Here is a 60,948-nt window from a genome sequence, read left to right on the forward strand (position 1 = left end):
GTATCCTCCAGTCTCATCCGTAGTATTTTCTGCATCAAAGCGGGGATATAGGTGTACTGCTTGGGTACTTTGTTCTTGATGACGACATAGTCTTTGGAGTTCTTGGACCACCTTGCAAGATACCTTGGGTTGTAAACAATAACAGTTTCAGTTTTAAGTTTCAGCTGTTATTGTTTTTCATATATTAAAAATATTTTACTATATGGTCAACCTATATACACCCCAACTACGGTCACCGGATGGTTGGAAATAGACAAATCTCATGTACAGTACAAGCCTGGAGCACAAGAAAAATAAATTGTTTGTTGGCATTACAATCTGAAATATAACTCCTGAAAGAAGCCAGGATAATGAATGGCCTATCCATAAAACACACAGGCCTATAACCCTTTTCAGATGGCTGACAGATGACCCTTTCATTAATTTAACTGTCATTAGTTGTGCAACCCTTACTGTTGCCTAGCAACAACCATGAGCAATGGACTTTCAGCTACTCAGCAAAAACACAGCAGACGACCAACTGTGACCCACTGTGACGACCAATGACACTGAACACTCTGAGAGGTGATTGGTTCAAATGGAGAGCTATCCATTGCTTGTTAGTTTATTGTTTCATAGTGAAAATTGAAGAGTCTGATTGGTTTTCCATTGATGTTTGCTTTTCACCATGGAGCTATATTCTAACTTGGTACGAAATCACCAATTTCTTTCCTTTTTTGTATAAAAAAAAATTTAAATGTTTGTACTGTTTACGTTATTTTTCCTCTCTTTTCTCTGAATATATATTTGCAGAAAACATTCTTATTTGCAGTAAACATTCTTATAATATTAAAGACACTGGACACTTTTGGTAACGGTGAAAGACCAGTCTTCACAGTTGGTGTATCTCAACATATGCATAAAATAACAAACCTGTGAAAATGTGAGCTCAATCGGTCGTCGGAGTTGCGAGATATTAATGAAAGAAAAAAAACACACCCTTGTCGCACCATGGTCACACGAAGTTTTGTGCTTTCAGATGGTTGATTTCGAGACCTCAAATTCTAAACCTGAGGTCTGGAAAACTACTTCTTTCTCAAAAACTACAGAACTTCAGAGTGAGCTGTTTCTCACAATGTTTTATACTATCAACCTCTCCCCAAAACTCGTAATCAAGAAAGGTTTTAAAACTTTTATGATAATAATTATTTTGAGTAATTACCAATAGTGTCCACTGCCTTAGTTTAATAATTATAAGGTAAGACAAAAAAAGTCAGTGTAATTTGAGCTTATTTAGGACGGATAAATTGTTGGCCAGGTGGTAAAATTTGACCAAAATACCCTGAAGTTCAGGGCCTAATAAACAACTGGACCATGACGTGGGCATGGTGGTGGGCGTGTGAATCTGCATGGGTGTGTGTGAGTGGGGTCGTCTCAATTTGCCGTTCAAACCAGCATAGCTCACCAGGGGCGAGCGCCGTGTTTTTGCGGTTGAGAGCATGAAGTAAACTTTTTTTTGTCAGGCAACAGATAACATCTAAAGAAGACGACTGCAAAGTTATGTATAATGAACAAGTATTTTGGTATTTCAATTACAGTAACACTCACCTGCTATCGTGCAAGTCAAGCAAAGTTTTTGCAAGATCCGCATTTGACATGCGGAGCTGCAATGCTTTGGTTTTCCATCTGATGATCTGTTCATAATGGAAACTGGAAGCTTGATGTTCCCACTAATGAGCGCCTTTCTTGCCTTGTACTGTTTGTTCGCAGATACATGCGATCGTTTCCCTGCGCTGTCAGTTAGCTTTTTCTTCCGTTTACCTTCTTCCATATTGCATCAAAGGACTTGCCAAAATATTTATGAAAAAGTTGTGCGCTACATACGATAGGACGAGTCGAATGGCAGCTCGCACCGCGTAGTCGATCTCGGTGTGTCTTCGTTCGTCGCGTCTATTTTCCACCACACGGACGTACACACGATTACGTACGTAAGAGTCACTGTCAATGTCATCCCATGGGCCCAATACGAGACTTTCCAACGCTAGGTGGCAGCAGACATACCGGGTAATTTCCATTGTTTACGTAGTTCTGAACCTGCGCATAATTCTGAGAACAATGGATTTACCCGGTAAGTCTGCTGCCCTCTATCGTCCCAGAAAGTCTCCCATTGCATATGATCGAACGTACCAATTAAGAATTATGAATAACTTTTTTTGGTCGTGTGAGGGCAGCGTCGTATTTTATTTTTAAAAAACAGCGGTTTTATCACGCGTGATAATTAGCGAACGTTGGACCATCGTTTTACTAATTGCTCGAAAATTATAACATTTCAAGACGAAATATTTCATGAGAAGTTTTCTACCATGACCATCTTTATACCATGTAAGTTACATGTAAAACTGTTTCAAGTTTTTTTGGTAAAAATTTCCAATCATAGACGCTGCAGTAAACGAAAATGTCAAGTCGTAAACTTTTCCGAATTTCATTTCAAATGTTTTCAATGAATAAGGAAATCTAGTCATATGATTATAAATAGATTTCAATTGTGTAATAAAAAAAAAAATTGAATCCCCTTATCCATCGCTTTTCTTAAAGATTTGCGAAAAGCTCCGTTACGTAATTACTCTCAAAACGTCACAGTTGGGAGCTCCACTTTTTAAAGCCGCTTTGTTGGAGCGTGGAGGTATTACACAGCAAACTCCCACAAATGACGTCAAAGCATTGTTCTTTGACGCGCGCCGTCAACAGCAGAAGTGTTTTTAGTTTTTTCAAAACCTGTAGGTTGGTAGCTGTTTTTTAATCGATTATTACGAACAGTTTAGAAGTGTACACTATAATCAATATCAAAATTACATTAAAATGGTGACCAAGTGCAATATAAACAAGTTAAAACAGCATTTCCGTTCAACACAATCCGCCCAAGTAGCTGTTTAACTCCGAGCATACATCCCCTAGCTGCTTCACTTGGTGCTAAGAACACATCCTGTCTAGATTGTGTGTGTGTATGGGCTCTGGAAAAGGCTGGTCATAGAGAGAGTGCATTATAAGTTCAATAAATTATTTATCATCAAAATAATATGACATTTCAGTCAGAAATATTTAAAGGGATGTTTGCTATAGACCATTTAAGTTTCATATTAATCTGGCTATGGTCTTCACAGTTGTGCTTCCTACCGTTTATGTAATGTTCCTTTAAAGGCAGTGGACACCATTGGTAATTACTCAAAATAGCTATTAGCATAAAACCTTTCTCGGTATTAACGAGTAATGGGGAAAGGTTTATAGTATAAAACATTGTGAGAAACGGCTCCCTCTGAAGTAATGTAGTTTTCGAGAAAGAAGTCATTTTCCACGTATTTGATTTCGAGACCTTAGATATAGAATTTGATGTCTAAAAACCAAGCATCTGAAAGCACACAACTTCGTGTGACAAGGGTGTTTTTTCGTTCATTATTATATCGCGTCTTCGACGACCGATTGGGCTCAAATTTCCACAGGTTTGTTATTTTGTGCATATGTTGAAATACACCACGTGAGAAGACTAGTCTTTGACAGTTCCCAATATTTGTCAAGTGTCTTTAAGTTATAACAACATGTGACAAACCTCGTTGGAGTCTGGTATGTTGGAGACATTGACTTGTAATTCTTTTTGAATGTCGACTGGAACAAGAACCTCCCCATACTGCGGTTGTAGCTGAGGACAGAAGGTTGGTCCTCGGTTTGCTCCCCCAGCAGGATTCTAAAGTAGAGCCACATAAAACATAAAACAACGAGTGAAATTGTAGACACTTTTCACACGAGAGCCTAGTGTTCCAGCATTAGTGAAACTGTATAATTAACGGTGATTTAATCAACAAGTATCTGTATCAGTTGGGTAAATTGTTTTCAAACTGTTATCAAATTTAATCAAATTGTTATCATATTTTGTGCATATGCCTACAGCTTTTCTTCTTTTTTTAAGTCAGGGTGTTGATGTTTTTTTGTAATTGTTTACAATAACGAATGTTAACACGCCAGTTTAGATCTTTTTAACTTCTGTCGGGTATTTTATGATATTCTGAATAAACCCTATTGAATCGAATTGGAAAAAAAGCAAACCGATGACAAAAAACATAACACGACGAGTAAATGTATAGGCACTTTTCACAAAATATCGTGTTGCACATAATACATCAAAAACAAAGCAGGAAGGGCCTTGTAATTGGATCCTGAACAAACAAACTATCAACAGGAAACACAGATGAGTTTGCTGGTTTTACTTTTAAAGACACTGGACACTATTGGTAATTGTCTATAAAAAAAACAGCCTTCTCACTTGGTGTATATTAACATAAGCATAAAATAACAAACCTGTGAAAACTTGAGCTCAATTGGTCGTCGAACTTGCAGGATAATAATGAAAAAAAAATCACCCTTGTCACACGAAGTTGTGTGCATTCAGATGCATCATTTATAACAGTGTCCACTGCCTTTGATGTGTTTCAAATAGTAAGATACTTCCTCAAACTTTATTGAGTTTGCTCCATTTGATATGTTTATAATTTATACCAGTATATTTATAATCTCCAAATATGCTGTACGTGACGTGTGTCATTTTTCTCTTGCAACTTCGATGACCAACTGAGCCAAGATTGTCAAAGGCTTGTTATTTAATGCATTTTGTTGGGATACACAAAATTGGAATACTTGTCTTTGACATTAACCAAGGGTGTCCAGTGCCTTTAAACAAACAGAAAATAATATATTAACATCACCAACATTGAGACCGTTGACAATGGAGAATTCGTTGGAACAGTCAGTACTTTGATGGGCGCATGTATTGTCAAATACGCACCAATCACAGTCCCAAGAACTTGTTACGCACTCGCCACAACTGTACAGATACAATCGATTCCCAATGTGTCAATAAAACGTGGAGAAATTCATTTGATTAATAAAAGGAAATAATAATAATAATAACGATAACGATAGCGATAACGATTACGATAACGATAACGAAGACGATGACGATAACGATACAATAACAATAACGATAACGATAACGATAACGATAACGATAACGATAACGATAACGATAACGATAACGATAACGATAACGATAACGACAACGACAATGACAACGACAACGACAACGACAACGACAACGACAACGATAACGATAACGATAACAAAACGATAATGATAACGATAATGATAATGTTTGATAATGATAATGATAATGATAACGATAATGATAATGATAATGATAATGATAATGATAATGATAATGATAATGATAATGATAATGATAATGATAATGATAATGATAATAATAATAATAATAATGACATCATTTGATTTCGGGCATGCGGCAAAATTGATCTTTTAAATTAACACCAATATTTTAGCGACCTGGAGTATTGTCACCACCCTTGGCAACCACCATTATAAGCCATTGGACACTTTCTGAACAGAACAACAATTTAAAGTTCACACATTTACAAATAACTTATAGGATTTACATAAGGTAATGGTGAATGACTTCCCTTGAAATATTATTCCATGATATGCTTTACTTTTGAGAAAACACTAAAACAATATTATAAATTTTCGATACCGAGAATAACGGAATTATTTTAAACACATGTCATGACACGGCAAAACGTGCGGAAACAAGGTAGGGTTTTCCCGTTACTTTCTCCCGACTCCGATGACCGATTGAGCCAAAACTTTTCACAGTTTCGCTGTTTTATGTATAAGTTGTGATACACGATGTGTGGGCCTTTGGACAACACTGTGACCGATGTTGTGGGATTGCTTCAAAGTAAATAATCAAGTTCAAGTAAAGTTCAAACCTTGTACAACAGCGGGAATAATATAGTGTACAGTATGCATCTCCTGAACAAAAATAAACTTTTAACACGGATAGGGGATTTACATTCTTTGAACCCTGCATAGGAGAAAGATAGCCTTGTTTTTTTTTTTTTTTGCACAATTAACGTTTTTTGTTAATTACTCCTCTCATGAATAAAGTAGAAAGCCTTCTTTTGACTTCCTCAATTATACGATAGAGAAACATAATGGAGAAGTTGAGTGGCCTAACTTATCCGGTTTATATGCTACATCCATATCAAGTGGCACAGATTCAAGGTTCCAGGGGATTTCCCCATAGACTAATGTTGAAAGCAATACTTAGCAGTATATTACATGTACCAACGTACTGCTGCTCTGAAAATGCCAGGCAAGCTGCTTGTCTGTCATCAGATATTAACCTTATAGGCTTGAAGGTGCCAGCTGGCAGGCCTCACCGAAGCTTACAAAGAGTTTCTTACTGTTGTGGTAAGGGGGTGGAGATTTTCTTCGACTTCTTGATTGGAGCGTCTGAAGAGAACACTTAAGGTCTTGTGTTTGTCCTCTTTTTCAGTCAAGCATGTATTTAGTAAAGCAATGGGGATGCCATGAGTAACAGAATGTTTTTACTTGAAATCCTCCTTCCACCCCCTCCCCAGAGATGCCAAGTCCAGAGACCAGATATGCGTGAGATTTTTCAAAGCTCAACCTCCCCCCTCCCCCGGAAAAAAAATGCCAAATTTAGAAGGCCTTTCTTCGAAATCGCCGCCCAATTCTTTTATATTTTTTTTTATTAAAACAAATTCAGATATTTAATTATGGACAAAAAAGTGTTCCAAAATGCATCAAAAACCTCTTCAGAATAAATAAAAACTCACATGAGGTACACAGGAGATGTTCATGGTTAATGTGGAGGCGATTGTGTCAGATTAGTTCCTTCCAAAATCTACTAAAAACGATGTCCCAAATCCTCCGCTCACTTCTTCTGCCTGTTGTGTTTTCGCTAATCGAGCGCATTTTAACGAATTTGCTAAACGAATCGGGAAAAACTTGTGCGCAATAAGCGTTTTGCGTTCTGCCGAATTTTTGATGAACCTGCTGGAAGAGTAAAAGTGTGCGCAATCTGCAAATTTGCGCTCTGTTTGTACAAAGTTTGTAAAGTTTGTAAAATGATTCTGATAAACTGCGTGCAATCTGAAGATTGTGCAAACATTGTCGATTGCGTTTTCTGTACATAACACACGAGCACGATTTGGCAATGCATGTCGTTAATTTTTATTTTTTCCCGGTCTGGCCCCAATGCGTGAAAAAATGGTTGCTGTGCGTGTGAGCGTGAGACAGCGCCCAAATGCGTGACTCTCACGCCTAATGCGTGAGACTTGGTAGGTCTGCTCCCCCCCCCCCCTAATCCATGCCCCAATAATGCAGCAATGGGTGCGTTCGTTTAGCTTCCCTGGATAGACCCCGGTGTGTGGCGGTTTTTTCCCAGGACGAACGTGTGCAGATAATTACACGGTTTTCCTGGAAAAAAAAAACCCGCCACACACCGAGGTCTACCCAGGGCAGCTAAACGAACGCACCCAAATCCCCCCTGTGTTGGGTGTATAGTGTGTAGCCTACCTAGAGTAATGGTGTATTAGTGTGCCATGGTTTTTCATGGCCCGCTCATCAGAAATGGGTTTTTGCCTGCTTAGAGTGGAATGCAAGTGTACAATGGGATCAAACTTACTTTTTGTGCCGTGAACATTGATAGAAAGTGAACTCGGTGGAGACAAACGCCACCATAGAAACCGATGAAACAACACTAAGCTGCATGTACACATGGTCCTCTGTAAAACAGAAAATTTGAACACGAGTCCCTTTGAAACTACGCATTATGCTTCGGGCTCCTTCAGTCATTTTGAAATCGTGAGGTTTTGTTTTAGCAAGAGCTCCATGAAGGTTGACAGGGCTTTTGACTGAGCCGAAGCTAAACATGTGGCTTCGAAAAGGCCGTAGTGGGACAGTCATTATGTATACACACCTGCCCATTAATTTACGGAGTACAAAGTTGCCAACGCGAAAGGAAATACATACAACTTTATAATGGTTCAGGCAGAGAATTTCATCGAAATGCAGTGCTCTCCGTTTAAAATATGTACATTCCTTATTTAGTATGCTATTTAAAAGTTGTCCAGGCAGATCTCATTTTGAGCCTGGCTTTTTTCGGGTACTTTTTTGAAGATGTCCACAGATTTACATTAAACTTACAGGGTTTGAAGATAATGATAGTTGATACCTTCCCTTCAAATATTACTAACTGAGCATAACATGAACTATATAGCATAACAGGTTGATACGTTTTTACATGCTAAAACTGAGACGAAAATTATGTGTTTTACTCATTTCTTTAAAACTACAGCACCTCAATGAGTAAAATTTCAAGGGAAAGTTTCTACTACTTTCAGACTGAAAGTACTGTTTGGCTGTGTGTACATTTGAATCACCATAGCATTTGACAAAATCGAAACATTGTGAGAAAGGAAAGATGACCCTTTTCCGACGGAGTTTGTTAAATGAAAGTAAATGGGAAGCAAAATACAGTTGGCCTTCCGCAAAGCAGGAAATAACCCTTGGGCTATAACATACAGCACTTTAGAGTCACAGGGTTTAAGTACTCTTTTGTTAATCATGGTCAGCTTGAAATGGGTTGTCTCTATCCCTAGTTCCCTGCTCTTCCCTCTCCCACCATGTTTGCTGTCCTTTCACAATCTACCATACTCTCTCATCTATTATTCACAAGTTTCTTGTTGTATCCAAACCTTATGTCAATCATCTTCATTCAGGACCAGTGCTTTAGTTGCCATTATTTAGCATGTATGCATTTATGTAGTTCTGTTCAACATTATTTTGTTTTCCATTTTGTTTCCCTTTTACTATAATCTTACTTGCAATTACATGTATTGTTATTGTTCTTTGTGAAATGGGCGAATAATAATAATTCATAAGTACATAAGACAGTTTATCCATTCTGATTGGTCGAGAGGGCATCAGGAGGTGTTGTTTGAACGGTTAATATAACACCAGTAAAAAGTGTTATAACATGGGCGTGACACGCGCGCTTGCACCTGTGCGTATAAGACAGTTTCTTCATTCCTATTGGTCGAGAGCAACGGCTGAAACAGTTGTGCAACAACACGCGATACGCGTGACGTGCACAGCAGCTTCCTTGTAAGGAGTTGTTTACCCGAGGGCCTAACCATTTCATAGCTGGAGGGGTGTTGTGTTCAAAGAAGTCATTGAATAATTATAATTTTTGAATTCATTTTACCTTTTTAACTGAAAGTGTTGATGTTTTATGACCGAAAAGGTATTTATGAAGGGAACCAAAGTGTGTTGAATCAGTTTTCAACTAGTGGTTTAAACCCGCCGAGGCCTGGTTCTAGATAATTTACCTCGACTTCGTCTCGGTAAAATTATCAAGTCCAGGCTCGGCGCGGGTTTAAATCACTAGTTGAAAGCCTCTTCACCACACATTGATTCCCTTATAATAACACTGCATAGAACAATTTAGAGTTATGCCAACTTGGGTATACACCATTTGGAGGGAGGTTTGGCCGAGCAATTGGTGGAGGAATGCTACAAGCGACAGTATTTCCAGTTGTCGTTCCCTGATACACTAACAGATCATTAAACTTGCAAGAGTAGGTCTCGCCATCTTGAAGTTCGGGGAGGCGCTTTACAGTCAGTACGATCTGAAATTGATAGATGAATTACACCATTATTTATGTATAGCTCATGGCAAAATATTATGTGGATTCAGGGTTAACAATCGTTTAATATAATAATATCGAAATCTTATATAGCGCATGTATCTACCGACATTGTTCTCAAGGCGCTAAGTATAATATATATACATTTTTACAGAAAGATTGGTTAAACAGCCAACAAAGGATGATCTCAAATATATTGATAACAGTTTTATAATAGCTGTAGTCCATAGGAAACATAAACAAAATAGAACGAGTCTCTTACCTCACGTTAACACATGGTAAAATGTTTTGTCTTGTTCATAAACATAATTATACTCGAATGTTTGAAGAAAAACAATTATACTTCCAGGTGACTTTAATGTAGCTTCCAACAGCGATGTATATTTTTAATGTAAACTGCAGATACAAATTGTTTGTTTGTAAACTGTATAACGTGTAGCTTTTACTGTAATCTGCCATTAGTCACGAGTGTAAAAAAAAAAAAAAATACGAAAACTATATTTCTATCTATCTATCTATCTTTTAGTATCATATTTCCCCACAAAGTACACTACAGTCTTTGCGTAATATTAGTCCATGACTGTTAACGCATAGCACCTTGGTAACGTTTTCCTCTTTGGGCAATTGAAGTCCGTTAATATGAAATGGTTGTCCCTAGTATACTATGTTAATGAACATATAGTTATTTGAAAATGAATATGAATTGCAATTAGTTTGAGGAAAGTCATGTTTAAAAAACCGATACGGTTGGAGTTAGTATACATCAATGAATGTAAAGGTACTGGGCACTATTGATAATTACCAAAAATCAAAATGGATAAAAATGTACTTGGTAATTCAATTCAATTGTTTATTGTCACACATATAAATACATATACAGTGAAATTCACTTCGGCTTGCGAGTCTAAAAATATAACAATTACAAAAATAACAAAAAATACAGAAAACCCTAAAACCACATAGGCATACAATAACGAACAAATAAACAGTATGCGCACAATATGCAGAGAGACAATAACAGTAACAAAATTGCAAACCTCCAAAACAAATTAAACAGAATTAATCATTAAGTAACCTTATTGCACTGGGATAAAAACTATTGCGAGTACGGTTGGAGTCTATATCGCTTACCTGATCTCATTAATTCAAACAAACTATTCGCAGGGTGAAATTCATCTGAAATAATAGATCTAGATTTCTTCAGAACCCGTGCAGAATAAAGTTTATCCAAAGCAGGAAGCTCACGACCAATGATAAAGCTAGCAGTGCCGACTACACGATTGAGGCGTTTTCGGTCATATGCCGTGGTGTTGCCATACCAGACAGTGATCGAGAGTGTCAAAATACTCTCAACAACTGCCCGATGAAACTTTACCAGCAAATCTTGGCTGACACGAAAACTCCTCAATCTTCTAAGAAAGAACAACCGTTGCTGGGCCTTCCTAACAATGGAATCAACATGAGTCACCCACTTAAGATCGTTTGATATGTGCACTCCTAGAAATTTAAAAGAGTCGACAATTTCCACTTCGGATCCATTAATATTTAGCGGCTCAACTTTGTCTGGATTTCTTCTGAAGTCTACAATACTTTCCTTAGTCTTTTGAACATTTAATTCTAAGTTATTGTTGTGACACCATTGAACTAAATGATTAACTTCATCACGATACATGGAATCGTCCTTAAAAATAAGTCCACCTAATGTAGTGTCGTCAGCATATTTTACCATAAAATTATTAACAGAGTTTACTTCACAATCATGCGTAAACAATGAGTACAGCATTGGAGATAAAATACATCCTTGTGGCGCTCCTGTACTTAGGACAAGTGACTTAGAGAAACATTGACCAATTCTAACCTTCTGTGAGCGATCCAATAAAAAATCTGAAATCCAACGACACAAAGATTGGTTAAAATTCAAAGTTATAAGTTTATCATACAATTTAAAAGGAGATATGGTGTTAAACGCCGAACTATAATCCACAAATAAAATCCTGCAATAGTTTGGGACGTTCTTATCGAGGAACTGAGATGCTCTGAATAAAGACCATGATACTGCATAGTCAACTGACGAACAATGGGGAGCTGTGTCTTGTAGAAGGTTAGACAAATCTACCCCCACTGTATATTTACCCACTACTCTTGGCCTGTGTCTTGTAAAAGGTTAGACAAATCTACCCTAACTGTAGATTTACCCGCTAATCTACCCTAACTGTAGATTTACCAGCTACTCTTGACATTTGTCTTGTAAAGGGTTAGACAAATCTACCCCACTGAGGATTTCCTGACTACGCTTGGCCTGTTGTGTATTGTAGAGGGTTAGACAAATCTACCCCCACTGTATATTTACCCACTACTCTTAGCCTGTGTCTTGTAAAAGGTTAGACAAATCTACCCCCACTGAGGATTTCCTGACTACGGCCTTTGTCTTGAAAAGGGTTAGACAAATCTACCCCCACTGAGGATTTCCTGACTACGGCCTTTGTCTTGTAAAGGGTTAGACAAATCTACCCCCATTGAGGATTTCCTGACTACTCTTGGTTTTTGTCTTGTAAAGGGTTAGACAAATCTACCCCCACTGAGGATTTCCTGACTACGGCCTTTGTCTTGTAAAGGGTTAGACAAATCTACCCCCACTGAGGATTTCCTGACTACGGCCTTTGTCTTGTAAAGGGTTAGACAAATCTACCCCCATTGAGGATATCCTGACTACTCTTGGTTTTTGTCTTGTAAAGGGTTAGACAAATCTACCCCCACTGAGGATTTCCTGACTACGGCCTTTGTCTTGTAGAAGGTTAGACACATCTACCCCCACTGAGGATTTCCTGACTACTCTTAGCCTGTGCCTTGTAGAGGGTTAGACAAATCTACCCCAACTGAGGATTTCCTAAATTCGCTTGGCCTTTGCTTTGTAGAGGGTTAGACAAATCTACCCCCACTGAGGATTTCCCCACTCCTCTTAGCCTGTGCCTTGTAGAGGGTTAGACAAATCTACCCCCACTGAGGATTTCCCCACCCCTCTTAGCCTGTGCCTTGTAGAGGGTTAGACAAATCTACCCCAACTGAGGATTTCCCCACCCCTCTTAGCCTGTGCCTTGTAGAGGGTTAGACAAATCTACCCCAACTGAGGATTTCCCCACCACTCTTAGCCTGTGCCTTGTAGAGGGTTAGACAAATCTACTCCCACTGAGGATTTCCCCACCACTCTTAGCCTGTGCCTTGTAGAGGGTTGGACAAATCTACCTCAATTGAGGATTTCCCCACCACTCTTAGCCTGTGCCTTCTAGAGGGTTGGACAAATCTACCTCAATTGAGGATTTCCCCACCACTCTTAGCCTGTGCCTTGTAGAGTGTTGGACAAATCTACCTCAATTGAGGATTTCCCCACCACTCTTAGCCTGTGCATTGTAGAGGGTTAGACAAATCTACCCCAACTGAGGATTTCCCCACCACTCTTAGCCTGTGCCTTGTAGAGGGTTGGACAAATCTACCTCAACTGAGGATTTCCCCACCACTCTTAGCCTGTGCCTTGTAGAGGGTTTGACAAATCTACCTCAATTGAGCATTTCCCCACCACTCTTAGCCTGTGCCTTGTAGAGGGTTTGACAAATCTACCCCCACTGAGGATTTCCCCACCACTCTTAGCCTGTGCTTTGTAGAGGGTTTGACAAATCTACCCCAACTGAGGATTTCCCCACTACTCTTAGCCTGTGCCTTGTAGAGGGTTTGACAAATCTACCCCAACTGAGGATTTCCTGACTACCGCCTTTGTCTTGTAAAGGGTTAGACAAATCTACCCCCACTGAGGATTTCCCCACTACTCTTAGCCTGTGCTTTGAAGAGGGTTAGACAAATCTACCCCAACTGAGGATTTCCTGACTACCGCCTTTGTCTTGTAGAGGGTTGGACAAATCTACCCCCATTGAGGATTTCCCCACTACTCTTAGCCTGTGCTTTGTAGAGGGTTAGACAAATCTACCCCAACTGAGGATTTCCTTACTACGCTTGGCCTGTGCTTTGTAGAGGGTTAGACAAATCTACCCCCACTGAGGATTTCCCCACCACTCTTAGCCTGTGCTTTGTAGAGGGTTAGACAAATCTACCCCAACTGAGGATTTCCTTACTACGCTTGGCCTGTGCTTTGTAGAGGGTTAGTAAAATCTACCCCCACTGAGGATTTCCCCACCACTCTTAGCCTGTGCTTTGTAGAGGGTTAGACAAATCTACCCCAACTGAGGATTTCCTTACTACGCTTGGCCTGTGCTTTGTAGAGGGTTAGACAAATCTACCCCCACTGAGGATTTCCCCACTACTCCTAGCCTGTGCCTTGTAGAGGGTTAGACAAATCTACCCCCACTGAGGATTTCCCCACCACTCTTAGCCTGTGCCTTGTAGAGGGTTAGACAAATCTACCCCCACTGAGGATTTCCTTACTACGCTTGGCCTGTGCTTTGTAGAGGGTTAGACAAATCTACCTCAATTGAGGATTTCCCCACCACTCTTAGCCTGTGCTTTGTAGAGGGTTAGACAAATCTACCCCAACTGAGGATTTCCCCACTACTCTTAGCCTGTGCCTTGTAGAGGGTTAGACAAATCTACCCCAACTGAGGATTTCCCCACCACTCTTAGCCTGTGCTTTGTAGAGGGTTAGACAAATCTAACCCAACTGAGGATTTCCCCACTACTCTTAGCCTGTGCCTTGTAGAGGGTTAGACAAATCTACCTCAATTGAGGATTTCCCCACCACTCTTAGCCTGTGCTTTGTAGAGGGTTAGACAAATCTACCCCAACTGAGGATTTCCCCACTACTCTTAGCCTGTGCTTTGTAGAGGGTTAGACAAATCTACCCCAACTGAGGATTTCCCCACCACTCTTAGCCTGTGCCTTGTAGAGGGTTAGACAAATCTACTCCCACTGAGGATTTCCCCACCACTCTTAGCCTGTGCCTTGTAGAGGGTTGGACAAATCTACCTCAATTGAGGATTTCCCCACCACTCTTAGCCTGTGCCTTCTAGAGGGTTGGACAAATCTACCTCAATTGAGGATTTCCCCACCACTCTTAGCCTGTGCCTTGTAGAGTGTTGGACAAATCTACCTCAATTGAGGATTTCCCCACCACTCTTAGCCTGTGCATTGTAGAGGGTTAGACAAATCTACCCCAACTGAGGATTTCCCCACCACTCTTAGCCTGTGCCTTGTAGAGGGTTGGACAAATCTACCTCAACTGAGGATTTCCCCACCACTCTTAGCCTGTGCCTTGTAGAGGGTTTGACAAATCTACCTCAATTGAGGATTTCCCCACCACTCTTAGCCTGTGCCTTGTAGAGGGTTTGACAAATCTACCCCCACTGAGGATTTCCCCACCACTCTTAGCCTGTGCTTTGTAGAGGGTTTGACAAATCTACCCCAACTGAGGATTTCCCCACTACTCTTAGCCTGTGCCTTGTAGAGGGTTTGACAAATCTACCCCCATTGAGGATTTTCCCACCACTCTTAGCCTGTGCTTTGTAGAGGGTTTGACAAATCTACCCCAACTGAGGATTTCCCCACCACTCTTAGCCTGTGCCTTGTAGAGGGTTTGACAAATCTACCTCAATTGAGGATTTCCCCACCACTCTTAGCCTGTGCCTTGTAGAGGGTTTGACAAATCTACCCCCACTGAGGATTTCCCCACCACTCTTAGCCTGTGCTTTGTAGACGGGTTTGACAAATCTACCCCAACTGAGGATTTCCCCACTACTCTTAGCCTGTGCCTTGTAGAGGGTTTGACAAATCTACCCCCATTGAGGATTTTCCCACCACTCTTAGCCTGTGCTTTGTAGAGGGTTTGACAAATCTACCCCAACTGAGGATTTCCCCACCACTCTTAGCCTGTGCCTTGTAGAGGGTTTGACAAATCTACCTCAATTGAGGATTTCCCCACCACTCTTAGCCTGTGCCTTGTAGAGGGTTTGACAAATCTACCCCCACTGAGGATTTCCCCACCACTCTTAGCCTGTGCTTTGTAGACGGTTTGACAAATCTACCCCAACTGAGGATTTCCCCACTACTCTTAGCCTGTGCCTTGTAGAGGGTTTGACAAATCTACCCCCATTGAGGATTTTCCCACCACTCTTAGCCTGTGCTTTGTAGAGGGTTTGACAAATCTACCCCAACTGAGGATTTCCCCACCACTCTTAGCCTGTGCCTTGTAGAGGGTTAGACAAATCTACCCCAACTGAGGATTTCCCCACCACTCTTAGCCTGTGCTTTGTAGAGGGTTTGACAAATCTACCCCAACTGAGGATTTCCCCACCACTCTTAGCCTGTGCCTTGTAGAGGGTTTGACAAATCTACCCCAACTGAGGATTTCCCCACCACTCTTAGCCTGTGCTTTGTAGAGGGTTAGACAAATCTACTCCCACTGAGGATTTCCCCACCACTCTTAGCCTGTGCCTTGTAGAGGGTTTGACAAATCTACCCCAACTGAGGATTTCCCTACCACTCTTAGCCTGTGCATTGTAGAGGGTAGAGGGTTAAGAGGGTTACTACACAATAAATTAAGTAGTACAAGAAAAAGTGTTGCGTGTCTCCTGTTGTTGTTTGTTATGCCTCTATACTTAAAAAGCAGTTGCCTTTCTATTTCATTTTATAATAATTGCATAAAGGGGGTATTCAGTTTGAGGATTCGTTAAACAGCTACCTGAGCGGAATGTTTTCAACAGAAATGGTATTTTTACTTGTTTATAATGCACTTGTTCACCATTTTAATGTAATTTTGATATGTGTACACTTCTGAACTTTTCGTAATTATCGAGTAAAAAATCAGGCCCCTACCTAAAGGTTTTTTGAAAAACTAAAAACACTTCTGCCGTTGAGAGCGGGCGTCAAAGGACAATGCCGCTGACGTCATTGGTGGGAGTTTGCTTTGTTATACATCCACGCTGCAACAAAGCGGCTTTATCTACTTATGACGTTTTTGAGAGTGATTACGTAACGGGGCTTTTCGCAAATCTCGCAGAAAAGCTCGGGACAAGGGCATACAAAATGATTGTTTTTTTACACAATTGAAACATATTTATAATCATATGACTCGATTTCCTTATTCATCGAAAACATTTTAAGTGGAATTCAGCAAAGTTCACGACTTGACATTTTCGTTCAAGCAGGTCTTTAAGTTGTTGGGATTTTTTTAAATTTAATCACAATGTTTTTCTTGTGAATTTTCTATTTTCCGAGTGCAGGTGATAGTTTTTGAAAACATGAGCTTGACTTTTAACTTTTTATCACTATTAAGTACGTAAACTTCACTTTTGATGCCCTTTTTTTCTCAAACGAGCGAAATGTGAAATGTTCTAGTTTAATGTGAAGGTGTTTAGTATAAAACTTTACTTTGTAGTAATGGGGAGAGGTTGATGGTATAAAACATTGTTAAAAACGGCTCCCTCTGAAGTGAAATAGGTTTTTAGAAAGAAGTATTTTACCACAAATTTGATTTCGAGACCTGAAGTTTTGAATTTGAGGTCCAGAAATCAAGCATCTAAAAGCAAACAACTTCGTGTGACAATGGTATTTTTTTCTTTCATTATTATCTCGCAACTTCGAAGTCCGATTGAGCTCGATTGAGTGTGTTATTTTATGTATATGTTGATACACACCAAGTGAGAAGACTGGCTTTTGACAATTACCAATGGTGTTCACTGGCTTTAATGAAAGAATGGATGTTGTTCCATTCTGTGGATGCAGTTACAGTGAACTTGCGGTTATGCATGGTCTTCCGATTTGGTCTTCCGACAATGGCATGTACACCGAGTGTCAGGTGTGGCGGTTTCAACTTTCCGCCGTGTTCAGTTTTCCGAAGAAGTCAATATGCTTTACTGAGTCCCGGAATACTGAACACGGCGGAAGACTGAAACCGCCACACCTGGTCATGTTCATCGGTATAATACCTTTTTCTTATAATGGCATCACCCAAACACGGAAATAAAACACAGGTGATGATTTGATAATGTGACTGGGTTTCTAAAAAATCACACCGAACATAAACTTACATCACTTAAGCATAGCTACAGCCCCGACCTCCGAATCAGTGAAGCGTCGAACCTGCATGTAGATTATACATTTACCAAATCTGCAGTGCTGAATAGACAGTGACATTTTAGTCACTGCGATCTGGTGAAAATCGGGCGATAATTGTGACCATGATGGAGCATAAACTGGGATTAGCAGTCCTGTTCACATCGTTTTTTCTCTGGCTCTACTTCGACACCGCGTCAGCACAGCGTACAGGGAGCCTGTCTGTGTATACGATATCATCTTTCCAAAACCCAGACATCAACACCAACAAACTGAATCATATTCTTCTTCATAGCCAATCGGGTAGTGTGTACGTTGGGGCGGTTAACGCAATGTACCGGCTCAACAACGACTTGGAACATCAGAGTTATGCAAGTACAACGCCCACTTGCGAAGATGAACGGAATTGTGTAAACCACAATGAAATACTCATTGTTGAACCGTTGAGGAATGCACTGATTACTTGTGGGAGCTACACTGGGCGATGTCAGCTGAGACATATCGAGGAATTGACGGTTACCGCTGATATTGATAACTATGTAGCATCAAATGAAGACAAGACAACAATTGGTATCTTGGCACCGGGACCTGGGAATACGGACTGGTTGTATGTTGCTGCTACTTTTAGAAGTACTTCTCCTAAATTCATTATTCCTCCAGTATCAAGGAGAACTTTGAGGCTGGAAGTACCAGATGCACTACTACTGTTAGCAAGAAAAGACGATGATACAGTCAATTTCAATATCCGCTATCGGAGTGACCCTTTTGACATTACTTATGTGCATGGTTTTTCATTAAATGGCTTCGTTTATTATGTCACTCATCAAAACGGCTTGTCCAAAGTGGTACGGGTTTGTCACCAGGCTGACAGGCCAGTGTCACACCGTCCAAACTTGGATGCCTACACGGAGATTACCATACAATGTGGCCGAGGATCGAGTGTGTTTCCCTTAGCCCAAGCATCTCATGTGGGACCAGCAGGACCCAACATCGCTACGTCATTGGGAATTGACTCAAGTGACTTGATGCTGTATGCAGTCTTCACCAAGGATGACAGCTCGGCTCTCTGTATGTTCAGTATGAGCGACATAGAGGGTGCATTTCTTACCGCTGTTGGTAACTGCGTTAGGGGGACTGGGGGAGTCAGCGTCAGCTATCTGGATATGGAAATAGATGTAGTTCCATAGTAAGTTCCAGAATGTTGTCGAGCGGGGCACATTTCTTATTAAATGTTGACCAACACACGTGTATTTCGCGCCTAGACTTCCCATTTTCAGTTTATTTAAAGGCCTACATGACTAAGTTTGATCCGGAAAAACAAAATCACCATCCGGCTGCCACATTGTCATTGATTTATCAAAAATTCTCAATGTTTTGCAAAAATTTACGAGCCCATTAAGTTGAATGATCTCCCGCCTTTACTTCTTGCAGAATGTTCCTGATACCACTCAATACCTCTGTGAAACAAGAGGGTTGTATAGTTACGCCGATAATCCCAACGCACTGGAATCCACACCTTTGCTGAAACATGCAGGGAGTATGATGTCATCAATAACCACAACAAATGAGCTGAACCATACTGTTGCTTTCATTGGAACTTCAACTGGATCGTTGTTGAAGGTTCGTAACTAATACCACTCTGCGTTTTTTCTTTGTTTTATTTTATTGTATTTTTACAGATTCATGCAAGTTGATATAAGCTTAATTTAAAGCCATTAGACACTTTCGGTAAACAGTATTGTCCAAGGCCCACATTTCGTGTATCACAACTTCTATGTAAAATAACAAACCTGTGGAAATTTTTGCTCCATCGGTCATCGGAGTCGGGAGAAAATAACGGGAAAACCCACCCTTGTTTCCGCACGTTTCGCTGTGTAATGACATGTGTTTATAATAAATCCGTAATTCTCGATAACGAGAGTTGACATTTTTTTAATGTTTTCAAAAATTTAAGCATTTCCTGGCATAATTTTTTTAGAGAAGTCTTTCATCATTTCCTTCAGTGAACCCTGTAAGTTATGTGAACTTTAACAAAAATTCTGTACCGAAAGTGTCCAATGGCTTGAAGTAGGGAACATTAAAAAATAAATAAAAATCTGTTGACTAACAAGTTGCTGACAGTGTAAGCACTTTATGTAGAGGATCGTAAGCCTAACATTTTCATGAGGATAAATAACAAATAGTATCTGTCTAAACCACCGTTTTTTTGTTGTTGTTGTTGCTGTTGCTGTTGCTGTTGCTGTTGTTGTTGTTGTTGTTGTTGTTGTTGTTGTTGTTGGTGTTGTTGTTGTTGTTGTTGTTGTTGTTGTTGTTGTTGTTGTTGTTGTTGTTGTTGTTGTTGTTGTTGTTGTTGTTGTTGTTGTTGTTGTTGTTGTTGTTGTTGTTGTTGTTGTTGTTGTTGTTGTTGTTGTTGTTGTTGTTGTTGTTGTTGTTCACGTCAAATTTGCTTCGCATTCGCATTCGCAGGAAGTATGAACCGGGCTTTACACGCGAGCTTGCACCTGTGCTTATAAGACAAATTCTTCATTCATATTGGTCGACGAGAGCAACGGCTAAAACAGTTCTGCCACATCACGTGATACGCGCGACGCGCACAGCATTACCTTATAAGAAGTTGTTTACCCAATTGGGTCGAGGGCCTTACTATTTCTTAGCTGGAGGGGTGTTGTGTTGAAAGAAATCAATGAACAATTATACTTTGTGCATCTGCTTAACTTTTTGACCAAAGTGTTGATGTTTTTGACCGAACAAGGTATTTATGAATGGGAATGTCGAGGTAAATTATTAAGAACCAGGCCTCGGCGGGTTTAAACCACTAGTTGTAAACCGATTCAACACACTTTGATTCCCTTATTATTTGACCAGGTACACATAGAGGGCGGTACATCAGCCCGGCATTACGAGAGCATTGATCTTGGAGACGCTCCAGTACTCAGGGATATTGCAGTGACTGACACAAAGCAACAGATTTATGTCCTTACCGAACAACAGGTGAATTGATCTTAAAGGAACATTACAGAGTTGTTATTTGCTCACAAAACAGTTGCTGGTAGTGTAAGCACTTTATTTAACCCACACCTCTACGCCACGCTATTGTTAAAGCGCTCCAATTTTTTGCACAAATGTTGGAATAATGGGTACAGCTGGGTGAAACTGTCATAATAGAGGTATTGCAACATCAATAAAAAAAATTGCAAGTGTCTCCTGAAACCCTCTGAAACAACATATCCAAAAGAGTAGGAAAAGTAAGCAGGGGAACTATGCATAGTTTGCGTAAATTACAAATTACCGTTTCCCCCTAAAATACGTATGCACACCCTACACAAAGTGGATTTTTTTTTTCACATACTTTTTGTTCTTCATTGGAATGGTCACTTCATTGTTTCTTAACGAATGGCGCGCACCTCGTGCATTATCCTATACATAATCAACCATAAGTTTAAACTGACAAACCTGTATAAGTTTCAGATCGATCGGCCTCTGGGTCACAAGAAAATGATGAAAAAACGATCACACAACTTTTTAGAGGATTCGGGTACTTTTTTCCACAGATTTACATTAAACTTTCATAGATAGTAATAGTAGAAATCTTTCCTTAAGACATTATTTGCTGAGGTGCTGTAGCTTTTGAGAAACGAGTAAACCAATGTCTTGAAAAAAAAAAAAAAAAAAACGTTTTTACATGCTAAAACAATGTTCGTCTTATGATCACTGAGACAAAAGTTTTTTTTCATGACATCGTTTTACTCATTTCTCAAAAACATACAGCACCTCAGGAAGTATTATTTCCAGGGAAGCTTTGTACCATCGTTATCTTCAAACTGTGCTAGTTTAATGTAAATCTGTGGACATTGTGTTTTGTGTTAGGAAAACGTACATAGCCCTTTAAGCAAACACACACTCAGTGATTATATTTAACTTTTGTTTCAGCTTCTGAAACTAAGAGTTGAACATTGCAATCAGCACACAAGCTGTGAGACGTGTATCGGGATGGACGGAGACCCGTACTGTGGATGGTGCACGCTGGAAAACAAGTAAGAACTCAAAGACACTGGGGTGGATTTCACAAAGAGTTAGGACTAGTCTTATCTCGAGTTAGGACCAGTTACTCGTCCTAACTTAGAACTATCCATGCAATTTGTATATCTCCTGGGACTAGTCCTAATTTAGGACTAGTCGTAACTCTTTGTGAAATCGACCCCTGGACACCTTTGGTAATTGTCAAAGACAAGTCTTCTCACTTGGTGTATCTCAGCACAAAATAACAGGCCTGTGATTGAACTCGAAGTCGAAGTTGCGAGATAATAATGTAAAACAAAAAAACTTGTCACACGAAGTAGTGTGCTTTGAGATGCTTGATTTCGGGACCTCAAAAACTAATTATGAGGTCTCGAAATCAAATTCAAAAAAATTAAAAGGAAAATTACTTTTTTTTTCGAAAACCACGGTATTTTAGAGGGAGCCGTTTCTCACAATGCTTTATACTATAATCAGCTCTCCATTGCTTGTTACTAAGTAAGTTTGTATTCTAACAATTATTTTGAGTAATAGCAAAAAGTGTCTCAGGGAACGATTTCGCCCAAGCAATTTGCATGAGGACAATATTCATACTGAACACATTAATTGGGCAAACTACATGATAATAAATGGTGGTTTAAAGGCACTGGACATGTTTGGTAATTGTCAAAGACCAGTGTTCTCATGCACTTTGTGTTTTGCATTTTTATGTAACTCTAAAATTATTATGTAAGTTCCTTTAACCATTTTTCTTTTAAAGCTTGTGGACACTTTCTGAACAGAATAAACATTAAAAGTTCACACAGATTTACAAATAACTTACAGGGTTTACAGAAGGTATTATGGTGAAACTTTCCTCGAAATATTATTCCATGAAATGCTTTACTTTTTGAGAAATATTAAAACAATATTATCAATTCTCGATATCGAGAACTATAACGGATTTATCTTGAACACATGTCATGACGCGGCGAATTGTGCGGAAACAAGGGTGGGTTTTCCCGTTTATTTCGCCCGACTCCGATGACCGATTGAGCCTAAATTTTCACAGGTTTGTTATTTTATATATAAGTTGTGATACACGAAGTGTTGACCTTTGGGCAATACTGTTTACCGATGTTGTGTGATTGATTTAAAGGATTTGGGTACTTTTTCAATTGTCCATATATTTACATGAAACTCATAGGGTTTGAAGATAATGATAGTGGAAAGCTTCCCTTCAAATCTTACTTACTGAGGTGCTGTAGTTTTTGAGACATGAGTAAAACAATGTCATGAAAATACATTTGTAAATGATTAAAATAATGTTCGTGTCATGAGACGAAAATTATTTTCATGACGTTGTTTAACTTATTTCCCCCCAAACTACAGCACATCAGCACGTAGTATTTTCAGGGAAGCTTTCTACTATCATTATCTTCAAACTGTGTAAGTTTAGTGTAAACCTGTGGGCATTGGGTTTTTTGTCCTAGAAAAATTACATAGACCCTGTAATGAGAACACCCAGTTAATTTCACTAACAACCTCTTCATGTTTCACTGCAGGTGTACCAGACGCTTGGAATGTAAGAGAGCGGACGATTCTACTAACCATTGGCTACCGTATAATGAGACTCAGTGTGTGGCTATTAGTAGTGTACATCCATATACAAGCTTACCGTTTACAGAACCACAGAAATCGGTGAGCCTTGCGAACCTACATTAAAGGAACACGTTGCCTTGGATCGGTCTAGATTGTCTATAAAAAAGTGTTTAAAACCGTTTGTTATGAAGTGTATATGGTTAGACAGATGTTTTAAAAGTAGAATGTAATGATCCACACAAGTATCACTCAAAATTGCACGGTTTTCATTTTACGTCGCGAACTAGCACGGTCGGCCATTTATGGGAGTCAAAAATTTTACTCCCATAAATGGCCGACAGTGTAAGTCGACGAGGTAAAGAGAAAACCATGCAATTTCGAGGCATGTTTATGTGGATCATTATATTCTACTTTTAAAACATCTTTCTAACAATATGCATTTCATAACAAACGGTTAAAAACGCTTTTCAAAGACCAACTCGACCGATCCAAGGCAACGTGTTCCTTTAATACTATTCAAGCTAGAGATTAGTAGTTATATTTTCGTTGAATTGGAAATTGAAAAGTTAGTGTGCAGATTGGAAAACTATTTTGAAATTGGTCAGAAAACACAACATACCTCATTAAAGACCTAGACACTAGCGGTTATTGTCAAAGACCAGTCTTTTCACTTGGTATATCAACATATGCACAAAATAACAAACCTGTGAAAGTTTGAGCTCAATCGGTCTTTGAAGTTGCGAGATAATAATGAAAGAAAAGATGACAACCTTGTCACATGAAGGTGTGTGCTTTCAGATGCTTGATTTCGAGACCTCAAAATCTAAGTCTGAGGTCTCGAACTCAAATTTGTAGAAAATAATACTTCTTTCTCGAAAACTATGTTACTTCAGAGGGAGTCGTTTCTCAGAATTTTTTAAACTATTAACAACCCTCTAATGCTTGTTACCAAGTAACTTTTTATGATAAAAATTATTTTGAGTAATTACCAATAGTGTCCAGTGCCTTTAAATGAAAGGGTGAAATATTTATCTCCTTTTGATGCTCAGGGTTTGTTAGTATCATACTGTCAGTGTTGTTTATTTTATTTTATTTTTTAATTCTTCGGACAAAACAGTAAACCAAGCACATGCCGTCCAGGGAAGGGCAAAACGAAAAAAAAAAGTAATGTGATAAACAAAAGATGTGCTCTCCCAGACTTAGCTCTTAAAAAAATTCACATTTATTTACATTACAGTCACCTGGGGTGGTATTTTTCCAAAGTAAAAGCTTTTGTCATTAAGATATGTGTTTTGTTGAGTGGAATGTAAACAAACAGTTTTAACTGTTTGTTATGAGAACTACTTTTTAAGAACCTTAGTTAATACTAAGGTTCTTAACAAGTAGTTCTCATTTTATTTACAAATTTAAGATTAGACTCCGACCCGAAAGGGGCAATGTTCGTATTGTCAATCGAGTCGCGATATTTGAAGAGAAAATAATGTAGTCTGGACCCGTACACTACCTCTGGGTACCTGATCGATGATGCCTAGTACAGAATTACGGTCACCCAGCAGACTGCACGCACCACGGCTGCTGTGCATGCGGAAGGTCCACTCGTATTACCCTGCACGGTGAATCGCAAGCTTAAAACGTGCCCTCAAAATTCAAACTTTTCACGATTGGCATATACGCTCATGACTGTAGGTTCGCCACGTCTTCCAGGTACCTGGTTGACTTCCCACTCTGGAATCGTTGTAGGGATGGCGTCATGTTTTAGAACAACCCTTCTCATCATGTCAAATGTGCGGTGTATTCCGGATTCGAACCACGACGGCTAGAAGTGTCGCCGCACAGCGCTGAAAAAGACGTCGGACCGGACCAATATTGCTATTTCGCGGCCACAACCGCCCGTACTTGGGACAACTTTATCTATTTTTTAAACATATAAATCGTTTACTAAGAAAATTGTAATATTGTTCAAAAGCATAGACTTATATGTTTGAACAAAAAAAACCATATATATTTCCAGGTGACTTTAAACACTCTAAATCTGCAGTCAAATTTCAAACAAAATTTGGCAAGTAAAAAGCAATTACACAAACGATATACACAAGAACTTACGTATAAAAACATACCACAATACAACTAAGGCCCTTAAAGGATTCGGGTATTTTTTCAAAATGTCCACAGATTCACACCAAACCTTCAGGGCCCGAAGACAATGACAGTAGAAAACTTTCCCGAAATACCACCTACTGAGGCTCTGTAGCCCCTTAGAAATGAGCAAAACAAGTCACAAAACAGTTCCCGTCCAACTTGGGTCTCGGTCTTAACAATAAAGGATGATCTCAATATTTCAACTATTACCTTTTTATGGCCAAAATAGACATCGTAGCTACCGGTTAATAGCCATTTTACTCTAAAAAATTGCATTTAGTAATGAATAACTCGAGTCTAAAATGCACCCGGCCGCGTGGCTTTTTACGCCGAGAGTCAAAAAGGGCATATCTATTATAATGACCTCTTGACGCCAGTGACGATATTCCACTAGTTGGGTTGAACACAGTTCTCCAGCTTTGTAAAACTGAGGGCGCTATTTTCCTAACCAAATAACCGCCACTGACATCACGATTTCTTTGTTGCGCAGGTTTGTTTGACCTCACGTTTTTTTCCAGAAATTTGGCTAGAAGTGTTCTGTAGAAAAAACATGTTACCATGTTTTAACGTGAGATAAGAGACTCGTTATATTTTGTTTATGTTTCCTATGGACTACAGCTATTATAAAACTGTTATCAATATATTTGAGATCATCCTTTATTGGCTGTTTAACCAATCTTTCTGTAAAAATGTATATATATTATACTAAGCGCCTTGAGAACAATGTCGGTAGATACATGCGCTATATAAGATTTCGATATTATTATATTAAACGATTGTTAACCCTGAATCCACATAATAATATTTTTCCATGAGCTATAAATAAATAATGGTGTAATTCATCTAACAATTTCAGATCGTACTGACTATAAAGCGCCTCCCCGAACTTCAAGATGGCGAGACCTACTCTTGCAAGTTTAATGATCTGCCAGTGTATCAGGGAACGACAACTGGAAATACTGTCGCTTGTAGCATTCCTCCACCAATTGCTCGGCCAAACCTCCCTCCAAATGGTATATACCCAAGTTGGCATAACTCTAAATTGTTCTATGCAGTGTTATTATAAGGGAATCAATGTGTGGTGAAGAGGTTTTCAACTAGTGATTTAAACCCGCGCCGAGGCCTGGACTTGATAATTTTACCGAGACGAAGTCGAGGTAAATTATCTAGAACCAGGCCTCGGCGGGTTTAAACCACTAGTTGAAAACCGATTCAACACACTTTGGTTCCCTTCATAAATACCTTTTCGGTCATAAAACATCAACACTTTCAGTTAAAAAAGTAAAATGAATTCAAAAATTATAATTATTCAATGATTTCTTTCAACACAACACCCCTCCAGCTATGAAATGGTTAGGCCCTCGGGTAAACAACTCCTTATAAGGAGCTGCTGTGCACGTCACGCGTATCGCGTGATGTTGCACAACTGTTTCAGCCGTTGCTCTCGACCAATAGGAATGAAGAAACTGTCTTATACGCACAGGTGCAAGCGCGCGTGTCACGCCCATGTTATAACACTTTTTACTGGTGTTATGTTAACCGTTCAAACAACACCTCGTGATGCCCTCTCGACCAATCAGAATGGATAAACTGTCTTAGTTATTTATGAATTATTATTATTATTATTATTTATTCGCCCATTTCACAAAGAACAATAACAATACATGTAATTGCAAGTAAGAAGATGGTAATAGGACAAAAAAAAAAAAAAATATGTTGAACAGAACTACATAAATGCATACATGCTAATTATGGCAACTAAAGCACTGGTCCTGAATGAAGATGATTGACATAAGGTTTGGATACAACAAGAAACTTGTGAATAATAGATGAGAGAGTAAGGGTAGATTGTGAAAGGACAGCAAACATGGTGGGAGAGGGAAGAGCAGGGAACTAGGGATAGAGACAACCCATTTCAAGCTGGCCATGATTAACAAAAGAGTACTTAAACCCTGTGACTCTAAAGTGCTGTATGTTATAGCCAAGGGTTATTTCCTGCTTTGCGGAAGGCCAACTGTATTTTGCTTCCCATTTACTTTCATTTAACAAACTCCGTCGGAAAAGGGTCATCTTTCCTTTCTCACAATGTTTCGATTTTGTCAAATGCTATGGTGATTCAAATGTACACACAGCCAAACAGTACTTTCAGTCTGAAAGTAGTAGAAACTTTCCCTTGAAATTTTACTCATTGAGGTGCTGTAGTTTTAAAGAAATGAGTAAAACACATAATTTTCGTCTCAGTTTTAGCATGTAAAAACGTATCAACCTGTTATGCTATATAGTTTTGGTATAATATCATAACGGGTTTAATGAGATTTTACATGCTAATTTTCGTCTTCCTGAGACAAATTGTGTGACTTGTTTTACTAATTTTTCAAAAACTACACAACCTCAGTTAGTTATATTTGAAGGGAAGGTATCAACTATCATTATCTTCAAACCATGTATAAGTTTAGTGTAAATCTGTGGACATCTTAAAAAAAGTACCCGAAAAAAGTCAGGCTCAAAATGAGAACTGCCTGGACAACTTTTAAATAGCATACTAAATACGGAATGTACATATTTAAACGAGAGAGCACTGCATTTCGATGAAATTCTCTGCCTGAACCATTATAACTTTGTATGTATTTCCTTTCGCGTTGGCAACTTTGTACTCCGTAAATTAATGGGCAGGTGTGTATACATGGGTGGCACGGTTGGCTTTTCCGTAAAGCGCTCGCCTCTCACCAAGGTGACCCCGGTTCGATTGCCGGTCGGGGCCATATGTGTGTTGAGTTGTGCGTTGGTTCTCTGCTGTGCCACGAGGGTTTTCCAGACTATCCGGTTTTCCTCCCTCAGGAAAAAAATCAAACACTTTCGATATTGGCTGTGCTCCGTGGTCATTATGGGTTGATGTGGCTGGCAGCTGAATGCGCCCTTGCATGCCTGCTTCTCGAACACGTTGTAGCCGCGTCCTTCGCAATTCAGCTCTTAGCTGCGAGTAAGGATGATTAGCCCCCCAAATTATTATTATTATTATTATATTATTATTATTATTATTATTATTATTACATAATGACTGTCTCACTACGGCCTTTTCGAAGCCACAGGTTTAGCTTCGGCTCAGTCAAAAGCCCTGTCAACCTTCATGGAGCTCTTGCTAAAACAAAACCTCACGATTTCAAAATGACTGAAGGAGCCCGAAGCATAATGCGTGGTTTCAAAGGGACTCGTGTTCAAATTTTCTGTTTTACAGAGGACCATGTGTACATGCAGCTTAGTGTTGTTTCATCGGTTTCCATGGTGGCGTTTATCTCCACCGAGTTCACTTTCTATCAATGTTCACGGCACAAAAGGTAAGTTTGATCCCATTGTATACTTGCATTCCACTCTAAGCAGACAAAAACCCATTTCTGATGAGCGGGCCATGAAAAACCATGGCACACTAATACACTATTACTCTAGGTAGGCTACACACTATACACCCAACACAGGGGGGATTTGGGTGCGTTCGTTTAGCTGCCCTGGGTAGACCTCGGTGTGTGGCGGGTTTTTTTTCCCCAGGAAAACCGTGGGTTATTATCTGCACACGTTCGTCCTGGGAAAAAAACCGCCACACACCGGGGTCTACCCAGGGAAGCTAAACGAACGCACCCATTGCTGCATTATTGGGGCATGGATTGGGGGGGGGGAGGAGGTGGAAGGAGGATTTCAAGTAAAGACATTTTGTTACTCATGGCATCCCCATTGCTTTACTAAATACATGCTTGACTGAAAAAGAGGACAAACACAAGACCTTTAGTGTTCTCTTCAGACGCTCCAATCAAGAAGTCGAAGAAAATCTCCACCCCCTTACCTCAACATTAAGAAACTCTTTGCAAGCTTCGGTGAGGCCTGCCAGCTGGCACCTTCAAGCCTATAAGGTTAATATCTGATGACAGACAAGCAGCTTGCCTGGCATTTTCAGTGCAGCAGTACGTTGGTACATGTTATATACTGCTAAGTATTGCTTTCAACATTAGTCTATGGGGAAATCCCCTGGAACTTTGAATCTTGAAACTTGATATGGATGTAGCATATAAACCGGATAAGTTAGGCCACTCAACTTCTCCATTATGTTTCTCTATCGTATAATTGAGGAAGTAAAAAGAAGGCTTTCTACTTTATTCATGAGAGGAGTAATTAACAAAAAACGTTAATTGTGCCCAACAAAAAACATGGCTATCTCTCTCCTATGCAGGGTTCAAAGAATGTAAATCCCCTTTCGGTGTTAAAAGTTTATTTTTGTTCAGGGGATGCATACTGTATAATATATTATTCCCGCTGTTGTACAAGGTTTGAACTTTTATTACAATTATTTACTTTGAAGCAATCCCACAACATCGGTAACAGTGTTGTCCAAAGGCCCACACATCGTGTATCACAACTTATACATAAAATAGCGAAACTGTGAAAAGTTTTGGCTCAATCGGTCATCGGAGTCGGGAGAAAGTAACGGGAAAACCCTATCTTGTTTCCGCACGTTTTGCCGTGTCATGACATGTGTTTAAAATAAATCCGTTATAATCGGTATCGAGGATTGATAATTGTTTTAAAGTTTTCGCAAAAAGTAAAGCATTTCATGGAACAATATTTCAAGGGTAGTCATTCACCATTACTTTCTGTAAACCCTGTAAGTTATTTGTAAATATGTGAACTTTAAATTGTTGTTCTGTTCAGAAAGTGTCCAATGGCTTATAATGGTGGTTGCCAAGGGTGGTGACAATACTCCAGGTCGCTAAAATATTGGTGTTAATTTAAAAGATCAATTTTGCCGCATGCCCGAAATTAAATGATGTCATTATTATTATTATTATTATCATTATCATTATCATTATCATTATATCATTATCATTATCATTATCATTATCATTATCATTATTATTATCAATCATTATCATTATCGATATCATTATCATTATCATTATCATTATCATTATCATTATCAAACATTATCATTATCGTTATCGTTATCGTTTTGTTATCGTTATCGTTATCGTTATCGTTATCGTTATCGTTATCGTTATCGTTATCGTTATCGTTATCGTTAACGTTACGTTATCGTTATCGTTATCGTTATCGTTATCGTTATCGTTATCGTTATCGTTATCGTTATCGTTATCGTTATCGTTATCGTTATCGTTATCGTTATCGTTATTATTATTATTATTTCCTCTTATTAATCAAATGAATTTCTCCACGTTTTATTGACACATTGGGAATTGATTGTATCTGTACAGTTGTGGCGAGTGCGTAACAAGTTCTTGGGACTGTGATTGGTGCGTATTTGACAATACATGCGCCCATCAAAGTACTGACTGTTCCAACGAATTCTCCATTGTCAACGGTCTCAATGTTGGTGATGTTATTATATTATTTTCTGTTTGTTTAAAGGCACTGGACACCCTCGGTTAATGTCAAAGACAAGTATTCTAACTTTGTGTATCCCAACAAAATGCATAAAATAACAAGCCTTTGACAATCTTGGCTCAGTTGGTCATCGAAGTTGCAAGAGAAAAATGACACACGGCACGTACAGGATATTTGGAGATTATAAATTAGTATACTGATATAAATTATAAACATATCAAATAGAGCAAATAAAGTTTGAGGAAGTATTTTATAACTATTTGAAACGCATCAAAGGCAGTGGACACTGTTATAAATACATAAATAAATGAAGCATCTGAATGCACACAACTTCGTGTGACAAGGGTGATTTTTTCCATTATTATCTTGCAAGTTCGACGACCAATTGAGCTCAAGTTTTCACAGGTTTGTCATTTTATGCTTATGTTAAGATACACCAAGTGAGAAGACTGTTATTTTTATAGACAATTACCAATAGTGTCTAGTGTCTTTAAAAGTAAAACCAGCAAACTCATCTGTGTTTCCTGTTGATAGTTTGTTTGTTCAGGATCCAATTACAAGGCCCTTCCTGCTTTTGTTTTGTTAAAATTATTATGTGCAACAGGATCTTTTGTGAAAAGTGCATATACATTTACTCGTCGTGTTATGTTTTTTGTCATCGGTTTGCTTTTTTTTTCCAATTCGATTCAATAGGGTTTATTCAAAATATCACAAAATACCCGACAGAAGTTAAACAGATCTAAACTGGCGTGTTTACATTCGTTATTGTAAACAACTAAAAAAAACATCAACACCCTGACTTAAAAAGAGAAGAAAAGCTGTAGGCATATGCACAAAATATGATAACATATTGATTAAATTTGATAAAAGTTTGAAAACAATTTACCCAACAGATACAGAAACTTGTTATTTAAATCACCGTTAATTATACAGTTTCACTAATGCTGGAACACTAGGCTCTCGTGTGAAAAGTGTCTACAATTTCACTCGTTGTTTTATGTTTTATGTGGCTCTACTTTAGAATCCTGCTGGGGCAGCAAACCGAGGACCAACCTTATGTCCTCAGCTACAACCGCAGTATGGGGAGGTTCTTGTTCCAGTCGACATTCAACAAGAAATACAAGTCAATGTCTCCAACATACCAGACTCCAACGAGGTTTGTCACATGTTGTTATAACTTAAAGGCAGTGGACACTATTGGTAATTACTCAAACATTTTATTAGCATAAAACCTTACTTGGTCTCGATTAATAGAGACCTGTTGATAGTATAAAACACTGTGGGAAACGGCTCCCTCTGAAGTGGAGTAGTTTTCGAGAAAGAAGTAATTTTCCACGAATTTGATTTCGAGACCTTAAGTTTAGAATTTGAGGTCTCGAAATCAAGCATCTGAAAGCACACAACTCCGTGTGACAAGGGTGTTTTATCTTTCATTATTATCTCGCGACTTCGACGACCGATTGAGCTCAAATTTCCACATGTTTGTTATTTTATGCATATGATGAGATACACCTAGTGAGAAGTCTGGTCTTTGACAAATACCAACCGTGTCTACTGTCTTTAAAGACACTTGACAATATTGGGAACTGTCAAAGACTATAGTCTTCTCACTTGGTGTATCTCAACATAATGCACATTACTCGTTACCGAGAAAGGTTTTATGCTAATAATTTTTTTGAATAATTACCAATAGTGTCCACTGCCTTTAAAGGAACATTACATAAACGGTAGGAAGCACAATTGTGAAGACCATGGCCAGATTAATATGAAACTTAAATGGTCTATAGAACGCGTCCCTTTAAATATTTCTGACTGAAATGTCATACTATTTTGATGATAAATAGTTAATCTAATTTCACGTTTGGAGTGGCGTCAGTATATGTGAAAGGGGTATTACGCTCAGGTCGTAAATAATCGCCGACTGAAAGTTAAGATTATAAACCACAGAGGGCTTATAATAATAAATAATTTATTGAACTTATAATGCACTCTCTCTATGACCAGCCTTTTCTAGACAGGATGTGTTCTTAGCACCAAGTGAAGCAGCTAGGGGATGTATGCTCGGAGTTAAACAGCTACTTGGGCGGATTGTGTTGAACGGAAATGCTGTTTTAACTTGTTTATAATGCACTTGGTCACCATTTTAATGTATGTTTGATATTATGGTGTACACTTCTAAAAGTTTCGTAATAATCGATTAAAAAAACAGCTACCAACCTACAGGTTTTGAAAAAACTAAAAACACTTCTGCTGTTGACGGCGCGCGTCAAAGGACAATGCTTTGACGTCATTTGTGGGAGTTTGCTTTGTAATTTGTGACATCCACGCTCCAACAAAGCGGCTTTAAAAATTGGAGCTCCCAACTGTGACGTTTTGAGAGTAATTACGTAACGGAGCATTTCGCAAATCTTTAAGAAAAGCGATGGATAAGGAGATTCAAAATGTTTTCTTTTTACACAATTGAAATCTATTTATAATCATATGACTCGATTTCCTTATTCATTGAAAACATTTGAAATGAAATTCAGAAAAGTTTACGACTTGACATTTTCGTTCGAGCAGGTCTTTAAGAAAGTTGGTTCAGTGATAATCATGTTACAAAGCGCCTTGATCTACTTTTAATGATATGTGCATTAAAATAGGCAACAAAATGTTTAAATTATTAATGGCAATGGACACTATTGGTTCTAAAAATAATAAGCAAACAAACTTACCTGGTAACGAGCACTGAAAAGATGTTGAAAGTATAAAACATTGTGAGAAACGGCTCCCTTCGATGTCAGGTAGTCTTTGAGAAAGAGGTAATGTAATGGTGTTTTGTTCGTTTATTATTCTCTAGTAATACTCAATGACTTAAATACGCCCAAACTTTCTTGAGGTAATATCCTTGTATCTTCAGACCAATATTGTCTGACGTAAGACAATCATTTTTTGTTTTTACTGAGACAATGCACGAGTGAAACATCCTTGTTTACTGTTGTAACTCTCATAGCTCATTCTTTTTCATGCTAGCTCAACTATAAGTGTTCCTTGTTAATTGACAACCTGCAACAGAGTGTCAAAGCTACTAGAGTATCAGATGACGTCATCATATGTAATAGTCGATCGGTAAGTATTACAAGTTGCTAAAAAGGATAAGTAATAATACATTATAGACTGTGCAAACATATTTCTTTTCGCATATTTAATGTCAAATAGCTATATCATGTTTTTGTTTGTCTAAAACATTTCGTATTAAAGCACCGTTAATAAGGATCTACTCATTGTATCTCGAGCAAGTCACAACTGTGAGAGCTCTCACTGACCAATTGGTTTATCATCTGCCACATCTGGAAATCAAATCCACTGGACCTGCTATCCTGTACTGGGGCATCTGTCAACACCTTAAAGTGGAATCGCAGACTTTGGCGCCCAATTTAGCCTGGGGTTTGGAAAATAAAATTAGTTAGTCCGTAAGTGCGTGTCTTGCTGCCACTGTACAGTTTGTGTGTGGTAAAAAAAAAATATATTATTTGTTTTTCTTCCAAAATTAAGTAAATACCATCCACATCTGCTCAGGATTCTTATAGCATCCATAGAAAGTAAGAGAAGGCATACACACATTTTTGTCTTCATATTTCTAAACTATATTAATATAATATGCACAGAACCCATGCATTGTGAGTGTTCTCACTGATCTACGATTGCACGTTGACAATATATAGGGGGCGCTTTCCAGGGTTATACCCTCAAATCATATCAAAAAGTAATAATATTAATTTGTCCCAAATGCAAATTTAACATCATTACAATTAACACACATAATAAACACAACTCTTACCTAGAAGATCACAGATGATCAATTTCTGAAAACATTTGTTGTTTTCCTTTTAAGTACACGTATGAGGCGGATGATGTGAATGAGTTTGTTGCGCAACTGTCAATAAGTTGGAACAATGACCGGGAGCTGGACGATTTCAACAAATTCAACGGTGAGCAAAAATACAATTTTGTTGTACACAAAAACGGACACCTTTATACGGAGGCTTTTTTATAGGATTTATTATTTTGCCAGGGCAAATAACTTATCCGGGCGAATAACTACTTTGTCCGGGCGAATTAAATTTTTGCACGGCTCATTTACTATTTCGCCCGGGCCAATTATTATTTTGCCCTAGCCAACTACTATTTTGCAAAGGCCAAGTAATATTGCCCGGTCGAACTACAATGTTGCCTGGGCGATTTACTATTTTGCCCGGGCCAATTAATTTTTTAACCGGGCCATTTACTCATTCTGCCCGGGCCAATTACCTTTTAGTCTGGGGTCAATTACTTTTTTTGGCAAGACGAATTACTTAGCGCGAATACACAAACGCTGAAGAATGTTTGACTAAGTGCATTTGTATATTACTGGTGAAATGCTAAACACCCAGTTACTTCCCCTCTGAGCTTTCTTTCCTATCGATTCGGGAGAATTGCTGAAACACGTAGATTTTATAATTTTGGAAGGCTTATATGGGCAGCCATTGGCCTTTAGTTAAAGCCATTATACACTTTCGGTACAGAAAAAAAAAAAAAAAAATTCACAGATTTACAAATAATTTACAGGGTTTACAGAAGATAATGGTGAAAGACTTCTCTTGAAATATTGGTCCATGAAATGATTTGCTTTGTGAGAAAATATTGGTTTTCCCGTCATTTTCTCCCGACTCCGATGACCGATTGAGCCTAAATTTTCACAGGTTTGTTATTTTATATATAAGTTGTGATACACGAAGTGTGGGACTTGGACAATACTGTTTACCGAAAGTGTAAAATGGCTTTAAATACAAAAACATACAACAATGTATATACAGATTCTCAATTCAGTGGAAGTGAGTATTTCAAGAAATGTGTCATTCGTTTTTGCAGTTACGCTTTACAAATGCCATGTAGATCGGCTGGACTGCAGTCGATGTTTGTCAGTAGACACTGCAAGACCGGAACTGAAATGTCGTTGGTGTGGTACCCAATGTGCGAACATAGAAAACACAGTGTGTTCGAACAGCGCTTTAGCACCAGGTGGTCAGTGTCCGGCACCATATTTAGAAAGGGTAAGAAAAAGACGTACGCTCTAAAAACTCCAGGGTCAGAATTGACCGGGATTTTGGTCCAAGGGGACCAGACCAATTTCTGGGTCAGTTTGACCCGGAATCTGTGTCATTGTGACCCGGAATCCGTGTAATTTTGACCAGAAGTTTGGTTAAAAGCGGTGATTTGAGTCGGATTCCGGGACACATTGTGACGGATTCCAGGTCAAACTGATCCAGAAAATGGGTGGAGAAAAACAGAATAGTTTTAACATTTTGAAAACATCTTCAAGAAAAGTTGCTATATATTACCAAAACAGTACAAAACTAAAAATTGTTTATTTAATTGTGAACCTGTTTATTTTTGGTTATTTGTCAAGTTCATATCTCGAAACAGGATTTTAAAGCAATAAGTTTTTGTTTTACCATTTTGTCCTCCAAATCGTGAAAAACATGCTGTAGATTTTACGAATCAATATAGATTTGCAATGCTAACGTTTTAAAAATAGATAAATTTCACTTATTTGTTACAATATATCGCACATTTTGCTGTGTTTGAGTTTCAAGGGATAAACAAATCTACCCCTCCTACTTTTTGGTTGGTTTTGAGCAGCAAAGGACAAACAAATCTATCCCTTCCACTTTTCAGCTTGATTTGAGCACCAAAGGATAAACAAATCTAACCCTCCTTTTTCTTGATACTGATACTGAATTTGTTCTCCTAAAAATATTTTGTGGAGAAAAACAGCATAATTTCAACACTTTGAAAACATCTTCAAGAAAATTTGCTATATATTACGGAAAAAGGCAAACAATAAAAAAACGTAGTTAATTCTGAACCTGTTTCAAATAGTTTAAATGGTGTACACCATGCCTGGTGTGCCCCAATGTTCCCATACAATCGACAAGCAATGATTGTATGAATATAATGTTGTTTTGATTGCGAATCCCCATGTGAAATGTGATTGCGAGGTCAAAATGTGTATTCGTTTTCCAGCTCAGTTGCGGCAGAATCAGTAGGGGGCGCTGTTGCGTGGATTTTATTCATATATGAGTTATGCATTAACTGTTGCGTGTTGCTTGCTACACAGTACTATGATCACACACACACACACACACCCCCCACGGGCAAGGCGCTGATGGTGATAATACGATACACCAACAACATGTTTGTCTGTACTGTTGTGTTTTGTTGTATTGTTTCATAATGCCACAATACAAAGCGTTCATATCCATGGAGGAAGAAAATAATGTTCTTCCTTACACATTCATTAATTTTCTGCAATGGGAATTACCAATCACAAGTACTAGTTTGTATTGGTTATTCCCGTTGGTTATTAAATAGTTGACCAAATACTTTAAAGTCACCTGGAAGTGGTATTTTGTCAAAGTAAAGCTTTTTCACTGAATAATGTGTTTTGATGAGTGGAATATGAATAAACAACTAAATACGGTTTAAAACCACTTAGTTTCCATGTTTTTTTTACAAATTTGAAAATAAGCCCGACCCGAGGGGGCGCTGTTCGTGACGTCAATCGAGGCGCGAGAACCGCATGCAGTGCCAACACAAGATAGTGACGCTTGGCGCAAGCTAAAAATATGCCCTCAAAGTTGAAACAATACCTGATTTGTTTCACGTTAGTCAAATGCTCATTGAGGTTGTTACGTCTTTCAGGTACCTACTTCGACATCACCACTAGCTGGAAAAAATGTTGGGATGGCGTCTTGTTTTAGAAAAGAACTTTTCTCGTTGTGTCAAAATGTGTAGTGTTTTCCGGATTCTCGAAGGACGACGGCTCGAAGTGTTTGCTGCACAGCGCTGGCAAAGACTTGCAAACTGACCCCATCTTTACTTGTTTTGCTGCATCCAGCAATACACCTGGTAGACATTGCTGGAAAAATGCAAGAAAAAAACTTTTTCGAAACGTACAAACTTACGGCTAGGACTTGAATGTACGTCCGTACGTGTGTTCGATGTTCGATCGAGGCAAAGTCTGCCTCGATTGAAGTCACAAAAGGGGTAGGCGTAGTTACCCGACACAACTTTATTTATTTGTTTAAACATATAAATCGTTGAAAACAATTACTCAAAAAAAATATTTTATTGTTCAGAAACATATACTCTAATGTTTAAAAAAATATATATATTTGCAGGTGACTTTAACAAGCTGGATGTAACATATTAAATGCTGGATTCAACACTTTCAAAGTGTAGTCACTTACCGAACTCGTGCAAGTGTTGGATTCACTATTTAGTTCTAGAGTGTAACATTGTGTGTTTGCTTAGTGCACATCTCTATGGCGTTTGCCAACCAATATAGTCTTTTCGCAATTAAAGGGTCCTTCAGCATGTTGACCACGTGCTCATTGATACACAAGCTTAGAAACACGTATAGTTGTAACGCAAAAATGACCCTTTTTTCATTGTCAAAGCCAAAATTATTAGCATGCTCAGAACGAGCTAAACAATTAGTCCGCTGCCACCTATTGTTCAACTCGAAAGTCTCCCATTGTCAACTGGGCCCAATTTCATAAACCCTGTAAGCACACAAATTTGCTTAGCATGAAATCTCTTCCTTAATAAAAACAGGATAACAAACCAAATTTCTAAATGATTTTCAGGATAAGCTAACAACAGTTGAATGACAGTAACAAGCACTATGCAACAAATTAAAATTTGGTTGGTAATCTTGTTTTAATAAGGAAAGGTTTGCGGTAACACCATGTGATGACTATCCATAATGAGTTGGTGTGGTTCTGAATAGAACCGTTGGTTTAACTCTACGTTTCGATCAATGTGCTCTGGTCGTCTTCAGAGCACACTGATCGAAACGTCGGGTTAAACCAACGGTTCTTTTCAGAACCACCCCTACTCATTAGAGATAGTCATTACTTGGTGTATTTCAACCATGCAAAGTTTCAAATCCTACTAATCTTGTTTGTATTAAGGAAGAAGTTTCATGCTAAGCAACTTTTTTGTGCTTACAGGTTTTATGAAATTGGGCCCTGTTATCAATAGCTGTTATGATGACTGTTATTTCAGGTAGTTCCTGTATCTGGTCCAATGGAAGGCAATACCGTTATTAAAGTCATCGGAACCAATATCGGTCAAAGATTTCAAGACGTCCGAAGTGTGATGGTTGGTCAGCAGCCTTGCGACCTGACTGGACTTGAAGATCAGTACATCACTGGTCAAAGGTGATAACCCATGTCAAAATAATAGGCCCTTTTTGAAACCACGTCTTCGGCTTTCTGTGAAAAATTTGCTCAAAATTGGTCGTCGTAGTTGCAAGAGAATAGTAAAAGAAAAAGCACCCTTGTTGCACAACTTTGTGTGCCCTCTATTGCTCGTTACCAAGTAAGTTTTTGTGCTAACAAGTAAACTTAGTGACTACCGGCAGTTTCCAGTGTCTGTAACAATTAATTTATAGAAACAGAAAACTACTTAATTTGAATAAAATAATGCAAGCCCCAAAATAAATCTCTACTCTAGCTCATTCGGCACGTGTCCGTGACGGCCTCATCTTCAAATCACCACCATCATCATGGCCCAATAGTTTCATGGTTCGGCTTTAACCGTAAGCACAGAATCGACGCTCATCTCTTGTGGATAATGTATTTTAACATTTGAAATTGAAAGAAAATTCAATAGTGATGTATATTTTGTTTCAACACAGTGTAAGCTGTCTCACAGCTCCAATGAGTCAGTATAGTACGCACTCTGTCACCATCTCAGTGGCTCCTGTCGACGGGGACGCATCCCTGCAGAGTACGGGGAAAGTGGACTTCACGTACACGGTAAAACACAAGTTTTTACGCCGAGCAATGGGAGACTTTTGGGACGCTTGATGGCAGGTTTGATGGCTGGCTTGATGGCAGGGAATGTGCGCATATTCAGAACTACGTAAACAATGGCAATTTACCTGGTCTGCTGCCACCAAGCGTTTCAAAGTCTCCAATAAAATCGAACAGTTTTATTTTTATTTTAAAAACAGAAGCACATTTTGGGGAAAAACAGTTTGATATTTAAACTTTAAAATTCCCGATATATCTTGAGAGAGGCTGGAATAACATTGAAATACACACCGAAACAACACGATTCATTTAAAGCAATTGAACATCGAAACAAAACAAAAAAAAGTTCACGGATTTACAAATAACTTACAGCGCTTACAGAAGGTAATGGTGAGAGACTTCCCTTGGTATTTTATTTCATGAAATGCTCTACTTGTTGAGAAAACATTAAAACAATACAAATTATCGATACGATAATTACGGATTTATTTGAAACACATGTCATGACACGGCGAAACGTGCGGAAACAAGGGTGGGTTTTCCCGTTATTTTCTTCCGACTCCGATGACCGCTTGAGCCTCAATTTATATATTGAATATCAAACCTGTGAAAATTTAGGCTCAATCGGTCATCGGAGTCGGGAGAAAACGGTGGGAAAACCCTACGTTGTTTCCGCACGTTTCGCCGTGTCATGACATTTTGTTTAAAATAAATCCGTAATTCTCGCTATCGAGAATTGATATTGTTTTAATGTTTTCTCAAAAAAGTAAAGTGTTTCACGGAATAATATTTCAAGAGAAGTCTTTCACCATTACCTTCTGTAAATCTTGTAAGTTATTTGTAAATCAGTGGACTTTTTTTTCTGTACCGAAAGTGTATAACGGCTTTAAAAAGGATTTGGGTACTTTTTACACAAAACACACTTTTCATAGAATAACATTAAACTAACACAGTTTGAAGATAATGATATTAGGAAGCCTACCTCAAAATATTAGTTGCTGCGGTGCTGTAGTTTTTTGAGAAATGGGTAAAACAATGTAAAGCAAATTCGTTTTGACATGCTAAAATAATGTTCGTATCATGATCACTCAGACGAAAATTATTTCCATGACATTGTTTTACTCATCTGTCAAAAACTACGGCACCTCAGCAAGTTATTTTTTTCAGGGCAGGTTTCTACTATCATTATCTTCAAACTGTGTGAGTTTAGTGTAAATTTGTGGACATTGTGTTTTTTGTCCTCCAAAAAGTACATCAGTGAAGATATTTATCTATTTTTTGTGTAAAATTAACAGTTTGGTCGATCTGGTTGATAATCAAGTACAATACAGACCTTTAACAGTTAAAAAGTTTATTTCTTTAGTTGTGTAATGTTTAGTCAGTTCCTATTGTAAGAAGATACAACTTCCCATGTTATGGCTAATAAGTCGAGTTTATTCCAGATTATGAGAATCAACTGTTACTTTCGGGCGGCCATGTTATAAGGTGATACATTGCATTATGGGAAGTAAACACTGCTCATGGCATACTGCTACACCTATAAAGAAAGTTAGGGTAGTCTTTTCTATACAATTTCCTAATCAATCCTTTTTGGTAGAGGGCGGTATCAATGTTGATGCTTTTAAACGAGAAATAGTTACACATGTATTCATTCGCTTACTATGTATATTACAACCAGGGCCCTGTTTCATAAAGCTGCTAAGTTCAAAAATTTGCTTAGCATTAAATTTATTCCTTGATTAAAACAGAACTACCAACAAAATGTCCATATTTTTTATATTGCAATAATTTCGAGCTAAGCACATTTTTGTGCTTAGCAGCTCTATGCAATAGGGCCCAGTTGTATTTGGCGTTTGTTTATCTGTCTTTAGCTTCTTTATGGAGCCACTTTGTTATTGGTGGAACACGGGGCTGGACGTATGTAATATCGCAATGTTTCCATTCATTTCTGCCTAGTGTTATTTATGTGCTAAAATATTTGATCTGTATTGAAATTTGGCAAGGGGGTATTTTGGGTACGTAGTTGAAGTCATGGTACCATTACTGTGCAGAAATCTAGCGTGAAGTAAACGTTTTAGAATTATTATTCGCTTTATGCAAATCTTTAGTCACGATAATTTGCAAGATCTGTATAAAGAGAATAACTATTTTAAAATGTTAATTTCTCGTCTGACTTATTACTTGCCCACCATGACTTCAACTACGTACCCAAATTACCCCCTTGCCAGGTTTCGGGAAAGAGTGTAATAACTTACAACATAAACAAATACTGTTGAAGGAAACTTTACCTTTTTGACTTTCTCGATTTAATGGTAGGATCCAATGATCATTAATTTCCATCCAAGAATTGGACCTGAAGCTGGCGGTACTCTGATAAACATCATCGGCGTCAATATGGACGCTGGTACCGATATCAAAGCTATGGTTGATACCAATGTACCATGTGCAATCGTTTGGTAAGATACGAAAAAGTCCTCCTCTCTCACTTTGTAACATAATAATAATATTAATAATAATAATATTAATATCGAAGTCTTATATAGCGCACGTATCTACCAAACAAGGTACTCAAGGCGCTGAGTATAATACAAACTTTCAGAAAGATAGGTAATTGCATGTGGTGAATTCTGAGACCCAATTATTTAGGACCTTATAAGGGTTTACAAGGTGCTACGGCGCATACAGCAGCACATGGGTTCTTTAACATGCGTTACACATGGGACCAACGGCTTTACGTCCCATCCGAAGGACGAAGCAATGGTTAAGTGTCTTGCTTAAGGACACAAGTGTCACGGCTGGGGATTCGAACCCACACTCTGCTGATCAGAAACACCAGAGTTTGAATTCGGTGCTCTTAACCGCTCGGCCACATAGCCTTTTCCCTACTTATCTATTAACTTGTGTCGTCTTCAGTTAGCCTGATATTTTATTCTTTGTATTCTATCATCAGCAATTTGTTATGTCATTGTTCGTTTTGTCTTGTATTGTCCTTAAAAAGAAACCATAACTAATCAGTAAAGTTGCGGGTACAACCATGTGTAAATCTCTTATGAGATGGTGTGGGCTCTGAAAAGAGCCGTATTGGTCTCGACGTTTCGAACAGTATACTCTGTTTCGTCTTCGCTGTTTGTTTAATTGCTGTATAAAGGCTGTTTTCTACAAGCATCGGCTTACTCTAAGGTAGTCTGGTTCCCAGACCCAAAAATCTCCGACTAGGCTCTGTCGAATTTAGGGTCCGGTATCACCCCAAATCACGTGACCAAAAAGGAGGAGTTCCTCCTCTTTCGAAGTTATCCGAAATGTTCCGAACGTGTTGTCGTCAACATTCGGACAGTATCGTTCATGTTCGGTACGGACTCGTAATGTTAGTCTTGTCGGCCGTACATCCAGGAGTTTTTATGCCAGTTATTGCCAATGCAGGCGTTGTGCCTAAATAAAGCGTTTGCAAAGCGATGCGACAAGTTCAAAATATAAACCCGAGTAATCGCTCCGGGTTCTGGTAAGTTTTTGTCCTTTTTCTTCAAAAATATTTTTTTAAAGGTGTTTTGACTTGAGTGTTCATTAGACATTGATTGAGGATTAAGTTTCATGGTTTTTAAAAGTGGTAAAAATGGGAAAAAATCTGGTGACTATAGCTGTCAAAATTATACGTGTTGAACCAGATTGTCATTAATTGACGATCAAAATAATCTCGTAACCCTCCGGCCTGGCGGCCGTTGGTAGGAGGGTTACGTTATATCGCAACTGGTAGTACGTGCAGACATGGTTTCCCTGGAGATGAACCCGACCCTGACAAGTTGCGTCATGCTCTATTTTTAACCGTGGGTGATACCTGACCTAAGATTTTTAACAAGAGACGTCAAGGAATCTTTGGGCAGGGGACCAGAATAACTCTAAGGAGCCTCATGCTGTTGCTCATCTTTTGTTCATAGTTAATTCCTAGTTATTTAAAGACACTGGACACTATTGGTAGTTGTCAAAGACCAGTCTTCGTATGTGTCTCAACAAAATATGCATAAAATAGCAAACCTTGTAAAAATTTGACCTATAACTACGAAAGAAAAACGCCCTTGTCACACGACGTTGTGTGCTTTAAGATGCTTGATTTCGATACCTCAAATTCTAAACTTGGGGTCTCGAAAACAAATTCGTGGAAAATTACGTCACTTCATGGGGAACTGTTTCTCACAATGTTTTACACTGTAAAGCTCTCCCCTTTACTCGTTATACCAAGTGTGGTTTGGTGCTGATATTTATTTGAGTAATCACCAATAATGTACACTGCCTTTAAGCATCATTTGCTTTAACACTATACTGTTTTTGTTTACTTATATGTACTTTTGATTTCGTTACCTTTCTATCTACTGATCATTTCTATTTTTGTACTGTTTTCCATCACGAGTATGAAAACTACTTCATAATGGGTGAACTACTCCTTGTAGATAACGATGTTGTATTGTTCTTTGTCGTTATTTAATATCTTCTACACTGGTTGTTCGATGCAGTATCGGATAGGCCAAATGAATCGAATCACCTTACAAAGATGAAATAATTGTGTTTCAAAAAACAACATGACCACCGTTATCAAAACGAGACCTTTTTTTATGATAGGCGTAACAACACGGCTATTGTGTGTTCCACCGCTGCCTCCACGGTGGGTAAAACTGGTCGCATCACTGTTTCATTTGACGGTGCTCTAAGGAGTTCAACTGATAACTTTACTTTTCAACCCAATCCGGATGTAATCGACATACAGCCCAGGAGGAGCATCAAGTCGTAAGTTTGTTTAATAATGATAATAATAGTGGCTTCTTATATAGCGCGCATAACCGTTACACAGTGACGCTCCTGACGCTGTAACTACAGTATTTCCTGCAACTAGTGTGTAGTACGTTTGAATTATGAGACATGGGCCCTTTTCGAAACCACGGCTTCGGCTTTGGATTTGGCTCAGACTAGCTTGGCCCCGCGGTTGTTTTGACAATATTGCGCGCGTTTGTTTTCTTTTCGTACGCGCTTAGGGCTCCATACAAGAGGGCGGAGCTGGAGGCCCAATCCAAAGTCGAAGCCGTGGTTTCGAAAAGGGCCCTAATCCTTTCAGTACAATGTAATAGTTTACAAGGTGACATGGCGCAATGTGCAGCTAATCAAACCAGAAACACCGGTGCGAACCCATTCTCTTTTCGATAAGTGAACTGGGTTCTTTTTCGTGCGTGTTACGCAACACACGTGATCAACGGCTTTACGTCCCACCCTAAGGACAAATCATCATGTTTCCATGGGGTAAAAAAGGACAAACAACAGTCACGTTAACACCATATGGTCGCCATCGGCTTCATCCTATCATATCAATTATATAAAGGGGCCAAGCTGAAGGGGCCCGCTCAACAACCCCCATTTTGCCATTGGTTAAACAAATTAATACATATATATTTTTTTATTTGACAGCGGTGGACGGAAACTTACGGTTTCAGGAACTGGTCTATCCGTGAGTAGAGCTACGATGTTTGTCCAACACGATAAAGGGATGGACAACATGTTTGAAGAAGTAAGTCAAATATTGATGATCCCTATTTTTAGCGGCATTAGTTCAATAGCATTACTTTGACCTACTTGGTTTTTTTTTTAAGCCCGAAAGTTTTGGGATTTATCGTATAAATTGAGAATAAAATGTCCATTCTGAGAAGCGTTACCGCAGTAACGCTTTGAAGTTTCAAATGTTTGTGCACAAAAACTTATGTATTATTTTACATAACTGCATAACTTCGAGGTGAAATGTTTCTCAACATGTTTTTTTTTTTTACTAATTGAAAGCTGCTGTAGGCTTCTTAACAATAGTCGTTATTTCCATTATTTGTTTGTGAGTTTACTAAACGTATATAGACCTTTCTTTTGCAACCTTACAGTCAACCCACGTTTAAAATCTATGGAAAGCCTTAAATGCAAATCAAAAATAAATCGGTACTGTTTGTAACAATGTTACCAAATTATTCAAAAATTGTGTTGATTTTGTTCAAAACAAAACAAATAACTATGTGAGGTATTTTATTAATTGAAAGTTTGCCGAAAATGTTGAATTTGGTTGAAACATTATGTTAATACGATTGAGTGTTTTACCAACAATCGGCCGACAATGCAAGGCGGTTTGTTTATCAACAAAAGAAAGGTCTTTACCCTCGAATAGAGGTGGCGGCAGCAAGGTGGCGGCAGCAGACTTACCAGGTAAATTTCCATTGTTTACGTAGTTCTGAGCTTGCGTATATGACCGAGAAAAATGGGTTTTACCTAGTAAGTCTGCTGCCACCAAGCATCCCAAAAGTCTCCCATTGTGACAACGGCCATTTTGTTTCTACACCATAGTCCTGTGAGGCGCATAATGATTCGATCGTCGTTTGCACGTCCCCGGCCATTAAGCTACCTGATACGATGACGTCATCATGCACTGACGTCACTGTTGGGTTTCAGTTGGATGGATTTGAAATGCTCTTAGAGACAACAGAATTCAGCTATTGCTTGGATCCAACTTTTGACAATAACGAAGATCTTGAGGTTTCGGATAAACATTCGCTTCAAATTAAAGTAGGTGTTCCCTTTCATAAATTTCCCCTACATATACACAACATTATACAGGATTGGTTGAAGAAATCTGTATTTAGACTAAGAGTAACTATAAAACAGAATATTAATAGTAAACTTGCGGGTACAACCATGGGTAAAATCTCTTTTGTAGGAGTGGTGGCTCTGAAAAGAGTCGGTTGGTCTGGACGTTTCGAACAGTATACTCTGCTCGTCTCCCTCCAGCCATACTTGAGTTCCACATCACCAGTAGTCCAGCATTCTCCAGAAGACGAGCAGAGTATACTCTTGGTGGTTAAATTGGCTGCTCATTTGCCGAAATTGACCGTATACTGTTCAATTTTGCGTACCGTCATTCTTTTTCGTGACACACACGCCCCAAGAAGCGTCTAAGAATTTGAATGCTGCTTTGATGAAAATTGTTAAATTGAATGATTATTTTGTTAAATCGAATGACGCAACATTACATTTGGTACTTATCATAAAACAAAATCGAATGACCCTTTTCAATAGCATTCGATTTCGCGCGAAATAGCTTGGTGGTTAAATTGGCTTCTCACTTGCCGAAATTGACCGTATACTGTTCGAAACGTCGAGACCAACCGGCTCTTTTCAGAGCCACCACTCCTTCAAAAGAGATTTTACCCATGGTTGTACCCGCAAGTTTACTGTTAATATTTATATTTATAGTTACTCTTATTCTCCACACCATGCAAAGCTTCAAACACCATTCACTGTATTTAGACCTTTGTTTATATAATTTTGATTTTTGGGGTTGAACAACGAATCGACTAGAGTGGGATTCGAACCAACGACCCGCCGATTTAAAATAAACATGAATGAAATGCTCACTAAGCGAAAAACTCCAAACGTAAAGTTGGCTTTATTTATTTATCATCAACTTTGACATTTCGGACAGAAATGTTTAAAGGGATGTTTTCTACTATTTTCCTTTAACCATCAATACAATACATACTGTTATGGCAATTGATGTTGAACCTCTTCATCTTTAAGCAGCAACTTAAGACACAATTGTTCACACTTGCTTTCCATACCACTTGAGAATTCCCTCTTTTCCATCTTAACCGACCCCTTTGAATGATTTACACCATATTTAGTGCGCCTTTGTAAATGCTGTGTAATTATTATTATTGTTTTAGGGGAAGAGGCTGGTGTTGGCAACCGATAAGTCTGAAGTGTGGGTCACCGTTGGCGACAAAAACTGCACAGTGACAGAGCTGGGTAGTATCATTCTCTTTTGCACACTACCCATGGAGCGACCAGGTTCAAAGAGTGCTATGGTAAGAATAGTCGTTGTTGAAGTATGTTAACCCTGGAAAGCGCCCCTATGTTTTTTCAACAATCTTTGCATTCAGAATTGATCTCACTCTGTACGCAATACTGTTTGTACAATTTATTTGGTCTTGTATTGGATGTACTACGGTTTGAGTTCTGAACATGCGCGCATTACCGATAACAAAATATTTTACCTGGTAAGTCTGCTGCCACCAAGCATCTCAAAAGTCGCCCATTTCACTCCTTTGCAGGAGCAAAGGCACTTTACCAATTCACAATGTTACTCTATCCTGTGCTGTCTATTGCCAAGCAAATTACCCTTTAATGTTCTCATTTCATCTATACCATCTTCTGTTGTGTCTTCTGTTGTACCATCTTATGATGTGTCCGGGTTTATTGAAGTCACTTTTTCTTGTTTGCACGCCCACCTGCTGTCATACCTCCTTGCTATGTGACCAGCAGCTGGTTTCACGAAACATCGAGTCAGGAAGATCTCGTCCTATAAACTTAGGATGGGTTCAAAACGTCATAACGTCTTCGGATACGCAACTTGACTCGTCCTAAGTCCTATTAGATTGATCATAAAGTTAGGAGGAGTGTGGTGAAATCGACGGCTGTCAATCACAACTTCTTTGATTTAAAGACACTGGACTCTATTGGTAATTGTCAAAGACCAGTTTCCTCACTTGGTGGATCTGATCGTGTGCATAACAAAATAAAACATGTGCAAACCTGTGTCACACGATGTTGTGTTCTTTCAGATGAATGATTTTGAGACCTCAAAATCTAATTCTGAGGTCTCGAAATTAAATTCGTATAAAATTCCTTTCTCGAAAACTACGTTACTTCGGTGGGAGCCGTTTTTTCTCCCCGTTACTCGTTACCAAGTAAGTTTTTATGCTAATAATTGTTTTGAGTAATAACGAACAGTTACCAGTGCTTTTAATGATCTCCAACCTTGATGTTGTTTTTAGGTTAGATGGTACGGAAATTTAACCTTTGACATTGGTGAGGTGACCTTTCCTGCAGACGGTGTGACACTGACATTAGTTATCATCTCATCTGTGGCCATAGCCTTTCTCCTCCTGTCTGTGATCTTACTTGCCATGTATTTCAGACAAAGGAAAGATTTGAAGGGTCGTCATGAGCGTCTGTTAACCCGCATCAGACATTTTCACGAAGGTACAAGTTCCCCCCCCCCCCCCCACATACATAGGCCCTTTTTATAACCACGGCTTTCGGCTTTGGATTCGGCTTCAGGCTCCGTCTTTTCTGAGCGCGTACGCAAAGCACGCGCAAATTGTCAAAACATTCGCGTGGCCAAGCTAGCCTGAGCCGAACCTGGACCCGAAGCCGTGCATTCGAAAAGGGCCATGTACACCATTATTTCTACCACCTTTCAAAGTGGATGGAGTAGAAACATAAGCTGTAAATTCCATCATACAGGTACAATTATTTATAAAACACAAAAATTGTATTAAAGAGAAGGTATTAGTTTGGCAACCACTCTTAAAATTAATGCAAATATTTTTTTTTATTTTTTATTATAGAAGCCTACATGAACGTTTGATAGTATAAAGCAATTTGAAAAACATTTCACAATGAAGTAACTTTATTCTTATTATTCTTGTTTTAATGCAAATTGCCATACATCAAGGCCTTAAGGCAACTCTAAGGTGTGGGCTCTAGTTATTTATTTTTTTTCAGAGGCCGCTGTCATCTACTCCTAGGGCTGAAACAGGGTTAGCCCTTTTACAGTCCATACGGATGTAGGCTTGGGTATCATCAGTCCGAAGCCTGGCCGGTAGAGCAGATAGCACTACCCACACTCGAGCCCACACTATGCTGATCAAACAAAAAAAAAGAATTTGCTTAAGCAAAAAATCATTGCTTAATAAAATCAGATTACCGGCCAAGACTCCACTCAATTGTTATGCTAAGTAAACAACAGCTAAATACCAGTCACAAGCAATGTATATGGCATGAAATTACGGCCAGTAACATGTGTTAAATAAGCGAGCTATTTTCGTGCTTAAGCACATTTTTGTTTAAGCAGCTCTATGAAATTGGCCACAGAGCTTGAATCCTGTGCTCTTATCGCTCGGCCATGACACGCCAAAAATGCAGCTTTGCACAAGTACAAGTTTTAATGACCACAATCTTTAGTCTGAAAAGAGACGATGAGCCGGTATAAGGGTCCATTCTGACCCGAAGTTTTACAGCTTGAATCTCGTGAATCTTTAAAGACACTGGACACTTTTAGTAATTATCCAGTCTCCTCACTTGGTTATCTCAACATATGCATAAAACAACAAACCTATAAACATTTAAACTCAATTGGTCGTCAAAGTTGCGAGATAATAAAGGAACCAAAAAAAATTGTCAAACGAAGTTGTGTGCTTTCAGATGCTTAATTTCGATACCTAAAAATCCAGTTCTGAGGTCTCAAAATCAAATTCAAATAAATTAGTGGAAAGTTACTTCTTTCTCGAAAACTGCATTTCTTCTGTGAGAGCCGTTTCTCACAATGTTTTTTTATTTGTTTACTATCGACAGCTGTCCATTGTTTGTTACCAAGTAAGTTTTTATGCTATCAATTATCTTGAATAAAATTACCAATAGTGTCAAGTGCCTTAAAATGAATGTTTTTTGGGGGTACGATTTGGTTGTGTTTGAAAGTGTATTTAAAACAATAAAGAAATAAAACTACGTATGTGCTGCTTTGTTCCTCAAGTGGCATAACTATTAAATTTCTAAATTGGATATCACGCAGATATTCTCGAGATGGCCGCAGCTAAAGAACAGGCATCGCCGAGTACTGAAACTCCGCATAATATAAAATCTTCACAGCAACCAGTCGTTCTCAACAACAGTGTCAACATCGTCCCCGAAGATGTACAAATTACATTCAACCAGTTGGACATCGGTAGATTACTCGGTCAGGGTAAGCTTTGTAAAACAAAAGTATATCAGAGGTTGCAATACATGGAACCGAGGTTGTTTGTTTCAGCTGCTTAGATGTAGTGATATCAACTGATAAATACTGTGACCAATATTAATATTATTAATAATAACAATTCTTATATAGAAGAGTTTGCGGTAACACCATGTAATGACTTTCTCTAAATGAGTTGGATACGGTTCTGAACGGTTCTTTTCAGAACCACCCCAACTCATTTAGAGAAAGTAATGGTTCTTTTCAGAACCACCCCAACTCATTTAGAGAAAGTCATTACATGGTGTTACCGCAAACTCTTTTATATCTAATTTCCACCATGCAAGGTTTCAAATCCTACTAATTATTATATAGCGCATTTCACAATAACCTTATCAATGCGCTTTACATTAGTGCCCTGGTCAAAGGGCCAAGACCATCCCTTGTTATTGTTTCTCGGCTCCCATGGGAGTATACAACCTGGGCAACTCTTTATATCGCTTCAAAGGCTTTTTTCATTCACACTATCAACCTCTACCCTCGCAGCTACCCATTTATACCCCTGGGTGAAGAGAAGCAATTATCTTTATCGCGTTCAGCTCGATTAACAACATTTATTTACCGTTCTGTCATTAAAGAGTAATGTGTGAGTCTGTATGAGTATAACTAGACGTAGACATTATTTATTTTGAATCACAATCTAATGTTTGTTTTTTTTCTCATCTATTTAATTTAAAGGTGCTTTTGGAAAAGTGTTCAAAGCTGTACTCAAAGACAGCCCAACCGGGCCACATCGCACAGTCACTGTTAAAACGGCCTCAGGTGAATATATTTTAGGCCTGATTGAGTCATTTTTGTAGACATCTAAAAGCAAAAAAATATGCGCAACAAGGGTTTTTCTGTCATTATTCTCTAACTTGCAAATTCGATGACAAATTATGCCAAAGTTTTCACAGGTTTGTTATTGTATGCATATGTTTGGATACACCAAATGAGAATACTGGTCTTTGACAATTACCAAACGTGTCCAGTGGTTGCCTTTATGTGTTCCTGTTCTTCATTATCACCAAAGTTATTTGAAAACATAAAGACAAATTAACAAGTTTTGCGTTAATAATCATTTGTATTCGGTCACATCCACCCACTTCTCATAGATGTCGATGACCCCGGCAACGTCATCAAATTTTTGGAAGAAGGCCTAAAAATGAAGACTTTTGACCACCCTAATGTGCTTGGGCTCATTGGACTAACCTTTGACCTAGAAGGTCAACCGCTGATCGTACTTCCTTTCATGGGAAATGGTGATCTCAAGTGTTATCTTGAGAAGTACAAACCTGAGGTAATTTCTTTATTATCTTTTCAGTACGGGTTGTGAATAGCTTATTTATACATAATAATAATAATAATAATTTGGGGGGCTAATCATCCTTACTCGCAGCTAAGAGCTAAAGGACGCGGCTACAACGCGTTCGAGCATACAACCTTACTTGGTAACGAGTAATGGGGAGAGGTTGATAGTATAAAACATTGTGAGAAATGGCTCTCTCTCTCTGAAGTGACGTAGTTTTCGAGAAAGAAGTAATTTTCCGCGAATTTGATTTCGAGACCTCAGATTTAGAATTTGAGGTCTCGAAGTCAAGCATCTGAAAGCACACAGCTTCGTGTGACAGGGGTGTTTTTGTGCCATATTTATCTCGCAACTTCGACGACCGATTGAGCTCAAATTTTCACAGGTTTGTTATTTTATGCATATGTTGATATACACCAACTGTGAAGGCTAGTCTTTGACAACTACCAATTTAGTCCAGTGTCTAAAAATGAAAATGATTGCACAAAATCCAACCAATGGTTTTTTGTTTGTTTGGCCGAGAACAGATGTTTCACCTGTAGTGTATGCAGACTCAGTGATCTATTTATAGAATATGACGTCATTGTTTCACGCGAGATCTCGTTGTACGAGAGCTCTGTTGTTTTGCTTGTTTTTAACCACGTGAATAGAGTATTGACGCAACCTTACACCCGTTCCTTGGGTGGATTTCACAAAGGTAGTCCTAACTTAGGACTAGTCCTAGGCAATGCTAAAAGATAGAACCATAAAGATAGGACCAGTCCTAAGTTAGGATGAGTTACTGGTCCTAACATAGGACCAGTCCTATCTCTTAGCATTGCCTGGGACTAGTCCTAAGTTAGGACTACCTCGGTGAAATCCAACCCTTGTCTGTTATTACTTTTATTGACTACGTAAGAACACATCACCCACTTGCTGTAATACTATGCTCTGAATAAGGATTCGTTTTGGTTTGCATTATTTGAAGGCATTGACGGTTTTGAAGTTCGCCCAACATGTCGCTCTAGGAATGGAGTACTTAGCAGATAGGAAGTTTGTTCATCGGGATTTAGCTGCGAGAAATTGCCTGTAAGAATAATTAATTGTTCAGCAGCATAAACATTGAAATACTCTATTATGCTACTCTCACACTAGGGAGAATATGCTAGCGAATGTGCTTACGAACGGAAATATTTCACAGTCGCTCAAACTTCGCAACATTCACCACAAATTCACTACGTTGACAAGTCATTCTCCATCTCCTTACGAAGATTGGTCACTTTATGCTGCTCTCACACGGCGATTTGCGACAATCGCTCAAACTTCGCAGCATTCGCCGTGTATTCGTTAGCGTTGGGAACAAATTCTGAAAGTTCACAAATTATTCCCCACCTCCTTACGTCGATCGCTCAATTTACAAACCGGTTTGTTGATTTCAGTGAATGTTGCGAAGACGGTCATTGGGCGTGATTTCCGTAAGCATTGGTAACGTTGGTAGAGCGTGCGTAAGCGTTTGCAACGTTCGTAAAGGCATCGGCAAGCGTTGGTAAACATTCGTAATATACTCGTGAGATATTGGTAAGGAGAGGGCCGACCGAGGACGATCGAGGGGTGAGACCGAGATGAAATATTCACTATCCAACCGCCATTTCGGACTAATTCTACGCGCAGTTCAAATATTCATGTTCGCAAGAACATTCGCCATTCTGTGAGAGCAGCAATACGAAGCGCTTCCGTACATTCAGCGAACGTTGTGAAGACGGTAATTCGCCATCGATTTGCGTAAGCATTTGGTAAGCCATTGGTATTGTTGGTGAAGCGTGCGTATTATGCGTAAGATATTGGTAAGGAGAAGTTTAAGGATGACCGAGAACATATTCATTACAACTTTTGGGCGAATTCATCGCGAATTTCAAACATTCATATTCACAAGATATTGGCCCAAGTGTGAGAGTAGCAATAGTTGTCAATGCAAAATGCCCCCACCATAGTCATATCTTTGGCAGTATACAAGCTGCTGCTCAGAAGTAGTGCGATGAGCCGGTCCGCATGGTGATAAAAAGGGCCCAATTTCATAAAGCTGTTAAGCAGAAAGAGACGCATTTCTTTGCGAAGCAAATTTTGTTTTTCTTTTGGGGGAGGGGGGGATACAGTAACAAAAAAATGTAAAAAGTATTTTTTTGCCCTTTTGTGCTCCTTTTGACCACTCAGTACTTAAAGGTGTTTACATAACTATAAAGAATGTGTTAAACATTGGCAGCACTGGAAATATAATGTTCACAGATTAGCACACAACAAATTCACCTGGGCCAAATTTCATAGAACTGCTTACCAACAAACTTTGCTTAGTGTGAAGTTTCTTCCTTGATAATTACATGATTACCAACCAACTAATGACCGCGTGAATTTCAGGAAAAGCAAACAACAGATGAATACCAGTAACAATCAATATGTAACACATGAACATTTGGTTGGTAATCCTGTTTTTATCAGGGCAGAAATTTCATGCTAAGCAAATTGTCGTGCTTAACATCTCTTTGAAATTGGGTTCTGTGCCCAATTTCTTTGAGCTGCGAAGCACAAAAATTTACCTAGCATGAATTGTTTTGCCTTGATAAAAACAGGATTACCAACCAAATTTCCACGTGATTTTCAGGATAAGCAAACAACAGCTGAATACCTGTAACAAGCAATATGCAACACATGACAATTAATTGGTTGGTAATCCTGTTTTTTTAACCGCTATGAAATTGGGCCCTGGTCATGGTAGAAAACCTCCCTTGAAACATTATGTACTCGAATTGATAGAGCTGTATATGTACGGGTCTATGGTGCACTAGCGTAGCTTGGGAATAGTGTATCATGCCTGCAGTTTTATCTTTGAAAGGGCGAGGCCATTTTCATTTTGCAAAGGGCTATTCCATTAGAAAATTTGAACATTTGAATTTTTTGAAGAGGCACCAGGGCCAAGACCGGGGGCAACTGAGTCCGTGGCGTTGTGGCCAAATCCTTGCATGGTGTGTGCCTGGGTTTATTTTCAACAAATAACTGTTAACTGTAATAACTGAAATATTGTATGCTGTTCTTGTATAAGGGTTGATGAGAAACTTGTAGTGAAGGTAGGAGATTTCGGACTTTCACGTGATCTAACTGAGGAGAATTACTACACCAGTAATGATAAAGAGGCCAAGCTACCAATCAAATGGATGGCTCTAGAATCTATGGAACGCCGAGTGTATAACACTAAAACAGATGTGGTATGTACACTCAAGTTCAGTTCAGAAACCAGTGAAAAAAGACTTAAAACGATGTTCTTTGAAAACTGAGGAGCTCTTCGATGAGATCTTTGATGTAGGAGGGCTGATGAGACTATTACAAATGAATGGCACGAAGACATTATTATACCAAATGTCATGACATGTTTAAAATAAATCCGTTATTCTCGGTATCGAGAATTGATAATTTATTTTTAATATGCTTTTTCCAAAAGTAAAGCATTTCATGGAATAATTTTTCAAGGGAAGTCTTTCACCGTTACCTTATGTAAACCCTGTAAGTTACTTGTAAACCTGTGTAATTTAAATTTTTGCTCTGTTCAGAAAGTGTCCAACGGCTTTAAAGGTTTTGGGTACCTTTTCAAAATGTCCATATATTTACATTAAACTTTCAGGGTTTGAAGATAATGATAGTGGAAAGCTTCCCTTTAATTATTACTTACTGAGGTGCTGTAGTTTTCGAGACAATGAGTAAAACAATGTCATGAAATTACGTTTTGTAAATGCTTAAAGTAATTTTCATGACATCGTTTTACTCAAAACTGTGTAAGTTTAGTGTAAATCTGTGGACATTGTGTTTGTTGTCCTACAAAAGTTACATTACACCCTTTAAACAGTTGGCAGTTGCGAAAGGGTTATTTGCGAAACGGTCTATATGCAAACAACTAGTGTGAGGTTAATTGTAGGCACTCATGTCATTGACCTCTCACGAAGGGAGTTTGGGCTTGTGACTTCATTATGCAAGTGGCCTTTTTAAACTGATTGTTGTATAGAGGAAGGCCACTTAGAAATGGATTTGTAAATGCATTTATTTTTAATTTATTGTTTTATTTAAACGTTTATGTCAATTTTAATTATTCCATTTACCTCTTCACTACAGAGAGGTTCTTCTTTGAGTAAATGTGGTTATGTTTTTGTTTTTATAGGCGATGAGTGCAATCTGTTTATTTTATTTTGTTTATTTTTGATATTTTGCTTTCTTAAAAAATGCAAATGTCGTATTTTTTTTAACTATTATAATGACTCCGTAATATAGCCGTCGGGTCACCGAATTTTGTCAATTTTAACGAAACGCAAATTCATATTCATTTATTTTTACAATTTGGTTTATCTCTTGATCACAACACTGAAAATAATTTCATACCTATAATTTTCGACCGACACTTTGGTCTTCATTAGCAGGGTGCGCGGATGTTGAAGCCGTGACCTTGCGGACACGTAAAGTGACGGTCGAAAATTCCAGGTATGAAATTATTGTCAGTGTTGTGATCAAGAGTAAAACCAAAATTGTGTCTAGCCACCAACACAGAGGAACTTTCACGCTATCATATTCATTTTGTTGAGGAGCACATCGAATAAATTTGTATTATTTGTTTCACAAAGGGCTGAAGTTTGCATTTGTTTTCGTTCCTCAGTGGTCGTACGGCGTACTGCTATGGGAGTTGTTTACAGGAGGTCTGGTGCCGTATCCAGGTATACCGAACAAAGAGGTTTACGACTACCTGAAACGCGGCCATCGCATGGACGCACCAAAGTTCTGCCACAGGAAAATGTGAGTCGAGTAAATACTATAGACAAGGTTCCAAGTCTGCTATCGTGGTTTTTAGTCTACCCGATAGCCAACACATTATTGGAGACTTTTGGGACGCTAATTGGTAGCAGCAAACTTAACAGGTAAATGCATTGTTATCGGTCATGCGCGCACGCTTAGAACTACGTAAACAATGGTAATTTACCTGGTAAGTATGCTGCCACCTAGCGGCCTAAAGTATCACATTGCCCGAAATAGATTAACCTCCGTCTATTGATTGCGAGTTAGGCGCGTGGTAGCTAATCTGTGGTGGTGTTTTTCGTGGCTGATGCAGATGAACAACCACGATCTCTACTGTAAATCAAGTTTTTTGCTTCTGTTGCTGCTGTTGCTGCTGTTGTGATGTGTGCTGGCTGCTGTCACTGCTACAGTGTGATTGTTGTTGTTAGTCGTTGTGTTGTTTGCTGCTACTGTTTTAGCTGTTGTTGTGATGTGTGCTGGCTGCTGTCACTGCTACACTGTGTTGTTGTTGTTTTTCGTTGTGTTGTTTGCTGCTGCTGTTGTGATGTGTGCTGGCTGCTGTCACTGCTACAGTGTGATTGTTGGTGTTGTTTGTCGTTGTGTTGTTTGCTGCTGCTGCTTTAGCTGCTGTTGTGATGTGTGCTGGCTGCTGTCACTGCTACAATGTGATTGTTGTTGTTGTTTGTCGTTGTGTTGTTTGCTGCTGCTGTTGTAGCTGCTGTTGTGATGTGTGCCGGCTGCTGTCACTGATACAGTGTGATTGTTGTTGTTGTTTGTCGTTGTGTTGTTTGCTGCTGCTGTTTTAGCTGCTGTTTTGATGTGTGCTGGCTGCTGTCACTGCTACAATGTGATTGTTGTTGTTGTTTGTCTTTGTGTTGTTTGCTGCTGCTGTTTTAGCTGCTGTTGTGATGTGTGCTGGCTGCTGTCACTGCTACAATGTGATTGTTGTTGTTGTTTGTCGTTGTGTTGTTTGCTGCTGCTGTTGTAGCTGCTGTTGTGATGTGTGCTGGCTGCTGTCACTGCTACAGTGTGATTGTTGGTGTTGTTTGTCGTTGTGTTGTTTGCTGCTGCTGTTTTAGCTGCTGTTGTGATGTATGCTGGCTGCTGTCACTGCTACAGTGTGATTGTTGGTGTTGTTTGTCGTTGTGTTGTTTGCTGCTGCTGTTGTAGCTGCTGTTGTGATGTGTTGTGTTGTTTGCCGCTGCGTTGTAGCTGCTGTTGTGATGTGTGCTGGCTGCTGTCACTGCTACACTGTGATTGTTGGTGTTGTTTGTCGTTGTGTTGTTTGCTGCTGCTGTTTTAGCTGCTGTTGTGATGTGTGCTGGCTGCTGTCACTGCTGAAATGTGATTGTTGTTGTTGTTTGTCGTTGTGTTGTTTGCTGCTGCTGTTGTAGCTGCTGTTGTGATGTGTGCTGGCTGACGTCACTGCTACAGTGTGATTGTTGTTGTTTGTCGTTGTGTTGTTTGCTGCTGCTGTTGTGTTGTAAGCTGGCTGCTGTCACTGCTACAGTGTGATTGTTGGTGTTGTTTGTCGTTGTGTTGTTTGCTGCTGCTGTTGTAGCTGCTGTTGTGGTGTGTGCTGGCTGCTGTCACTGCTACAGTGTGATTGTTGTTGTTGTTTGTTGTTGTGTGGTTTGCTGCTGCTGTTGTAGCTGCTGTTGTGATGTGTGCTGGCTGCTGTCACTGCTACAATGTGATTGTTGTTGTTGTTTGTCGTTGTGTTGCTTACTGCTGCTGTTGTAGCTGCTGTTGTGAAGTGTGCTGCGCTGCTGTCACTACAACAATGTGATTGTTGTTTATGTTTGTCGTTGTGTTGTTTGTTGCTGCTGTTGTAGCTGTTTTTGTGATGTGTGCTGATGCTGTCACTGCTACAGTGTGATTGTTGTTGTTTGTCGTTGTGTTTTTGCTGCTGCTGCTGTGGCCTTGTCCCAAGGCTCTTTACGCAAGCACCCCGCTTTGAATACACCAGGTAGCATGAATGACATTACTGGCACGGAACTGCCGTACTTGACAGTATACTGTGGGGTCGAAGCAGGGTTGTTCAACCTCGTACAACAAAGCCGGAAACGAGCAGCAACAGTCGTCGTGCAACGTGTGATCATGCTACCTGGGCCCAATTTCATAGAGCTGCTAAAGCACACAATTTTGCTTAAGTACAACAATCCTTGCTTAGTAAAATCAGATTACCGGCCAATACCCCACTTAATTGTTATGCTAAGTAAACAATATAAATATCGGTCACAAGCAATGTATATGGCATGACATTTTGGCCAGTAACATGTGTAACATAAGCGAGCTATTTTCGTCCTTAAGCATTTTTGTTTGCTTAAGCAGCTCTATGAAATTGGCCCCTGGTGAATTCAAGGCGGGGTGCTTGTGTAAAGAGCCCTGGGACAAGGCTACTGCGGCAGCTGTTGCTGCTGTTTTCACTGCAACGGTGTTGTTCTTTATTATTGTGTTGTTTAGTTTTAGTTTAGTTTTATTAGACTTTACACTGGCATAAACATATAAATGTACAAATTGATAAATGAAGGAACAAAGAAGCAAAAAAGCTAAAAATACCAAGCCAGAGAGTGGCGATGAGGAACATGTGACCAGCACCTCTACCAAGCCGTCCTGCCACAGAGAATGTCGACTAATACCCACCTCACAGTTAAAAAACACCCATCCCACTATAAAACAAACAAACAAACACCCTTAACAAAACAAACAAACTAACAAAATGAGGGGAGGGGGCGCTTGAAGGCGGGACTGACAATTACAGACAACAACAAGATCAACGCTGAAAGTTTATTGCATTTTCATTTTGTCTTTGTGGCATTTTTTTGAATTGTTGTTTTCCAGCTCTGACATAATGAGGAGCTGCTGGAATGAATCGCCAAGGAAACGATGCTCTTTCCAGCAGATAATCAAATCACTCAACGAGGTTATGGCAATAATGACAGGAAACTTTTCTCCTCTGGATTTGGAAGAGCCAGGATGCGCTGCGGCAAACGCCGGGTACCTTATCCCTATGAAAGCAATGGATGGGGGGTTTTCCATAGAGGAGGGGAAGTCAATGGGGAAAAATGCTTACGCGAATGTTACTACGCGGAAGTAATGTATTAAAGGCGGGGAAGCAATGGGAGACTTTTGGACGCTTGGTGGCAGCAAACTTACCAGGTAAAATTCATTGTTTTCGGTAATGTGCGCGTGCTCAAAACTACTATAGTAGTAACTATACGTGAACAATGGCACTTTACCTGGTAAGTATGCCTAGTTTACATAGTGTTCAAAAGTCCCTATTGATATCCAGACATCAGTGGGTTTTTTTTTCTCAGAATTATGAGGCTTAGGAAATTGCAATACCATTGCCATTACGGGAAAGCTCAGTTAAAGAACAGCCTTTTCCTCTGGCAACTCACACCTGTTATCTCAATGTAATTCACTTTCCAAACTGTGGTTTTAATTAGATCATGTACGAACCAAGACGGGTGGTGACCTGCCCCCGATAAACTGCTGGTCCATTAAGTTTATTTTTACAAACACAAAAACATGTTGGTTATGAGATGCCTATAATATGTTTAGCACTGTGTTACGACCGGCTTTGCCTTTGCACTGTAAAAGGTACTGGATAGTATTGGTAATTAGTCAAAACAATTGTTAGCATAAAACCTTCTTGATAAAAAAAGCAATGGTGAGTTGTTGATAGTATAAAACACTGGAGAAACTTCCTCCTTATATGTGGTTTTTGAGAAAGAGGTAACTCACTCAAATATACATTAAAAACAATATTATTAAAAGACTTAAGGGACACGTTACCTGGGATCAGGTGAGTTCTATGAAAAGCGTTTCAAACCGTATAAAATGAAATGCATATGGCTGGAAAAATATTGTATAAAGTAGAATAATATGAACCGTACAAATATGGTAAGCACGATTTTCCTTATATTTTGCGAACGTCGGCCATAGTCAAAAATTGGACTCCACAAAAATGGCGTGCCATGTTAGTTCACGATGTTAAAGAGCCAATAAAGGATGATCTCATTATTTCAACTATTACTTTTTTATGGCCAAATAGACATCGTAGATACCGGTTAATAACCATTTTACTCTAAAAATTTGCATTTAGTAATGAATAACTCGTGTCACGCGGCCGCGCGGCTTTTTCAGCCAAGAGTAAAAATGGCTTATCTATTTTAATTGTCTCTTGACGCCAGTGACGATATTCCCCTAATTGGGATTAAACACAGTTCTCCAGCTTCGGCAAACTGAGGGCGCTACTTTCCACACCAAACAACCGCCACTGACGTCACCATTCCTTTTTTTTTCCCGCAGGTTTGTTTGCCCTCACGTTTTTCAGAAATTTTGCTAGAAGCGTTCTGTAGAAAAAAACATTTTTACCTTGTTGTAACGTGAGTTAAG

The 60,948-nt window shown here is 39.0% G+C and overlaps 2 protein-coding genes and 1 long non-coding RNA gene across 3 annotated transcripts in view; 2 read left to right on the top strand and 1 right to left on the bottom strand.

The window, feature by feature from the left end:
- The window catches only part of LOC117299707, a 12,368-nt gene extending 7,520 nt beyond the window's left edge, over nucleotides 1–4,848 (bottom strand). Inside the window, exons 1-2 of the long non-coding RNA XR_004520096.1 lie at nucleotides 4,738–4,848; nucleotides 3,584–3,718 (exon numbers count right to left, since the gene is read on the bottom strand). This is a non-coding gene — a long non-coding RNA (uncharacterized LOC117299707). The remainder of the gene's footprint in view (nucleotides 1–3,583; nucleotides 3,719–4,737) is intronic.
- A 12,563-nt stretch (nucleotides 4,849–17,411) lies between these two features.
- Nucleotides 17,412–18,851, top strand: LOC117299296 (plexin-A4-like). The gene has a single exon (XM_033782794.1). It carries the CDS (start codon nucleotides 17,741–17,743, stop codon nucleotides 18,800–18,802), a length of 1,062 nt encoding a protein of 353 aa, XP_033638685.1. The 5' UTR covers nucleotides 17,412–17,740; the 3' UTR covers nucleotides 18,803–18,851.
- Nucleotides 18,852–19,086: 235 nt separating this feature from the next.
- LOC117299295 (plexin-A4-like) lies at nucleotides 19,087–60,619 on the top strand. Its single transcript, XM_033782793.1, has 26 exons — nucleotides 19,087–19,235; nucleotides 20,481–20,606; nucleotides 21,546–21,649; nucleotides 23,177–23,312; nucleotides 26,209–26,365; nucleotides 28,588–28,687; nucleotides 30,611–30,725; nucleotides 31,762–31,896; nucleotides 33,753–33,848; nucleotides 34,615–34,711; nucleotides 35,631–35,812; nucleotides 38,832–38,986; nucleotides 39,466–39,586; nucleotides 41,900–42,039; nucleotides 44,195–44,359; nucleotides 45,032–45,131; nucleotides 45,944–46,162; nucleotides 47,320–47,460; nucleotides 48,430–48,637; nucleotides 50,229–50,399; nucleotides 51,129–51,212; nucleotides 51,545–51,729; nucleotides 52,706–52,806; nucleotides 54,812–54,974; nucleotides 56,408–56,544; nucleotides 59,389–60,619. The coding sequence occupies exons 1-26, from the start codon at nucleotides 19,155–19,157 to the stop codon at nucleotides 59,642–59,644; spliced, it is 3,675 nt and encodes a 1,224-aa protein (XP_033638684.1). The 5' UTR covers nucleotides 19,087–19,154; the 3' UTR covers nucleotides 59,645–60,619.
- The last annotated feature ends 329 nt before the right edge of the window (nucleotides 60,620–60,948 follow it).

The sequence above is a fragment of the Asterias rubens genome, chromosome 14 (genome assembly GCF_902459465.1).
Source record: "Asterias rubens chromosome 14, eAstRub1.3, whole genome shotgun sequence".
In the NCBI taxonomy this organism is placed as follows: Eukaryota; Metazoa; Echinodermata; class Asteroidea; order Forcipulatida; family Asteriidae; genus Asterias; species Asterias rubens.

Coding starts and splice junctions, on each gene's coding strand:
- LOC117299296 (XM_033782794.1), top strand. CDS start 17,741: ATGATGGAGCATAAACTGGGATTAGCAGTCCTGTTCACATCGTTTTTT.
- LOC117299295 (XM_033782793.1), top strand. CDS start 19,155: ATGATGTCATCAATAACCACAACAAATGAGCTGAACCATACTGTTGCT. Junction 46,163..47,319: donor AACATTCGCTTCAAATTAAA/GTAGGTGTTCCC, acceptor TTATTGTTTTAG/GGGAAGAGGCTGGTGTTGGC. Junction 47,461..48,429: donor CAGGTTCAAAGAGTGCTATG/GTAAGAATAGTC, acceptor TGTTGTTTTTAG/GTTAGATGGTACGGAAATTT.